General features: G+C 37.8%; 2 protein-coding genes across 2 annotated transcripts; both read right to left on the bottom strand.

Annotated features, from left to right (window-relative positions):
- Nucleotides 1-10,305: 10,305 nt before the first annotated feature.
- LOC105438997 (myosin heavy chain, clone 203-like) lies at nucleotides 10,306-28,028 on the bottom strand (the record flags this gene model as incomplete). Its single annotated transcript, XM_030997300.1, has 6 exons — nucleotides 27,416-28,028; nucleotides 13,170-14,204; nucleotides 12,744-12,807; nucleotides 11,986-12,275; nucleotides 11,224-11,537; nucleotides 10,306-10,356 (listed from the first exon to the last, which is right to left on the bottom strand). Coding segments are annotated over exons 1-6 (2,367 nt in total), but the record flags the coding sequence as incomplete, so codon positions are not given.
- A 19,980-nt stretch (nucleotides 28,029-48,008) lies between these two features.
- LOC105446375 (myosin heavy chain, non-muscle-like) lies at nucleotides 48,009-51,184 on the bottom strand. The gene is made up of 4 exons (XM_030997299.1): nucleotides 49,968-51,184; nucleotides 49,478-49,631; nucleotides 48,697-48,986; nucleotides 48,009-48,367 (listed from the first exon to the last, which is right to left on the bottom strand). Exons 1-4 carry the CDS (start codon nucleotides 51,067-51,069, stop codon nucleotides 48,009-48,011), a joined length of 1,905 nt encoding a protein of 634 aa, XP_030853159.1. The 5' UTR covers nucleotides 51,070-51,184.
- Between the last annotated feature and the right edge of the window lie 3,260 nt (nucleotides 51,185-54,444).

Below are 54,444 nucleotides of genomic sequence, written 5' to 3'. Positions count from 1 at the left end.
CCAGATTAAGCTGGGCGTACGGGTTCGTTGATAACGCCCTTTTCGGCTTCGTGCAGCAAGTGAAGGGAATATTAATAGAGATCAAACATCCTAGAGCCATATAATAAGAAAAAACATAAGAACTGGCAAGATTAAGCTGGGCGTACGAGTTTGTTGATAACCCCATCTTCGGCGGATTGCAGCGTGTGTAGGGAATATTATAGAGATAACAGGCAGGATTAAAGGGATAATTGAGTTTTGTTCATAGACCGCAAATGCCTTCAAAGTGCATGGTTATTGCTCTTATTTTTATTTATATCCTGCATCACAAATTTGTTGGCTTTTGATTGGTTGAGAGCTTGTCACATGACCAGAAATATTTGACCTATTTTTAGAAAGTACTATATGAGAGTAATTTTTTGTTTTACTATTTGGGAGTTGGAAAAAAAATGTGGATTTTTTTTTTTTAATTGAATTAATTTGTTTTCTTCAAATCTTTTAGATAAAAATTGAAATTGTTTTTGTTCTAACAATTTTTTCCCAAAAATGTTTTTTGTTTGTTTTTTGTTTTTTTAAATAAATTTCTGATGCAGGATATAAAACAAATATACCATGCCTTCTATTCGAGGTACTGGTTAAACTATGGGCCTCGGTGACTCCAAAAGTACCATTTGCTATTGGAGTCACCTCTTGCGCATAGTTTTAACCAGGACCTCTCAAGGCAGTGTATATTTGTATACTATGACATTTCTAGTGCCCTTTTAGGACCTAAAATTGCTATGAAGGTAATTTTACACCCCCAAAATGTGTGAAATTTAGCGAATAAGATCATACCAATTCAGCTCCACTTTCCCAAACATACGGTGACCGTGAATTAAATAATTAATTAAAAATGACAATACATGGGCAGGCTGGTTGTGCGTAACATAACAATCACGAAAAAGCCAACATCGACATTGGATGAAATACGACGTAAAAGGCGCTATTTCGTTGTTTCAACGTAAAGTATTAGAAATCGTTATATTAATAGATATTTCAGCCGTCTCTGAACCGATTTTGATCAAACAAAGATGATTTTGTCGTTTAAATTGTAAGTTCTTTCAAATTTGACACTCAGTTTTTCATTATCTCACGGAAAATTACTTTGTGTAGCGCCCTCTGCAACAGAACTCACCTATCCCTTTAAGCTGAGCGTGAGAGTTCGTTGATAACGCCATCTTCGGGGACTTGCAGCAAGTGTCGGGAATATTATAGAGATAACATATCATAAGATCCGGTGTGACCGCGTAGAATGTTACCCGCACCGATCGTCCGCCTATTAGAGATCGATCGAGAGCGGACGATCGGTGCGGATTTTATCCGCGCAGAATGTCCGTGTCGGACATTCCGTGCGCGCCTCAAATGTCCGACGGACAATCTGTGCGGAAGAGGTCTCGCACCAATAGTCCGCCTGCCGCACCGAATGTCCGTACTCTAGTCCACACGTATACATATTTGATACAAGTATAAATATACTTAATGAATGAAACGACTGGATAACCCATATTCAGCTTTGCCAGATGACACTACATGTCTTCCCGGCGCGGATCAAGGGGGGGGGGGGGGGAGAGGGCCTTGACCCCCAACCGCCAACAAAAAATGAAGAGAGAGAGAGAGAGAGAGAGAGAAGGTAAAGCGGAGAGTAAGGGAAAGGAAGAAGAGGAAGAAGAAAAGAAAAGGGGGAACAAAGGAGATCGGGGGCGAAAGGCCTTCGCCCCCCCCCCCCCTCCCCTCAGCAAAAGAGAGAGAGAGAGAAGGAAGGAAAATAAGGGAAAGGGAAAGAAGAGACAAAGGGAAAGGAAGAAGAAGAAGAAAAAGGGAAAAGAAGAAGATCGGGAGGGGGGCCAAAGGGCTTTACCTCCCAGGCTGTTGCCCCCCACCCCCCAGCAAAAAGAAAGAGAGAAGGAAGAGAAGGGAAAGAAAAACGGGAAAAGACGAGATAAAGGGAAGAAAAGAAAAGAAGGGGGATATCAGTTGCAGTTTTCCCGCCAACAAGTTGGGGATCGGGGGGGGGGGGGCAAATGGCCCTTGTCTCTCCCCCCCCCCCCCCCTTCTACCACAAATTTAAAAGAGAGAGAAAAGAAGAGAAGGGGAAGGGTAAGAAAAGAAAGGTACGGAGATCAATTGTGATTTTTCCCACCAACGCGGTGTGGATCGGGGGCGAAAGGCCTTCGCCTGCCCTCCCCTGGCCCCTCAGCAAACAAAGAGAGAGAGAGAGAGAGAGAGAGAGAGAGAGAGAGAGAAGGAAAAGAAGGGAAAGGGAAAGAAGAGAGAAGAGGAAAGGAAGAGGAAAAGAAAAAGGGGTCCGACAGGGCCTTGCCGCCCATGCTGTTACCTCCACCCCCCGCAAAACAAGAGAGAAGGAAGGAAAGGGAAAGAAACAAAAGAAGAAAAGAAAAGAAGGGATATCAGTTGCAATTTTCCTGCAAACAAGATGTGGATCGCGGAGAAAGACCTTTGCCTCTGCCTCCCCCCCCCCCCCCCCCTCCCCGCCAAAAAAAAAAGAGAAAGAATGGAAAGGGAAAGAGGAGAGCCAAAATGGAATACAAAAGAGGAAGAAGAAAAGAAAAGGGTGAAAAGAGGCAGAGATCAGTTGCGATTAATCCCACCAACATCGTGTGGATCGGGGAGAGGGGGAGGGGGCGAAAGGCCAACGATTACCGACAAAACAAGCCACCAATTATCGACAAATTTAAATATCCCAATATCTACAAATGTAACCCTATAAACCCGAGGCCAAAGGCTAAATTGTTATGCGCAAATGGTCATTTTCGTCGACGACATAAATATACAAATTATTTCGTCAACTTAGTAAGCATCATACTTAGCTATATATTTCAATGCAGGCGCGTAGGTAGGATCTTATTTAAGGGAGGGGCGGTATTGAGCAAGCGAATCGCTTAAAGAGCACGCAAAGCGCTCCCTAGGTGGTGTAGGGGTGGGTGAAAAGCCTCCCGCGCGAAGCGCGGTAGCTTAGACTTTTCATTAAATTATTATGAAAAGAAGACGATTTGTTGTACCGTTCTCGACTCTCAATCCTTGTCTGAATTCAGTTTCCCCGTCCCACGCGAAGCGCGGAAGCTTTATAGACGTTTCATTAAATTATTATAGAAAGAAGACGATTTGTTGTATACCGTTCTCTACTCTTAACCCTAATTGTCTGAATTCAGTTTTCCCCCTCTCGCGCGAAGCACGGGAGCTTCGACGTTTCATTAAATTATTGGAAAAAGAAGACGATTCATTGTACCGACTCTAAATCATTGTCTGAATTTTAAAAAATGTTTCTTTGTCCGATAAAAAGTGACAGTTCGAAGGGAAAAAAAATTGCTGGCCGACCGACATAAACAAAAACCCCACCGGCTTCAACCTCACACCCCCCCCCCCCTTTAGCGACGCCCCTGAATGTAGGGTGGCCTGAGCGGGTAGGCACAGGGCGTGGTTCTAAACTTACAGTGACACTTCGATAAAGACACCCTTATTTCATGATTGCGTGTGTTGAACTGCCCTGGGCTTTACAACTTTAAACCTCCAGGGTTTATTTTGCATATATAGGTATTTACATGTTTATTTATATAATAAAAGGAAATCATGAATATTCAAATATCATAGGTAGCAAATAAAGGATGACTAACAGAGGAATGACAACAAACATATAGGAGAGGATGATGTGCACCAATCTATAAATGTGAATTACTAAGTAGCCTGTTCACACTACAGCTCTACAGTAATAAAGCATTTGTAGCCTAAATCAGTTGAAGAAATTAATAAAAGTAGGCCTACTTGAAGAAATCGTTGAATTGTAAGATATTCAGTTTATTTTTATTAAGTAAGACAAAGTACTAGGTGTTAAAATAACACACATTTAACACCTTTGGAAAAAATAATACCCCAGGAACGTGAAAAACAAAACTTTTATTGTAATGCCTATAAACGGACATATTCAAAAACTGAAATGTGGCACCACCCAAAAAATATAATTCTTAGATCCTCCTTTGTCTTTAATTTGCACCTGGAAATAAATTCTTTGTTCCTCGTCTATGTCATCGCGGCGAAAAATTTCAGACTTTTCTTCTTTTGAGGTGCACATGCAGCCTCAGACAAATGTGCCAAAGAAGTTTTGTCTTCTTGTGTTCCTGGAAACAAAGTTTTGGGCAAACTATAGTCCAGTTTCTCTGTACGAGATTTATATATGAGTAATATTAAGCTTTGGTTGAGCTTTCTTTGGGTCATTGTACTTATCAGATAAGTTTTGATCCCTTTCAAGACAGAGAATGTTCTCTCGCAAGTTGCCGTTGTAACCGGGATGGTAAGGTAAATGAGAAGAAGAATGTGTACCTCTGAGAATGATCTCTTATAGATTGGACTGTTGTTGAAAAATCTCACAGATTGTTTTAATGTATTTGATAGGTTTCCTCTCATCGTCATACACGTCTTGGAGGTTTGTTAGCTGCCGAGTTAATGCTACAAAGTCACTATCTCCGGCATACACTTCCCTCAACTCATCAGCACGAACAAAATATTTGGGAGGGGGGAGGGGGGGGGGGCTCAATGATATCTGAGCCCCCCAATATATATATATATTTTTTTTTTGGTGGGGGCGGTGCCCCCCAAGCACCCCCGGTTCCTAAGCCTATGTACAGGTCAATGAAGTCTACGTTTTGAAACTTAAAGGGATTGGGTGACTTTGTCTCATGTTCTGAAACAAAATCCTGGAATGATAGTTAGGGGTAGTTCTGATCGGAAAACGACCCAAATATCGGAGTATGGCTAGCTGCCCCAGGGCCTTGTCCTATATACGGATCAGGGAAAAAAATACTTAAACAATTTCGGGGGCTACTTTTATGACTTTCGGAGGCTCTTTTTGGCATTTCGGGGGGTGATTCACCCCGAGCCCCCGTGTATTTTTCCCCTGATACGGATAAGTGAGCGCCTTGATTGGTCCACTTCTAACTCGTGTTTTTAACCCTTCTTTTTTTCCTTTTTCCTTTCCTTTCTTTTTTTTTCAAAGAGGGGGGGGGGGGGTTCCGTCGCCCCCCGTATGTCCGCACCTGAGTGACACCCACATAAACTAACCTTATTAATTACCGAACAAAAATAAAGAAAGAGCCCCTCGACACCATGGGTCTAAGTTATCAGCCAGTTGCTACCCCCCCACCAAAATAAACTTTAAAAGTGAATTTTTTGTTCTAATTTGATACCAGTGATTTACAGATGCTGCTGAAACGGCCTAATTTTCCACACTTTTTAGTAAATTATACTTTTTATACGTTTGTGGGAGAATGACAAATATCAAAATTTACAGTCAGGCAAGAAATGTGCTTATTTACTATTTAGAGGGTTACTACGGCGGACATGGGGGCTCAAGCCCCCCCCCCCCCCACACACACACACTTTTGAAAAAGTATATTAAAGAGAATGAAATAGAAAGAAATAGAAAAGAAAGTATGCTCATGTGACCGTGATTAAATGCCCATACCCCATCTTGGGACCTAAGGCTGGCCCCTGGATGCTAATCTGATCTTAATTTTAATGCCTAAAACCCCTGCGCTTCCGGGGACTCCGCCCCTTGGACCATACGCCAATTAGTGACCTGCCAGTGTCATGAATAAGGTATTAAAATATGCTCATCTGACCGTAATTAAATGCCCCTACCCCCTGAGCATCCGCCAATTTGTGCTACGCTCTACCTTATTTTAAATACTCTAGCCTCCCCCACTCACTTTCAACCCCATTTTTAATCACTTTTATTTCCCATTTAACTCCTTCATTAAACCTCGAAACGCCCCCAAATACTTGGAGCGGGGCCTCTATTACGAGTATATACTAGTAGTGAGTTGGTTGATGTACGAAGCCACGTACAAAAGTATAATCGATTACAACAGTTGTGGGGCCGATATCACGAGTATGCCTTCATAAAATAAAGGTTCTAAAGAAAATATTCACTTCTACTTTCAAAAGGACTGGCCCATTTGCTTTAAAAAAAATTAGAGTTATTATTATGTAATTTCTAGAAAAAATGTCAACCACATGATTTACTATGAGTCTAAATACATTGATTTGCCGAGTTGCTTCCTTTTATCAAATATACACGTAAAACAATGGGGGACAAAATGTGCGGATAGCAAACCGCACGGATCGTCCCTCGGACGATCCGTGCGAGTCACGGACGATCCGTGCGAGCAGAAAACCCGCATATTATGTCCGACGGACAAACGAAACTGGTAGGACAAACGGCGCGGTCACACCGGCAGGATTCAGCTGAGCGTGAGAGTTCGTTGATAACGCCATCTTCGGCGGTCTGCAGCAAGTGTTGGGAATAACATAGAGATAACATAAAAGAACCGACCTGATTCTCCAAGGTTGGTCGGACGACCAGCAATCGACCAGCGAAGAACAGCTAGACGCACAAAGTTTCCAAGCTAGGCTTTCGACTCGACCACCTTGATTGATGCAGGCGTAAATGGTAAAATTTGACTGAACGCTAAAAAGTACAACCAACAACATCAACATCAACAGGCATATGTTGTTATCTTGAATAATAAGGCAGAGATGCGAAGAAGAAAAAAAGAAGCAAAATCAATGTCTTGTCTACTTAGCCATTACAAAGTCTGTAAAGCATTTGCAAAGTGTTGCATCTCGTTTTGCTTCAATGCATGTCAAACTATAAAACTCTGAAGACAGTAAACACCGAACATGATTATTTAACTTTATATGATCTTCTTTTGAAATCTTTATTTCGTGAAAAAAATTATAGCCGTAGGGAAAGGGTTGGTATTGGGTTTTAGATTATGCCATTCCTATATTAACGATGGCACTTTGTTTATGTTTTAAGTAAATAAAGCAATAAAAGTGAACATGTAATTTATAACTCTGACAACTTCACATTGGAGTTTTAAAGTTGATGGTTATTGTGTTGCCCTTCGGAGAGCATTCACCATTTAACTCTTCATAATGCCTTGATTTGAACAATGGAAGTTGTAACGTGTGCATGCATGCTCCCACCCCTTCCCCCTTCTCTCTCTCTCTCCCCTCTTTAGTTCTCTCTTCCGTACTCTCTCTCTCTTTCCATTCCCCCTCCCTCTTTTTGATACTTGTTACATGTATTATCATTTGATGTTTACCCCCCCCCCCCCTCTCCCTCTTGAAACCGGCATAATCTGCCACTAGCCAATGTTCAAGGCGAGGGTGAAAATATGTCCCGTCTCTCTGATGTTAAGTACATGCCTGTACTCGTTGATGACAATGGGTTAAATCATAACTATATAATAATTATACCCTCCCCGCGCCTTGGTTAACCTTCGAAAACACTTTACACATGAGAGAGATATCAATGCCAGACGTATATTCAAATGATTTATTAAACATGTTTCTTTGCAAACTCTATGATTCTCTTGAAAGCAAATCTATATTAAGCTGATGAACGATCTGGTAGAAAATAGACATTAGTGATATATTGAGGAAGACAAAGAAATGGTATTAGTAGCTTACATATTCAAAATGAAATCAAAAGTCTTGTCACTTTATTTCTTACATAATTTTTAAGAGTATCATTTACACAAATTCCCCCGTCATTGTGCTACACATGATGACAATTGCATATGACTTAAAATATAAAATATCATTTCTAGGTTCAATCAAATTTGCCAAGTGCAATATACAGCAAAACATACATTTCCAATTCGAGGATACACAGAACACAAGAGTTGCTTGATTTGAATAGGATGCCAGCTTAAAGCTCATATAATATTTGCCCACAGATAGGTCTGGATACTGTACATACGATTATTTGTTAGTTACTGTACATTCAATGCGAAGAGCATTTCTGTTTATACACAGTACTAACGATTGATGTAACAAGCGCATAGAAATATATGTTCATCTATGTAGTGTTTTTTTTTGGAACATATCAAGAAGCGGCGGAAGTTCGTTTCATAGTTAATATTTGCATTCCTGGTGTATGACCACATCGATGTACAGCCAAATGAGTTTCTGCTAATAAGCCAACTGGTTATATGTTCTACCGTATTGGCCTACATCAACCATGTCTACATCTAAGTCTTCTCATGTAATCTTTCTATTTTTTTACGTTTAACTTAAATATTTTGAAAATAATATTTTAGGAGCTAAACGATCGATCAATTGAAATATGTACAAGGTCGGAATACCAATAACGGTAACTGTGGCAAACGACTAAACCTTAAATATATGACATATAACAAGTAGTATACATGTAGATAAAATCATAATTATAATCACAAACATTACACAGAACATTAATGTATCATAGGAAAACATGTAGCAAATAATATAATTCAACGCAATATCATAATGTTAGGGTATCTGCGAGCCAAATATTGGTACGTAATGGTGACCAACAGTGACGTAATGCGGGGGGGGGGGGGGGTCGGGGCAGGGAGGGGCGAGTTTCCCCCTCACTTCTCCGCGAAACGCGGAAGCTTTGACGTTTCATTAATTTATTAGAGAAAGAAGAAGGTTCGTTGTACCGTTCTAGAAAAAATAATTCTCGTCTGAATTTAGTTTTTCCCCTCCCGCGCGAAGCGCGAAATTTGTTAGGATTTATTAAATTAGTAGAGAAAGAAGACGATTCGTTGTAGAGTTCTCGACTCTTAATCCTCGTCTGAATTCAGGTTCCCCCCCCCCCCACTCCCGCGCGAAGCGCTGAAGCTTTTAATTGTCCTTAAATCATTAGAGAAAAAAGATGATTTGTTGTACCGTTTTCGAAAATAATCCTCGTCTGAATTTAGGTTCTCCCCCCTCCCGCGCGAAGTGCGGAAGCTTTTACGTTTCATTAAATCATTAGAGAAACAAGGCGATTCGTTGTAGAGTTCTCGACTCTTAATCCTCGTCGGAATTTAGTCCCCCCTCCCCCCTCCATCACGCGCGAAGCGCGGAAGCTTTTACGTTTCATTAAATCATTAAAGATTCGTATTACCGTTCTCGCCTCTGAATCCTTGTCTGAATTCGGATTCCCCCCTCCCGCGCGAAGCGCGGAAGCTTGACGTTTCATAAGATTATGAGAGAAAGAAGGCGATTCGTTGAACCGTTCTCCACTCTTAATCCTCGTCTGAATTCAGTTCCCCCCCCCCTCCCGCGCAAAGCGCGGAAGCTTTTACGTTTCATTAAATCATAGGAGAAAGAAGACGATTCGTTGTACAGTTCTCGACTCTTAATCCTCGCCTGAATTCAGGTTCCCCCCTCCCGCGTGAAGCGCGGAAGCTTTTAATTTTCATTAAATCATTAGAGAAAGAAGACAATTCGTTGTACCGTTCTCGAAAATAATCCTCGTCGGAATTTAGTCCCCCCCCCCTTCCATCTCGCGCGAAGCGCGGAAGCTTTTACGTTTCATTAAATCATTAAAGATTCGTATTACCGTTCTCGCCTCTGAATCCTTGTCTGAATTAAGATTCCCCCCTCCCGCGCGAAGCGCGGAAGCTTGACGTTTCATAAGATTATGAGAGAAAGAAGACGATTCGCTGTACCGTTCTCGATTGTTAATCCTTGTCTTGGGCGGCGGCGAAGCCGGCCCCGGAAGCTCAGAGGTTTTAGGCGTGTAATTAAGGTCAGATGAGCTTTTTTTTAATTTTTTTTTTTATACCTTATTATTTTGTTCCGGGGGGCGGAGCCCCCCCCCCCCAATCAGGGGTTTTAGGCATTAAATTACCGTCAGATGAGCATCTAAGGGCCCGCCGTAGGGCCCTAGGTGGAATCCAGGGGGCAGAGCCCCCGGAAGCTTAGGGGTTTTAGGCATTTAATCACGGTCGGATGAGCATATTTTGATGCCTCATTATTTTTTAACACTGGCAGTTAACTATTCTTTCTTTCTGGCTCTCATTCTATTTATGTTCTCTTTAATATACTTTTTCAAAAAAAGTGGGGGGGGGGGGGGGAACTCGCGGCTCCCGATCCCCGCCGTTCCTCGGGCCCTGACATGTAGGAATCTCAAGAATCATATTTCTTGCCTGGCTGCAAATTTAGGAATTTTCCAACAAACACATACAAACGTATAATTTACTAACAAGTGAGGAAAAATCTCGGAAATTATGTCATTTCAGCATTATTTGTAATCCACCGTTGTGGAATTAGAAATAAACCCCATTTGAATTTGATTTCTCCCAAGCCCCCCCCCCCCCTATCAGTACGCCCGTATCTCCGCTTTTCCTTTTTTCTTTCCCTTTCCTTCCTTCTCTCTTATTTTTTTGATGGGGGGGGGGGGGGGGGGGGTCAACAGCCTGGGAGGCAAAGCCCTTTCGGCCCCCCGATCTCCTTCTTCCCCCTTTTCTTTTCTTCTTCCTCTTCTTTTCTTTCTTCTTCCTCTTCTTTCTTTCCTTTTCTCTCCTCTTTCCCTTTCCCTTCTTTTCCTTTCTTCTCTCTCTTTTTTTTTTTTTGCAGGGGGGGGGGGGCCAAGGCCCGCTCGCCCCCCCCCCCCCCTAGATCCGCGCCTGCTGGTATGCTTCCACCACGGTATGAAATGTTTAGAAGACCTGAACCGTCGCAAGCTAAAATAATGTAAGTAAACTTGACATGATGAAGATTCTCTAATGATTTCTTATAACCTGAGTGTTTTCTTGGAAACAAGTTTTATTATATTTACGAGGAAAAGGAGCAATATTTTCTCTGGGAATGTATCAATAAGAACGAGTTGAGAAATCAGATCTACTTCGTTACTTATGATTTCGCCTACATGGCTTGCATCTAAGGTAGTGGATTCCTCGTTTGTTTTCCCAACATAAGAACTATAGAGGGGCTATCTCAGACATGTCTTCGGGTAGGACTTGTATTTCATGGCTGGGCGATTGCTCAGAAGGTTGAATGCTACTTATGTTGTTCATATCATCACCATGATGAACTTCTTCTGATGACACTATGTATACATTTTGTTTTGAGAGAATGGTTTACATACATTTTATTGCGGGCAAGTTAATAAGAGTCACAAGCTGTCTAGGTCTTCTCTGCATCTAATGATCTTATTCGGATTCTGCCGCCTGGCGCTAGCCAGGTTTTTCCATTTTTAATACAAAAAATACAAAGATATAAACAATAATAATTATTTGCAATATATAAGAAAATGAAGTAAAGGAACTAAACAAAAGGCCAAATGTCCTCGTGGAGGCATAGTTCTTCGAACAGTAGTTAAGACATTTGCTTATACAAACACAAATGAAAAGGACACATACATGACAAAACATGACAGGGACATCGTTTATCTTCAGAATCCACTTCAAATATATCGAAGTCCTCTGTACTGCGCTCCTGTAATTGGTCAATATGTTGACTCCTACTTCCATCTGTCAACTCCTCCTGGGTTTTGGAAGCCATGTCTCCTGAATGCCCATCTCGTGGAGGATGGATACTGCTTGAAGTAGCTTCCTGAAGTACCTGGATGTCAGTGTGTCCTTTGGTCCGGTCCTGTTCTAGAGAGGTCTCATCTCTATTAGAGAGCTGCTGATCATTGACGTCTTCGTTATCATATTCATCATCGATCTGTTCCTCTGCTACACCTGACCGGCAACAAGGAAAACAAAAAGTTTTTTTTTTCTTCTCTCAAAGCATATCGAATCGGAATTATCATGATTATGTAGAACTTATCGCAGTGAATTCGAAATTTATTTTATGTTTATGTTAACCAGTGAGTAGACGAGAACTTGACGTTACTATATAATCAGCATCGTATTGGGTTTTTCGTGTGCACAGCTATAATGAGGAAATTGCTAACTGCAAGAAGTACCTATTAAGCTCCCTCTTTCTTTATTTTCTCTGCATTATGTCACCTTAGTCTCTATATCAGCAGTATACATTTGGGAAATGAACTTGCTTCAGAAAATACTACCAATCTTTTTTTAAGCACATGGGCCGTATTGTACACCAAATATAATAGCATGGTGCTGAAGTGTTGAATGGGGTGCTTATTACAACACTACAATTGTTCTTAATGAAAATATACGTTACCTGTGCTGAGATACAGGTCTGCAAGGTTGACTAACTTGGCGGCTTTTAGCGCCTTCGTTAGCTCAACCCGTTCATCTTCCCTGGACACACCTTCTCTCCATTGTTTCAGCATGTGACGAGTTCCATCACTGGTAACACGGTTGAACTTCACATTGGTCATGAGCGCTCTCTGTATATCACCATGTAGGATTCCCAGCTGACCAGCAAGGCTGTCGATCTTGGCTTCATCGTAAAGATCGTCAGCTATCTGCTGTAATATGCCTGCAAACTCATCCTCTGGGGGCTCCTCTCTAGAATGGTACACGGTAAACAAAAAAAAGACAAACTTGGGGTGGTCAGAGAACGTTGGTATGACGTATACACTTAAAAAGTCAAGTAAAATCTTTACTTAGGTGAAGATAGGAAGGGAAAAATACGTTCTTCCAGTGATGAGACCATACTCAACATGCTCAAATTATTGATATCAATTCATGAAAGGATTTTACTTTAAAATCTAATCACCATAGACAAGAATGCAGCTAAGATAATCATTTTTTGTTAATGAGTTGTAATCTTGTATTCACTTCTGCTTCTACATAATCACAGATGGTCATGATTTTTTATTCATAGAACATAAGTGCTGTCGTACTTTTAAAACTGTTATTGACAGTCTAGCATCACTCATTTTACACACAAAAGTACATTCCATAGTAGTTTTGTCACTGCAAGATCAATAATGCGTTCATTGTCATTTAAAGAGTAAATATATTTCATCTCACCCTGCTTGTAATGTTTCACTTCTTCCCAGTCCTCCGCTTGAATTATCCTCAAATGATGATGTGCCTGTCATGACGGAATTAAGTAAGTTTGAATGAAGAAAAAAAAAGAGAAATATTTTTACTGATCTTTATCGTTCAATGTATCTCTATGTGTTATTTTAACTTGTAAAGTATAAATAATGCACAAGCAAGTAAGCTCTAGCGTCTTTGGATAATATAATCGAATGGTGTTATTTTTGGCATAATGACAACTAAAACAAACAAGACATATATCAATTTAGATTGAAGACCATGTTAGACTTGATAAGCTTCACATTATAAATATTTTAACAAGTAACCAAAGATGGAATAGGAGTTATGTAGCATATTGTAGATATCAAAATAGGAGTTGGAAAGGGAAAATGAGATTGAAAAGTTAAGTCTTACCACCCTGAGCTTGTTTCCCAGAGGTCACCCAAGGAATGAAACTCCATTGATGTGTCTCTGCTTTCTTCTTCTGCTCTGCTGATCGTATCTCACTTTCTAGTTGAATTTTGGTTCTCAGCTTCCAGGTCTCACGCTCAAGTTGCTCCAAAAGCTGTTCCTTATAGTCATGCTCCTTCTTTAGCTCTTCAACTTGCTGTCTTAGAGTCGTCTCATTTCGTTCTTTCTCCCTTACGGTTTCAATCAAAGTGTCTACGCGTTGTTGCTGAGAGAAGAGTTTCTTCGTCATATCTGCTGCCATTGAGCGCTTCTCTTTCTCAGATCTTGCTCTGTCTTGCTTTCTTCCTTTCTCTAACTCTTTAACTTGTTGTGTCAGCGTCGTCTCATTTCGCTCTTTGTTCCCTACGGTTTCTGTCAAAGTGTTTACATGCTGTTGCTTAGAATCGAGTTTCTTCCTCATTTCTTCTGCCAATGAGCGCTTTGCTTCCTCAGATCTTCCTCTGTCTTTTTCAGCTTTTACTCTGTCTTCCTCTCTTCCTCTCTTTAGCTCCTCAACTTGTTGTGTTAGAGTCGTCTCATTACGCTCTTTCTCCCCTACGATTTCTGTCAAAGTGTCTACATGCTGTTGCTTAGACTCGAGTTTCTTCGTCATTTCTGCTGCCAAGGAGCGCTTCTCTTTCTCAGATCTTTTTCTGTCTTCCTCTCTCCCTTTCTTTAATTCCTGATTTTGCTCTTGGACCTCTGTGAACATCTTCTGATTTGCTTCTTTCGCCTCTTTCACCTCTTTCTTGGTTTTCTCATAGAACAACGAACATCGTGGATTCGTGCACATCTTCTTCAGATCATTAGCTGCTAACGTTCTGTCGCCTTTATAAAGGCATCCACGTAGAAGGTCAAGCAACTGCAACTGTTCCTCATATGAGCGATTGGAACCAGAGCCAGGTACTTCGTACATATCAGTGATCCCGAGCCGCTTCAATTCATTTCTCGCTTCGAGGGTGTCTCCGAAAGGAAGTATAGCACATAGAGGGGCGCGGCCTATTCAATCGAAACATATTCAATGAGTTTACTCAAAATTACGTCTAAAGTCACGATATGTTGATGACATCTACAAATGTACATACCACACATATGTCCATTATGTTTTTTTTTCCCGGGAGGAGGGGGGGGGGGGTGGTTGACACAAAGTAATTGAGAAAATCTGAAATGCTTCTTCATCTATGTGTGTTTTTATCGGTATACTCACTGGCATATAATTTCCTGCCATATATTGTAAAAAGAATGGGCGAAATCGGGTGAGAAAAGTAGGGAGCGGAGAGAGAGAGAGAGAATGATGATAAAGGATGGAGACTGAAGATGAGCCGGTATAAAGAGTAAATGAAGTGAGTAATAAGATAGTAATACATTCACAACTATGATAATGCAAATAAAATATAATATTAATGATAGGAAATTTAGTCGGGAAAATCATGATAGAATAGACTGATGAATTTGTTTATGATATTGTTTAACCACAACAACTTTTAAAGATCGGTAGTTCGAAGGAATTAATTAATAAATAAATGATATAAATCAAGACCACGTCGGGTTGGATTGATATAGCCTCATACCGGTATTTGACGTAAGCCTTGCCATGCTCAACTTTAATCACCCCCCCCCCCCCCATGCCTCGCCTTATGCCGAAAAGATGGGTAGCATCACGTCGCGTCGCGTTGACTTGCATGATCGCGACCATTCGTCCGACACCCCCCCCCCCCCCACCCTCTCGGTTCTGCCGAAAGGGTGCGTTGGGAGTGTCGCGTCGCGTCGGGTAGACTGGAACGCGACCATTCGTAAACAGCCCCCCCCCCCCGTTTTGCCCAAAGGATGCGTTGATTAGTCTTTCACACCAGTCGTTTATAAAAGAATTAAAGGAATAGAAACAGATTAAAAATTAAACAATTAAATAAAACTAGTTTTTACGTAGTCTTGCAGATCAGGCGTTTATAAGAATTAAATCAATAAATAACACAATCAAATAATTTACTTTTTTATTAACAAATGTCAAATAAAGGTGTTTGCCTAGTCTTGCACATGAGGCGTGTATTTATTTAAAAAAATATATTCATATCCATTTCTTTTATGGAATTGAGAACCTCCCCCCCCCCGCCCGCTACTCCATTAATAATTAATTTTAATTATTAGTTATTTCATTTGTAAAGACGCTCATGCAAGAATTGTCTACATCAACAACAAAAATCTATAGGCCTACATAGAAAGAAATGGATATTATTTAAATTTGACATTTTAAAATATTTATTGAATTTTGTCATTGATTTAATTCTTATAAACGCCTAATCTGCAAGACTTCGTAAAAACTACGCTTTAGTTAATTTTGAATCTGTTTCTATTTTGAATATTTCAATTGAAACGACTAACATTTCTAGCCCTTAATTTCTATTAAAACGACTGATGTGAAAGACTAGTCAACGCACCATTTCCAAACTTCAAAACTTGATTTTATTGAATTTCAATCTGTTTCTTTTTTGATTATTTATGTTTAAACGACTTAAATTTCTATTTTATTAAATTCTATTATAAACGACTGAAGTGGAAGACTAGTCAGCGCAACCTTTCCGCAAAACCGGGAAGGGGGAGGGGGGTGGGTGGCTTTGGACGAATGGTCGCGTTCCAGTCAACGCAACGCGAGGCGACACTCCCAACGCACTCTTTCGGTACAACTGGGGGGGGGGGGGGTGGTGGAGGGCTTTGGACGAACGGTCGCGTTCAAGTCAACGCGACGCTACCCACCTTTCGAGATAAACCTAATCGTTTTATTTTTTTGATGTTCAAATTGTTGACTGTGATTTGTCAGATCATGGCCTTATGTCTCACACGTAGATCCATGGTCAGATGATTAAAGTCAACTATGTCAACGCCGGGGGGGGGGGGGGGGGGGGTAGATGTTTTTTGGGGGAATGGTACATAGTAAACACCATGCCCGTTTCAAATGAATTACCAGGATGGTCTCAAAAAACAAAATCTGGTAAAATCCCCGTGATTATTCGATTGGTTACCAACCGAGGATATGAGATGATATGTTCATGCATATTAAATCTAATAGAAAAAAAGGAATCTTTTTCCAGCATTTCAATGGATGGTATAATAATCAAATTAATGGAGAAGTAGTTTTATCACATCGGCCTATCATACATATAAACACAGGCCTACACAAGCAGAGGTAAGTATTAACATGCAATTTACGAAGAAAGGAAAAAGTATATAATTTACAAATGAACGAAAAAGGGGCTTGTAAGAGTCCACCATATCAACGTGATCAGAATTAATGGTGTGTAATTAATATGGATAATATAGAAAACTTAGATAAATACTTGATTTCAAGGTCAAATCATGTACTGGAGAAATATTTAACTCTACTCTCGATTTATTTGTCGTTATTTCTTGACTTTGACATAAGCCCCTTGATCCCTCTTCTTTTTCTTCTTCTTTCCCATCTGTACATATACCATATATTCCTACTAAACCTCTGCACTCAGAGAGCATTAGCTCATTGATGTCTCGATTTGGTGTCAGCTTGGGTTTGTCCATATTAGATCGCCCTCCCATGGATGGGTTGTTCGTGCTCATATGACATATATTTTAACACACACGGTGGCCCGAATTCACAAAGGAGGTTTGTCGACAAACCTATGTTTTCGTGCGTAGTATGACGCGTTTCGACGCGTTTTTACAAACAAGGTTTGTAAAAAAAACGCGTCAAAACGCGTCATATGACGTACATAAACCTAGGTTTGTCAACAAACCTCCTTTGTGAATTCGGGGCGGTGAGATTGTTAGCTCACCCGGTGTGATGTTGATGTGCGCATATTCGGGTATACTTGTTGTGGTCATCAATGCTGTGGTCGATGCATCGTTGGGTAGTTGTTTTCTGAGAGTATTTTGTGAATGGTGAGTTATATGGTCTCCTCGTCTTTCTTTATTCTACATTGTACTGTTATAATTATACTCTATTAGATTTTGTCACATGTGTTTTCTGGAAGGCAAATAAACTTGATACCTGATACTAGATACTTGATTTTTGTATGTCCCAACTTTCTTAAATTTTACTTCATTGTGTATATGTGGATAGGCCATGTTTTTGTTGTATATCCTTATTTTTTTTTTCTCTCTGTTTATGTACAGGGATTCATGGTTGAACACGATTGTGAATGAGCTACCTTGTTTTGTAAATATGTGAATAATGATTAAAGGTAATACAAAGTTTTGGTAAGGGGTCATGAATTTGGTTCAAATGAACAAATTGGAAGCGTATGCGATCCCACAATATTCAGCGGTTGAAATCGAGTATAAAGTTATGAAATTATGAATAATAAACTCTTTATGTTGTATAGCTCCCTCTCAAAATCAAGATATTAATTAAGCTATAAAACAATGTCTATTGACTAAAATCGACCAATTAGCTACTCCCGTTTGGAAATTATATATCACAACTACATATTCTGAGATTTTCATGGTCGTAGCTACCATTGTGCGGCCGTAGGCGCTATTTGAAATTTATCCAAATGAGCACCGGTAAATTTTTATATTCAATTTTCCTTGAAATCAGAAGTGTTTTGGGGGCTAGTGCTTATAAAACATCCAAAGGGGAATCCAAATATATCAAAATTGTAAAAATTTACTATCCACCCAAGTTTCAAAATTTCTCAAAACTTTCTATTACCTTTGACATAAAGAAATTGCTTGTAGAAATTTGATTCTGATATAAATTAAGTAATAGTTGTTCCTCGTTTCTTTCATGTTCCATTCATAACTGATGAAACATTATTGTGAAGCAGGTGTCATTATTGTTAGATACCTACACATTTAATAACAGTGCATATAACACAAAACACCAGATACGTAAACAAAGTTAAACAACCTACATAATGATTCATGCGTTATAGAATTCTGGCTAGTAACATTATTTATTTAACTAATCATTCTTTTAACTAATACGGTGGTGTATATCATCGCCTTGTGGTGTATAATGTGTGTATCAACAGTGCAATTTGTTATAAATTCAAAATTGTATAAAAACATACCTTCATAATATGTGTTCACTTCATTATCCTACCTACCATTTTGGACAAACTCACCTGTAATCCTATTTATTTTCTCGATCCTTTCCAGGTAAATTTCAATATGAAGCGGGCTGAAAATAAAAATAAGAAAATCCACCGATTCAGAATCGTTATTATTCACGTGGTGATGATTGAAGGGTTAATGATAATAACATAATTCTGCAACCCACCCCAACCAAAGGCCACCTCAAAGAAGATAACGCGTATGTATTTGTTATACCCTACACTTATAATAATTGTTCATTGTGTTCTAACACGTTAACCCTATACGCAAACCTAAGCATATCACAATGAAATTGTTCTCGCTCCGTGGGTACGCTCTATCGAAAATTAAAAGATGCATTGTTTCTCAGCACCGTAAACATTCTGTGTAGAATAGGTATCGGATGAGGGGGCAGGTGCTTTCATTTACCAATGGACGGGAAAATACTTATTGCGCCTAAATTACAATAAACAATAATTTTTTTTCAGTAACGCTTTCAGTTATAAAAGGTCGGAAATGCAGTTTCACCCGTCTTTTAGTGCTCTTATTAAATGGATGCTACGATCCTTTGCATTATACACGCACAACAACAACAACAACAACATTAACAATAGGCATGTGTTGCATACCTGTCTTCCAGAGGCGTTGAATGCGAGGGCCATTGTGTTGCCCTCCATTAACATGATTAAGGGGACGGCTTCCCCCATGAAGTATAATGAATATCTCTTATCATGGTGAAAATACAACGCTTTAACATTAATTATTAAGAATATGTTGGACAGGTGTTGGATGTTCACTTCCGTCTTTGTAATTCATTCATCGAAGGTCATGTAACTAAATAAAAAGCGTCTCAATTAAACCTGGACAGAAATCTAACAACTCACGTAGTTTTGAGGCTATATATCAGCATTTTATTTACGGGGACCAAGATCTTGGAAATTAAAAAGTTTTTACGAGGTCATGTGACATTCGACCACCTCGAGTCATTGTCAGAGTAAAATGAGAAATGTGTTCTTATTTTATTTGTTTTTCTATTTTCAAGGTCATCTAGACATTAGAGGGCGTTGGTGATAGAAAATATTTTGCTTGTCTGAATATATGCAAATTAGGGTGTGGTGCCGAGAATGCTTAAAGGTGTGTACGTGTGGATTTAAATCAGGGCAGTTGACTAGAAGACGGAGGTTGTAGCTGGACGTGTGAGAGGTCTTGAACATGTACCCTTATGTGTGTTGTGGAAGTTGCTAGCAGAGCCTTGATTTTGTATTCGGCGCAAGCAGTCTTTTTCCTCAGGCGACACCGGTACTAGAGGTATCCTCCATGTAGCCCAGAACCTCGATTTTCCTGCCATTGGCAAAAACCGTCAACATAACTGTAAGTAGTTTTCTATACGTGTGTGTGTGTATTGGGTTTTTACAGACGTGTATCAATCAGATATGATTATTTACGTCTGGGACCGACCTTTAAACGTCACCATCCGAAAGACGTGACTCAGTTTCGAACCTGCGTCCTCGGCTGAATCAGTTTGTAACTTCCACTTTTTAGCTGGATTACAGGCGCACGCCACAACGCCTATGTGTGATAATGAGTTTAAGATAATTTACATATTTACAGTGTGCAAGAAGCACCACGTTAGAGCAAATTAGCTCGTATGTGTATCAAAAGTAATTATTCACGAACACGTGACGAAAGAGCCGTTCATGAACTATCGTTCTCCTGAGCGTCGTTCGATAGGGATAATTATATACGTTTATTGATATAAATGCTTTAACGCTTCATGCATAAATTTTGAAATTATATGTAAAAGAACATTTTATTTTGTGTTAATGAATGAACGCAGTACAACCTAGTAGTAATGATGAGAAACAATTTATTATTGAAATTGTTGTGCTAGAAATGACTTAATTTCTCTAACGAATTTTTATTGACATAACGAAATTCTTATAATGATTGATTAAGTTTGTGGGTCATCATCCTTCCGACACAAGTCTCCAGGGATCTATTCCTCGTAGAAACCATGTCGGTTTTGGATCTTCTGATATAGCAATTAAATCTTACTCTTTGCCCGGGTCAGTTAGATTGGTGACCCTAGTTAATAATGAAAAGAAAGTGTAGTGGAAGGAAACCATGTAGGTTTTGTTATAACCGGATAAAGAAAGTCTGGTGAAGTAACCTTTATTATTTCATCGTTTGCTTTATTCGAAATGATTATTAGAAATAAGTGTTGAAACCGTAGAAATGAAATATCATGTATTTTGAAGGATATATTGATAATTTCATTTATAGCCGTGTAACGAGGGACAAGAACGTTCTTCACTACAAAACTAGAGCGTCGTCGAAGTCGCATCCAAGAATAGTATCCGGGATCTTGAAGCACGTGACCGATTGCCGTAACGAGCGATTACGGGACATCAACCTTCACAAGTCTCCAAGCATCGAATCGTCGTAGGAACCATGTCGGTATTTGATCTTCTGATATAGCAAATACCAAGCGAAAGGCTTCCGCCTTATTCGGACAATTGTCTTAATTTCGGACACTTAAAAAACTGGGAAGTTAACTTTAGACGGAATTACACTTGTGGGTATTGGAGTAATTAAATGACCGTACGTAAATGTAATATTTGTGTAACAGCAGATTTCTATGAATTTAGATGTTGATGTAGTTGTCAATAAACAGTCTGTAGAACTCATTTATGAGAGTCTTTGTGGCTATTTTGTATATCCGGGGAAAATCTTGACAGAAACGGGTGCTTGCTAAGGCTAATGAAAATTAATTGACTAATAATTAATTTCTTTGTAAAATCATGTTTTAAAAGACGAAGCTGATAACAAGTTGGTTATATAGATGACATAGACGACATAGTGAGCAAAGAGAATGAGCGGTATAATATGATTTTAATTGTGACCGTGAACAACAAAAAAACAATTTCTTATGCATTTAACCCATAGAAATATCCCACGGCACCACCTGCTAATGTCATAGGCGTACCAGTATTGTCATGAGGGGGGTGAGACCATCTCGTGTATATATTTCGCGAGAGAGAGTGACTGATTAAAAATAATGGAACTTCCAATTTCTTGCTATTTCGTTATTATAAAAAACGGACACCTTGCTGCTCGAATAATGATGAGTTGATGATTCCCCGAATAAAGGAACGTCCAAATACCCTGCAATCGAACAGTAGACTTTTGAGTTTTAAATGTTAATAAGCAATACTCTGTCTTCTTCTTCCTCAAATAGGTGCGAAGATAACGAACCCTTGCGGTAAATGTAGGCGGGAAATTTGGTAAGATACAAGACTGTTGAAATTCCTTTTAAATTGTTAACCTTATTTGTGTACGCTCCAGCGCTAAATTTGACAAGAGCCTAATGAAACACATTTCAATCAGAGCAAAGCTATTATAATTGATGTTGACCCCTTCGTATGGTCTATGCTATGTTGGGGCGCAGAACTACACGATCCCGAATCAGCATAATTATACGATAGATTAAAAAGAACATGATTTTGAAAATGATCGTGCTTTAAAACTTCAACAAGTCCTTTTCCAGTGCACCGTTTGTTTTGTATTTTGGGGTCTATTCTTGTTCTACAGTTCTTTTTTTTATTTTTTATATTTATGTTTTTATTAAACAAATCATCAAAAATCACAATATTTACAAAAGATTTACATGATAAGGATATAAAATCTTAAAACACCAACAACAACAACATCAAAAAAAAAAAAAAAAAAGGCAGAATATTAAGTAACAATTTAATATTGTTCTTGAACGAGCTCCGAGAAGGAAAAAAAAGGTGGACTGAAGAATTGACGGTGACACCAACCCTATTAAATAAGCAACCAATTATATTGTAATATCAATTATCGTAACCTCACTGACTTGCAAAGACTTGAATATAATTTTTTTAAATCATTCCGCTACCCGACTCGGCTAGATCCAGCAAATCCTTCTATCTGGAAATAATGCTATGGCCGAGAAATAAAATGCACGAGGTCAGGAGGTCACGTCAACACCAACAAAATTGCGAGTAAATCTCAGAGGTCGCCCTTGAAGTACATGAAATGGCACCTACAATGTGATGGCAATATTGCAGCGTACACATATGTACATAATACATTGTACTGCATAATAACAATGGGCGAATATTACATGTGGCATTCTATACAAAAAAGAAAGCAATAAGGCACACATGATCAATACTTAAATGGATTTTAGGGTTGCAAGGGAAAAATTAAATTTTAAAACGCCATTTCTTGAAGTGGGCAGTTAGTTTGTTTTTCTTCTTTGCTAAATAATATTCAATTTCTTTCTGTTTTTTAACAAAATATTTAAATGCTAAAGTATTGGGGAGACTATTACTAAACTTGCAGATATGAATATGATATTTCATTAACAAAAATAAGTATGTAACAAACTTGTCATTACAGATTCCAAAAAGTTTTTCAAAATTGGTAACATTCAAGGCAAAATTATTCTGGGAAATAATTGCAAGGAGGTCCTGCCAAACTGGGGTAACCTTTTCACATTCACAAAATAAGTGGACCATTGTTTCCTCCTTTTTATCACATAGAGAGCAATTAGTTGAATCCTTCCGTTTAATCTTAAAAAGAAAATCATTCAATGCAATAGCTTTGTGGAAAATCTTGAAATAAAATGACCTCAGTTTACTATCAATAGTGCAAAAAAAAATTAGTATTGTGGACCTTTTCCCAATCAATGGCTACTGGTACAGGTAAGTATTCACTCCAAAAAGCATATCTTTTGTTCGGGATATGGGAACCGAGTAATAAGTTGTATGTGTTTCTGGGGACTTTATTCATGTTCACTAGTTTACGGACAATTGTTTCATGGACTCCCACTATATCAGGATCAAAATTCTTCATCTACTCCTCTAGTATATTCTTAAACAAGAAAGTAAATTTCCTCCTGTCTGTAGCAAGGATACCAAAATTTAATATAAGTTCCTCAAAAAGTTTATGGCCAGGGAGAGGTGGATTAAATAAATCAAATACACTAAATATATTTTTATTGTACCAAGATGGATAGAAAAAAATGGGATTTAGATTTCGAACGAATTAATCTGTTATACCACAGAACTTGACATGCACCTAGTTCTGAAAATTTATTACCATAAAATTCAATAGTAGCTTCTTCTCTAAATAAGTACCAACTTCGTAATGATTCAGCAAGTTGTATGCTACCAAGAGAATTTAGAACACTCTCAGGAGCATGAGATTTCCACAAAAATTGAACATCTTGATTAAAATTTTCCAGAAAGGATAGCTCAATATCTTTCCATGGAGCATCAAAGTTATCATCCAATAACAGTTTAACCCACCTCATTTTTTGAGCAGTTGCAAAGGAAAAGGGGTCAACAATTTTAAGACCTGCATATATATAGTCGTTACACATTACCTTTCTCTGAACTCTGTCATTACCTCCATTCCAAATAAACTTAAAGAACAATTTATTCAAAGTTTTGAAGAAAGAACTAGGTAATTTAATAGAAAGGACTGAAACTAGGTATATAAGTTGGGGCAACACAAGGGTCTTAATAATACAAACTCTGCCAATTAATGAAAGGTTTCTTGTTCGCCGGCAATTTAAGGTTTGTTCCAATTTTCTAAATCTATCTTTGTAGTTTAGATCATAAATTAGGGCAACATTTACTGAGAAAGTGACACCCAGACATTTGAATTGAGATGTCTTCCATGAAACACCATGGTTCATAAAAGGGAAGTCTTCGTTTCCTTTCTTTGAGCCAATCCAAATGGCTTCAGTTTTGCTGAGATTTATTTTACAACCAGAAAATTTACCAAATTTATGTAAGGTATCAAAAAGTTGAAAAAAAGAGTTATTTGAACCATCCAAAAAACACACAGAATCATCAGCAAACAAGGAAATCTTGACCTCTTGATTTTTGACTGGAATACCTTTAATTTAATTGTTTTGTCGTATGGAAAGGGCCATTATCTCTATTACGAGTAAAAATAAATATGGAGAGATTGGACATCCCTGAAAAAATCCTCTTTCCATATCAATGCGTTCTGTAAGGAAACCATTGTTCAAAACATAAGAATGGCGACCAGCATATAAAGTCTTAATGGAGTCTATTTATTCTTTGCTAAAATTAAACTTTTCTAGGGTTAGAAATAGAAAATTGTGGGAGACACTGTCAAAGGCTTTCTCAATGTCAAGTAACAAAATAGATCCTGGAATATCATTCATTTCAATATATTCAATTATGTCCAAAATTAAACGAATGTTGTGGCCAATGTTCCTACCTTTCATAAAACCAGATTGATCAATATGAATAAGATCACATAAGCAACGCTTAAGACGGTTAGCAAAGCACTTAGCCACAATTTTATAATCTGATGTCAACAATGTAATAGGGCGATAATTTTTTATGAGGAGAGGGTCTCTATCCTTCTTTGGGAGAAGAGTGATTATACCATTCCCTTGTGAGGGAGACAAAATTCCATTTTGTAAAGAAAAATTCAGGGATTTCATCAGCATATCACTTATGTCAGGCCAAAATATCATATAAAACTCAACGGGTATACCATCAAACCCAGCGGTTTTATTCCTATTCATGGATTTAATGACATTATACATTTCTTGATTTGTAAGAGGGGTGTCTAAAGATTTTTTTTGATCTTCCGATAATTGAGGAATATTAATTTTATCGAAGAGAGATTCGTTAATGTCATTACCATCAATTACTCCTTGAGCATCATCTTGAAAAGAGTATAAATTACCATAAAAGCTTTCAATTTCTCTTAAGATTCCAGCTGGGTCAGTAATTAGGTCGCCTTTAGAGTCTTTTAGCCTAGAAATATTTTTCTTATGCCAGTTCCTGTTTTCTAAATTACAAAAATATTTAGTACTTTTCTCTCCTTCCTCTACCCATCTAACCCTGGATCGAGTAATTAACCCTTTTGTCTCAAAATCATAAATATTGTTCAACTTTTCTTCTAATTCTTCTAATTTTGTCAAGAGGGAATTATAATCATGAGACAGGACAGTATTTGACAGTTGGAGTCTTATCTTATCAATGTCAAGTAATAGCCTATTTTTTTTCACTGTTTCTTTCTCTTTTCTTCCTGGAGGAATATTCCATGGTAACCCCTGTAATAACACACTTTAGGGAGTCCCATAATATGTTGGGGTTGCAATCTGAGTTTTTATGGTTTTCTTTAAAATCAGTTATTGTGTCTTTAATTAATTGAACAAAATCAGAATTATGGTGAAGGTAGTGACAATTCATTTTCCAAAAACCACTCCCCCTTTTAGGTTGATTATCATTAAATAAAATTTGAACAATAGAATGATCTGATTGTATTCCAGGTAATATCTTAGAACTTACACAATTATCTATAAAATTACTAGAGACTAAAATAAAATCAAGCCTGGATAAAGCCCTTGGTGTTTTTTGGTGGCGAGTATACTGTCGTAAGTTAGGATGAAAGTGTCTCCACACATCAACAAGTCCAATTTCATCCATTAAATTAGATAGCATTTCACACGAACTTTTGTTTGAATGTTGTGATCTTGAACCCTGATAATCAAGTGGGCTGATTACTAAGTTGAAATCTCCACCTATAAAAAGGATGGGACTGCTTAGTTGATCTATTTCAGCAAAAACCTTAAACAAGAAGTCAGGATCATCCTTATTTGGTGCATATATGTTTTAACCAAAGTCATTTGTAAATCATTTAAGATTGCCTTTAATATAATAAATCTTCCTGCAGCGTCACTAAATTTGGAAAGTACCTGAACAGAGACAGTTTTTCTAATCAAGATGGCAACTCCTCTACTGGCAGAATTAAAACTTGAAAAAAAAAGCAAGTTCACCCCACTGAGTTTTCCACAACATTTCATCTTTTTTTATCAAAGTGTGTTTCTTGCAAATAAATAATATCAGTACCTAAACTTTTCAAATAATGAAAAATCTTTTTTCTTTTATAAAATTCTTGCAACCCACGACAATTAAAAGTATTCAATTTTATGGTCATGGTGGAGGATTATCACAATCAACTGCTACTAGCCAAATTATTTGAATACTATATTGAACTCCATCATAAAAAACAATATAACAAGATAGTTGTATTGAGTACACTAATACTAAAAAAAAGAACATTCTGCCACATAATAAAAAAGAAAAAAGGAAAAAGAAATCACAAAAAGAAAAAAAAAGTAATTACAGAGGTACATTGTATTAAGTCTTGAAAAGAAGGCGACAAACGTGCAAGATGAAGAACAAGGTTTCAAATAAAAAACAACCTTGTTGTAACACGTAAACAGAGAAAGAAAAAAGCAAAGGCTTATAAAATACCCCAAAATCAAGCTGGTGAATCTTAAAATGTATCATTAGAATTGTCACACAATATGGATAAAGATTACAAGTACGAACCGAAATGTCCAGGCCCCCAAGGGCCCCATTGCCTAATCGCCCATGGATCGTCTAGTTTGAAATCATGCTCTAACCCAAATACTGAATTATACATGTAGATGATGGACATAAGAATAAAAACTAAATCATAGTACCATACACATTACACAATAGAGTACCTGTTATCAGGGAGAAGTTTGTTATCAAGACAGTATACACTGTACACCTATTTAAGCTACTGGTTGTGTGTGGCATGTAAATGTAAATTTCTTTTCCACCTGAGCATGACTGTAAATAAACTTCCAGATTATGTGACCTTGCATAATTTTGTTATAGTCCAAAAATAAATCCTATGGTACCAATTATTGAGCTAAAACTACCAACAAAATAACATATTAAAAATAAGAATGGTTATTGTCAAAAAGAGCATGACATATTGACCAGTGAATCATGACCATTTGTTTGAAATCCTGCTCTATTCTAAAGAAAAAACAGACAAAAAGCATTTGCTAAAGCGTGATATTAACGGACATAAACGATCAACTTCAAGTTCAAGAAAGCAGGGCTATGGCTAATCAACGATGATTAACTTTCCAATGTTATTCCTGAAAGCTAGCCTTGAGGGATAAATGAAAAAAGGTTTCTTGCCTTCCTCCTTCAAACGCTTTAACTCCTCCATTCTTTCTCGCCTCAACTGTAGGATACGCCTGGAAAAATCTTATTACATAGACACTTTCCCTCCTCTGAACATACTCTCCTTCTTCAATTTGGCAATGCAGGCTCTACGTACCTCCTCCTTGGCGACAAATGAGGAAAACGCAATGTGAATGATCCTAGGTTTGACCCTCTCCGACTCTGATCCTTGCCTCGACCCCTTGGTGGTTGGGGTGCGGTGGCACCTCTCGATGTTGTAGCTGGTAGACTGTATTCCAACAAAATTAGAGATGAAATCTCGAACTACCTCCAGGTAATTTTCCTTTGCTTTCTCGGTGACACCATGAAAAATCAGGTTATTTCTCCTGCCCCTATTTTCTAAGTCACCTAGCTTGAGAAGGAGATCATCATTTTCCTTCTTAAGTTTCTTAATTTCAGCTACAACTGTATCTACCTGAATACAGCATGCCTCAAGTTTCTCCTCATTTTCCTTCGTTTTCAGAGACAACTCCTCCAATTTGTTTATGACAAGAGAGTCAATACGTTCCTCCATTCTGTGGAACTGCTCCAGGTAGTTGACGAACCAAGCGGGAGGGGAATTACAGCCGAGCCCGGCGGCCTGGGATTCCAGTTCCTCAGGTGTCTGTAGAACCAATATCTTCGGGTGGGATGATACTTTTTCCGGAGTGTTCAGGGCTCTTTTAGACGCCATGATTATACCCGGAATTATTTAGATATCAACGTGGACAATTCAGAGTCCTTTAAATATCACTTATACTTATCACCAGCTGAAAATTGAGTAAATTTGACAGCCCTTTCACGAAGACATGTTACCAGATCGGTGCAGGGCGCCCTCCTCTCGTTCTACAGTTCTTCTTCTTCTCTTTCTTACCATTGTAATTCTCTGCCTCCTCCGTATATAGGCCTATACGGCATTATCGATACATGATTAAACAAAAGTGAGATCATTTCCTTTCGTTCTTTTTTCTTTCCTTTTGAATGCCACTTGTTGTGAGACTTTAAATAACTTTTTCGTCCGAATTTTTTTTTATCTTCGACATTATTCCCGAAAATTACTTGTTTTTCCGGATCGGTTCTCGGGATCGCGCCGTCACTCGGCCTAATGAGTATAGTCGGCGAATAAAACAATTAATAAAAAGGGTCCAGAACTAGACTAAGCGTAAATTGGCATGGGGTCTAAGAGGCGGAGCCCCTGGAAGCTCAAGGATTTTAGGCACTTATTCAAGGTCAGATGAGCATATTTTAAAATCTTATTCGTGACACTGGCAGGTCACTATATTCTGCGATAAAGGTGTTTAATTTTCTGTACCAATTAGGCTTCTACGATCGATTTTACGGAACTGATTTTATGAATTTGGAAGCCGACATGCTTGACGATGCCCTCCGCGTATGTACTTCTCGCATTTGCTATTTTTTCACCCTTTTTTTTTACTGAATTAGGTTTGGTAAATCGCGCTTTTATTTGCAAGGTGCTATGAAAAAAAAAACAATTCAGAGAAGCAACCCACCCGATAAAAATTATAGCAATAAACTTGTTCTTGAAATTATTATTTGATATCGTTTCTTGTATGAAGAAATAAGAGGACCTAGTAACTGAGTTTTCTGTTAAATTTTATCATAAAAATCCCTGTGTCAGTCCTAATTGATTAATTGATTAATTTGCAATAACTTTTTTCTTTTTATTAATATGCGCGTTAGTGGAATTTTGATCAAAGTGCTAAAACATATGTCATCTATTTTTGTAAATGATTTTGTTCTTCAGATTTGCGATGAAGAATTATATGATTTGGTTTCAGTCAAAAAAATATATACGGTCCATGTGAATATGGAGAGCGAAACAAAATAATACTCACTCAACTAACAGCACCATACATCCAACTTTCCCAGCAAGGTCTCGTACATCTTTTTCGGATGAATCTGGTAAGATGACAAGATAGAACGTGTTTATACGTTGTGCGTGATGAACAGTGTTAATACTATGAACATGACATTTAGCCTACATGAAGAAGTAGAGAGAGAACAAGGTAGAAAAACTTGTGCAATATGCCAGAATAACACAAATGAATGAATTCTTTGTGCAATAACATTTAAGGAAACCACACAAAATAATATTATGTGATAACAAAAGCAGTGAACAAAATGCGTTTTATGAAGAGAATCTTACATGGGTTTGGAAGACGTGGAATCATACTAAGAAGAGGAAGAAACAATTATGATAAATATACGAACCTATGTACGCCAAGTATACATGTATAATGTTATGTGATAATTTTGTAATAATTGCAATGGTCAGTAATAGTACCATTCCAAAGCCAGTAATAGAAACACCCATAAACGACATCAACAAAATGAGGATGTTTGAAAAGCCCAATACATCACTCTCTTTAATTATATGTGTTCATCTACATATCAACACTGTTTGAGCTTCATGATATTGAAAAATTATTTTGGAAATGCTTGGTAGGGCTCCTTATTTGTATCTCCATATGCTTTTGAGAGAGAAAAGGCTTAGTTATATAAATAGTTGTAGTTCCTTCTTAATAATCCCAATATGGTGATATGACGATTGACAATGTTCGGAAACCTGTTCCACAATTGACATCCACACGTGTAAGCCCATGCATAATACCCTCCTAGCAGTCTCCAAACTAATTACATCAGGCAGGTCAGGTAGATAGTCACAGTCAGGCGCGTACGCAGGATATTTTCAAGGGGGGGGGGGGGGGGGGGGGTTAACATTTTTAAATCGGGCCGAAAATTTCGCAACGACTCAGTCCGCCGTTGAATGGGGGGGGGGGGGGGGGGTGGGGGTGGAGTTTGGGGGAGGGGGGGGGGGGAGAGGACACTTTTGTTTTTTAGTCTCGAAATTTGAAAAATTGACATTTTGCTCCGTTGGGGGGGGGGGGGGGGGGGGGAGGGGGTAAGAGGACATTTTTTTTTTTTGGTCTCGAAATTTGAAAATTTGACATTTTGCTCCGTTAAGGGGGAGGGGGGGGGGGGGTAAGAGGACCTTTTATTTTTTTTGTCTCGAAATTTGAAAATTTGACATTTTGCTCCGTTGGGGGGGGGGGGGGGGGGGTAAGGTCAACTTTTTTTAGGTCAGCCATTGGTATAATTTTTTTTTTTTTTTTTAATGTTAAATTGATCAACGGCTTACTCATATTCGTTTGTTTTTATTATATTCCTTAAAAAAAAGATATACTGCGCTCTATATATGTGTTTGATATCTGCCATGTTATAAGAATTATAAGAGTTTTATTTTGTTACTGTTAAACTAATTACTTTATAAGAGAACGCAAGTGTTCACATAATTCTCCCTTTCAGATGATAAATGTTGGATGATGGCAATAGTTCATGTGTTACTCAGGCGTATGTCATGGTTTATACCTTCAATATACACTGTCACTCATTAAGGTGGAATATTTTTGTTTTACCCCAATTCATGGAATTATTTTTAAAATAATTTAAAAATAATAGATCTATATAAAAGTATATTTTCTCATTTCCCTTGAGCCATAATGCATGGCCATCTAGAGGATTTGTTTATGTTTCGGACCGGGGTAAAATGCAATAAATTATTGAAAATTTATTGCATTTTCTGTTTGTTTTTTTATTTATGGAAACTGCCACCTACTCTAGCCCTCGCTGCGTACAGTCATGGTTCACTGACAAAGCAATGGCCTCGTAACTGTGAGGGAGTTTTACCTAACAGCCATATTTTACAATTTTTAACAAATTTACAAACACGCAAGTTGCGTCCAATTTACCCTAATTTAGGCAATTGAGCATAAGCGCATGTTTAGCGAATGGTGGAAGAACCAAGTAGGAAATGAAATAAACCATTTGTTTTATCCGGCATATCTAGAGTGTTATGAATTTGTACACAATGCGTTGGCTTAGTAATACAATAGACATAATTGGTCATAAGAAACATAATTGTACAAAAAAAACTAAATCCAACTTTATGATTATATGATAAGGGAAAAAACATACTAAAGTCACATATTTTTGTTCGTGTGTGTGTGTGTGTTTTATTGGAAAATCAAAAGAAATCACAATATTGACAAATAATTTACATAATAATTCCACTAAATACAATAAAACAATAACACTAATATAAAGTAAATGTTTTCATATTAGAGGTGTAGTTTCATTTGAATTTGTTTCAACAAACACACAATTAAATCAAAAATTCATCTTCTTTCAATATACAAACCACCACTAATGTTTCTTCTCGTGATGACAGATATAGAATCGGTCAGATATTCCTCCTGATCCTCAGTAGATGTTTGTCGTTTATCAGCATGCTTGCTCGGCTTTACGTCTACATGAAGAGCGCGTCTCAGAGCAGGGACTATGTCGGTCGAATACGCATACGTATCAATCATACCAACGACAAGCTTATCAGGAAACACCAATCGTTCATTATCACAAGATACAGCCTTGCCTGGTGTGTACGACAAGATTTCATGTCGTAATGTAGCGATCCTCGTCTTAATATCCGCGTTTGAGGAAGCCATTTTGAATAACTACGTGCCTGCGTATGAATAAGTACAACCTAATGCAGTTAATGCAATCAGTATATTCTCGTACGGCAAATGTTTATTGTTCAAAATATGGCTTTCATGGACTTTGTACTTTCAGTGTTTTCGAAATCATTGCTAATTTAATATTTTGTATGAGTTAACGATTCGCTCTGGTGGCCTTTCAAACTGATGAATCCTTAGGTGTTTTGTTCATATTTCAGTTACATGTATTTGCATTGATTTGACTCGTGATCACTGAGCTGCCCTTTCCCAAGACCCCCCCCCCCCCCCCCCCCTCTCCACATCCATTGTGTAATATGTTAAAGCATCCGTGTGAAAACCACTCAAACATAATACTTTCAAGGTGATAGGCTAAATAATGTAAATTAATATTTATTAATTAATATTCAATTCAATTAAAATGGTTGATTAATAACATTTCGTCGGGGCTAAAGGCCGAATTGTGGTTTTCCATTGTTATATGTTAAAAAATACAAAAATATATACAATCATAACACATAGGTACATAAACAATAATATATACAAAAAAGACAAATGCAACTGCGTCTCCTATATTCCTCTGCCCTAAATTCAGTTTAGGAAATGGATGGATATTCGTGACATATCAAGATGAAATCGAATAGGTTATTTCATTTATTTGTATTTATTTATTTCTAATCTTTTTTAGGGTAGCCCTTTCACCAATAAGTAGTGGTCTTCCACGGGGCTCTGAAAAAGCATGAACATATTTACATCAAAAAGCATACCATTTTAACAGAACAGTTAAAATAAAAATCCATAGTACATTTAGAGAGATATGACGGAGCAATAGTAGACGTGCCACAAACGAATACTTGCTTGTAAAATAAATATATCAATAACCTAGTTCAACTGTAATGCCAATAGGAAAATATTGATTAAGTCGCAATTATGTGAATAAATCATGTTAATATTACAGAACATGCACGTAGTGTATGTTCGGCTGAGCCATTGACGAATTACAACTTTTTTTAAACAATCTCTGAATTGACAGAGGAAGCCGTTCTCATCGAATTATCTAGCTTATTCCATTCGAATATAGAAGAAACAACTGGGCTACACTTATACCAATCAGATGTTGGATGATATCAATAATTCATGTGATACCAATCAGCGTGAAATGTAGGCACACGTAAACATCCACTGCCTTGTATGATGCTGATGTACATCATTATGATTAATTAAGCCTACCTGAAGGTAAGAAGGTGCTAAGATAAGAAGGTGCTAAGAACAAATTTATATATCATCATAACGCGATTTAACTGAAACCGTTTTTCTAGTGTCATCCATTTAAGACTTGTGAACAAATCAGCCAACGGTGTGTCATATGTCTTGTTCAATATTATTCTTGTGGCCCTCTTTCATTTTTTTTGCAGTTTAGTTGTATGCCGCGGAATGAAATCTGTTCGACCATACAGCAGAGCAGTATTCTAATCGTGGCAACACTATACTGTTATTAAAAGTACCTTAAGGATCGTTTAGGCAAACAAACTCTTTGCTAATGTTTTCTGGGTAAGTTCACTTACGTTTTTGATTTGTTTAGACCATTTCAATTCTTCATCTATCAAAAGTCCTAAGCATTTTGGTGAATTGAACTCTTTTGATCAAACGCAATTTTCCTGAGATTAGCACGAGAGCCTATTATCATGACACAAGTTTTCTTTAGTGTTAAGAACGAGACGATTTCCCTTAATCCATACCATGACTTTGTTTAATGAACAGTTAATTTTCTTCCACAACAGTTGCATCATTAGCACTGACGGTAAGTGTCGTATCGTCAGCATACATAATATCTATGATACCATCAGAAGTACATTCAGGTAGACTGAACATTGTGGCACATCTAATTTGATGGTTGATGGATACGACTTGGCTCCTTTGAATTGAGTCACTTGTTGTCGATTACCTAAATATGATTTGAACTAATAAATAGTCCTATTACTACAACCTATACAAGCTATATAAAAGTAGCTCATGGTAAACACTATCAAAAGCCTTCCGAAGATCTACGAAGGCAACTCCAGAATGTCTCTGTTACCAACATTCAACGACCATTGATTTACAATTATTCCAAGGGCAGTAGCTGTTAAAAGTTTAGGTCTCAAACCAGACTGATTAGGGTGTAATAATTGATTCTCGTCCAAGAATTCACTGAATTGTTGATGGACGGCCCTTTTTAAAAATAATTTTACTCACAATGGGTAAAATTGAAATGGGATGGTAATTATTCAAAGAAGAAATATCTCCAGATCTGAATATTGGTACTACCCGAGCCTTGTTCCATTCACGTGGAACAACTCCAGACCTGTAGACAGGGATTTGTTAATGATATCACAAAGAGACTCTGCGATAACATTCTTCGTCGTCTTTAAAAGTGTAAAGCTGATGGGATCTTCACCAGTTGCTTTATCTATACTCAGATTATCAATCTGTTTCAAAACAAAATCCTTAGTATTCAAATTTAAATTAAATTGCGAATGAGTTGGACCAAAATCATTGCCCTCGTCTACTCTCAGTTGAGACGTATTCCTCCGCAGGTCATTTGTAGTCTTAGTAGCATTAGAAATGAAAAAGTCATTAAAGGCTTCAGCAATATTTGCATTGTCTGACACATTTGCTCCACCAACGTTTATGGTATTGGGAGAAATAGATAACGACTTAGGCATAAGGCCTCTCAATCATCTCCACATTTGCTTACTGTTGTTATGATTTTGTGAAATCTGGTCTGCGTTATATTCTCTTTTTCTTGTTTCTCATGAGATGAATAACTGCATTCTTTAGATATTGCATATTGAATATTTATTCTTATTTCCAGCCGGTCTTATTCCCATTTCGTCTACAATAATATTCATAAAGTCTAATAATAATTTAATCATAAATAATGAAATTTGTCAAATTATTATTAGACTTTATGGATAGTAGACGAAATGGGCATTACACAAACTGGAAATTAGACTAACTGGTTAGTAAGATAAAGGAACAATAGACCAAATGGGTAGTAGACTTTCTGACGATAAGTCAAAATGGATTTAAACTTAAATGGACATTAGACCAAATGATAAGTAGACAAAATGATAACTATACCATAAAGTTCGTTTTTTACTATTTAAAAAAAAATATGAAAATCGTATGGTGACGTCGGATTTTCCCGAAAATTATGTCATTTTTATTTTATGTCCACATCAACACAACGACAATATCATTCGTATTTACCCATACCAAGTTTTGTAATTTCAAAGTATGTAAACAAATGACTTGTCCAAACTAACTTTTCATGATAATGTGACATATTAAGGCTTACATTATAAAAAGGGCCCCAATTTAACAAGTATTAACCTTTCATTCTTGAGTTACAAAAAACAACCCAGAAATATCAGATTACCAGGGAAATGAATAATTTAGTTGTTCACTATATGCGACATGGACCGTAATATGACTAAATGTCGAGTACATGAAGTGTGTGGGCGTATGAGTTCGGTGATGGAGGAAATATTAATATAAATAAATTATAAGAATTGATTTGATTTGATTTGATTTATTTATTTCTGTTTGATTTTCTTTTTCTTTTGCATTTTTACAAATATATAACAAACAAATATTGCAAATTTACACATGACAAATAGTACAGTCAAAATAGGAAAAAACCAAGAACTAATTGCAACAGAAATGATTCCACTTGCATATAATCTGGAGTAGCCATGAAAACAACATACTCAAAGTTGACAAAAATTGAAGTGGTGGATCAGTGCCTAATTTGCATAAATTCAAAATGGCCGCCATGTCAGACCCTGGTAGACACACAAAACCTATTTCAGCCTATATCTCTAGATCTGTGACACATATAAAGCTAAACAAAGTGTCTTTACCAATGTTTGGGGGATCAAGGAACATGATTATAGCATTATCAGCAGCTAACAACTACTCCTTGACTCTTAATTTGCATAAATTTGCATAAAATTAACCCTTTTAAAGTAAAAATGGCTGCCATGTTGCATGTTTATAACTATTTCTCATCTGATACTTACAGAAAGTTGATTTTAGTGCCCTTATCCATGTTTAGGGGGTCAAGGAACATAATTATGGCATTATCGGCAGCTTAGAACTACTCCTTGACTCCAAGTATGCATAAATTTGCATATAATTAACCCCTTTTAAATTCTGAATAGCTGCCATTTGTTCATGTTTAAAACTATATCTCTAGATCTTATACACATAGAAAGCTAAACGAAGAGTCTTTACCAATGTTTTGGGGTCAAGGAACATGATAATAGCATTATAAGCAGCTTACAAATACTCCTTGACTCCTAATTTGCATAAATTTGCATAAAATTAACCCTTTTTAAAGTCAAAATGGCTGCCATGTTGCATGTTTATAACTATTTCTCATCTGATACTTACAGAAAGTTGATTTTAGTGCCCTTATCCATGTTTAGGGAGTCAAGGAACATAATTATGGCATTATCGGCAGCTTAGAACTACTCCTTGACTCCAAGTATGCATAAATTTGCATATAATTAACCCCTTTTAAATTCTGAATGGCTGCCATTTGTTCATGTTTAAAACTATTTCTCATCTGATACTTATAGATAGTTGATTTTAGTGCCCTTATCCATGTTTAAGGGGTCAGGGAACATGATTATATCATTATCAGCAGCTTAGAACTACTCCTTGACTCCTAGTTTGCATAAATTTGCATATAATTAACCCATTTTAAATTCTAAATTGCTACCATTTTTTCATGTTTAAAACTATATCTCTAGATCTGATACACATAGAAAGCTAAACGAAGTGTCTTTACCGATGTTTAGGGGGTCAAGGAACATGATTATAGCATTATCAGCAGCTTAGAACTACTCATTGACTCTTAGTTTGCATACATTTGCATATAATTAACCCTTTTTTATATAAAAGTCAAATTGGCTGCCATAATATAATGCATGTTTAAAACTATTTCTCATCTGATACTTATAGAACGTTAATTTTAGTGCCCTTATTCATGTTTAGGGGGTCAAGGAAAATAGCTTGGTAGAACTTAGGAATGTTTTTGTCTAACATTTTATAACCATAGTTACAGTTAAGCAGGAACAAACTACTGTTCTTTTAAAGATACAATTGAAGAATTTGAAACCATCCTTGTTTATCGGCTTCTTTTATTCTTTGAATCCAACACAATTTTTGTGCTCTGGCAGATGACTGGTCCATTCCAAATAAATAATCCAGTGGTTGCAAAAACAATTTTGATTTTGTCGAGTAACAGCAACAGGGCCAGACGGAATCTCTGCCAGAATGTTGAAGGAAACTGCCGATCAGATCTCCCCTGCGATCACCCTGCTTTTCCAAGCCTCCCTTCATCAAGGATGCGTTCCATCGATGTGGAAGAAGGCACTTGTAGTTCCCATCCACAAGAAGGGCTGCAAGTCATCCCCGGGTAACTACAGGCCGATTTCACTGACTGCGATCTTATGCAAGCTGTGTGAGTATGTTGTTCACTGTGCAGTTATCCACCACCTCATCCATCATGACATTCTATCTGACAATCAGCATGGCTTTCGGAAGCGCCGTTCTTGTGAGACACAACTGACCCTCACCATCCATGACCTTGCTAGAGGACTGGAAGACACGGGTCAGTATGATGTAATCGTACTAGACTTTGCTAAGGCCTTTGACAAGGTCTCTCACAAACGATTCCTTCTCAAAGCCAAACATTGTGGTATACACGGCCTTACTCTTCAGTGGATCGAGAACTTCCTGACTGGCCGTACCCAACAAGTCATACTGGAGGGCCAACTCAGCTCGGAAGCCAAGGTCACATCTGGCATACCCCAGGGTAGCGTCCTAGGTCCATTGTTATTTTTGATCTACATCAATGACCTACAAGATTGCATTAGGCATTCAACCACACGCTTTTATGCTGACGACTGTCTGCTCTACAAACCAATCAGATCGATCCAGGACTGTGACAAACTGCAAGAAGATCTAGACAGGCTCCAGGACTGGGAGAAGACGTGGAAGATGGAATTCCATCCCTCCAAGTGCCAGGTCTTGCGAGTGACCAACAAGAAGAAGCCACTCCTAGGCCAATACACCATCCATGGTCATCAGCTGGAGCAGGTCAACTCAACCAAGTACCTCGGGGTCCACATTGATCAGAAGCTGAACTTCAATGCCCATGTACATGGGCGTCAATCCAAATTAGACCGTGGAGTGGGGGGACACAAGTTCAGACAGGGCGGCGCCAGGTTATTTTGTTAGGGAGGCGAATGGGCTGCGCCACACAGGGGGGGGGGGGGGATGTCTGAAGGGATGTGCCCCCTCAGAAGTTGAAGATTTTGTTTCAAATTTATGCTTAAATGGCTCGCTTTGGTGCATACTTTTTGCCAAATTAAAAAGAAAACAAGTCTTAAGTTCAATTAACGAGGAACAAGAACGCAGGGGGTGTCTGTTGGGGGGATGTGCCCCCCTCAGAAGTTAAAGATTTTTTTTTAAATTGATGGATAGATGGCTTGATTTGGGGCATAATTTTTGCCAAATTAAAGAGAAAACAGTCTTAAGATCAAATAACAGGAACAAGAATGCAAGGGGGTAGATGGATGAATTTGTCGTTTCCATTGAACAATCAGCCATAAGGTTTGGAAGATACAAGGGAGATTTTTTTTTCAGTTGGTGAAAAGATTTTTTGTCTTCATCGTAACCAATGTTTGTACTTCCGGTAATGTGAATGTAATATTAATGACGCTTCTTTTAATAAAATCTGATCGCCTGATTTTGCTTGATTTTTCTCAACACAGAGAGAAAGAGAGAAAGAGAGAACAAAAAAAAAAATATTTAAACCCCAAATCATGGGGGGACATTTCACCACCTGAAAATTCGTGGGGGGGGGGACGTGTCCCCCCCCCCCCCCGTCCCCCCAGGATTGACGCCCATGCCCATGTAGATGCCACAGTCAAGAAGGCTAACTCTGTCTGTGCCTTCCTGCGCCGTAACTTTCGACACTGCAACCACAAGATCAAGGAGGCTACGTATGTCACATACACTAGGCCCATAGTGGAGTATGCTGCAACAGCATGGGATCCACACACCCAAAGAAACATCAACAAGGTCGAAATGGTTCAATGCAGGAGTGCGTGGTATGTCTGTGGCGACTTCGATCGTACCAGCAGTGTTACATCTATGATGAAGAAAGTAAAATGGCCCTCGCTAGTTAGTAGATGTCTGCAAAGCCATCTTGCAATGCTGTATCGCATCCGCTTTGGTCTTGTTGACATTGAATGGCAACAATACCTTAAGGCAGCAACATCTGTAACAAGAGGTCACGGATTCCGCTTCGGAGCGACACTGTGCACTAGCCAAGCCTACATCATCTCCTTCTTCCCCAGAACTACCAAGGACTGGAACAACCTTCCAGTAGATCCAGCCTGCTCACTCTCCCTTGAGGCATTTAAGCACCCCTAACTGCCCCCACAGGATTAAAAGTTTTTACTTGCACCCTGTACATATATGCACAAGGATCCTGGCCAGCAGGCTCACACAGGCTCCTCACATACACACACAGTGCGCAATCTTCAAGGCCTTGAAGCAGCACTTTTCTTGGAAGAAATATAAATGTAAATGGTAGATACTTTTGCAAAATGGTTGAGACATTAAGAAGCACAACTTCTAATTCTTATTTTTATCCACAGGTTGCCAGATAATCAACCATAAACATTTGCACCTTACATCCAATGATTGATAAATGCATCATATTCTAATATGGATGCTCATTTGTTTTCATGATTTTCTTTCTACTTTGCAAATTAGTGTCATCAAGTTGTATTTGGTATAAATGCATAGGTCCTTATTTTAATCAGAAAGCATTCCTAGCAAACTGTTAAGAACCATTCTAATTTTCTGAACACTAGGTGAGCCTTGTCATTTTGCTTAAAGTAGATATTCATTGATTTTAAAAAATAACTTTATTTTCATCCACGTACAATGATGAAAGAAACACAGACGGTTTTAACGTCGTGTCTCTTATCGTCAAAGCTGTAAGGGAGACAGAAATTAAAGTAGATATTCATTAATTCTAAAAACTTACTCTATTTTCATTATTGCAAAGTTGAAACTTTGATTCAACAATGATATCAAAATTCAATGCTTGGAAACATTCGAAGTACTGATTATTATAAATTTCAAAACGCTTAAATACAGCCCCGGAATAGCACCTGAAGAGTTCTCTGAACGCTGCTAAGATGTGTGAGATCACAGTATGGACATGATTTGCACAAGCAGACGATGTCCCATGACATCTCACACATGTTCAGTGCCTGTGTTTTCATCTTCTCTTGAGTTCTTTCTCTTACTTCACTACCTTCAGGCTAAATGTATAATCTATTGCCTCACTCTAAACCCCGCGCATGTTTTTATTTTGATGACAAATGCAGCGATACAAAACTAAAGGAATGTGTCGCTTGTAAACAAAATAAGACGCCATTGTATATTCAGCTGCACACACCGGGGTATTTTTCGGCGTTTCAAGAGGGAACAAATGCCGTCCTTAATATCATTCCGGGGGTTTTTCAATTTGAAAGTCTGGTTTCTTTGAGTGTTAATTAACCCATATCCTGTGTATTTACAAGCAAAAGATTTTAGTTATCAGAATCGGGTCATATCCCCTTTTGAATGGTTTGACTTGCCATTACATTTTTATACACTAAACTCATTATAATTGCTTTAAATCCATCACGCTATATGACTGAAGCTTATTTTTATATTTTTACATGGACGAATAAACGAATTGAATTGAAGTAAATGGTACAGTCAAGTTTGTTAACCAAAGAAAATGGTTAAAACACCAAACTTTAATGAGAAGTCCACCCTGATTAGAAGTTGGTTTTAACAGAAGCAGAAAAATTAAAGAAACAGATCAGTGAAGGTTTGAGCAAAATACAAGAAGAAATATTAAAGAAAATTATGATTTTTTAAAGTTGTAATCAAGCACACATAAATTGGCAACACCGTGACGTATATTGTGAGCTACTCTAAAGAAAGTATTAAATCATACATGCACCTTAATTATATAATCATTGCTCATATGTTCATTGACCCCTAAACATGAATAAGGGCACTTAAATCAACTTTCTATAAGTATCAGATGAGAAATAGTTTTAAACATGCAACGTATGCAGCCAATTTGACTTTAAAAAAGGGTTAATTATATGCAAATTTATGCAAATTAGGAGTCAAGGAGTAGTTCTAAGCTGCTGATAATGATATAATTATGTTCCTTGACCCCAAAAACATCAGTAAAGACACTTCGTTTAGCTTTCTATGTGTCTCAGATCTAGAGATATAGTTTTAAACATGAAAAACAGCCATTTAGAATTCAAAAGGGGTTAATTATATGCAAATTTATGCAAATAAGGAGTCAAGGAGTAATTCTAAGCTGCTGATAATGCTATAATTATGTTCCTTGACCCCCTAAACTTGTAAAAGGGCACTAAAATCAACTTTCTTTAAGTATCAGATGAGAAATACTTTTAAACATGCAACATGGCAGCCATTTTGACTTTAAAAAGGGTTAATTATATGCAAATTTATGCAAATTAGGAGTCAAGGAGTAATTGTAAGCTGATTATAATGCTATTATCATGTTCCTTGACCCCCTAAACATTGGTAAAGACTCTTCGTTTAGCTTTCTATGTGTATAAGATCTAGAGATATAGTTTTAAACATGAACAAATGGCAGCCATTCAGAATTTAAAAGGGGTTAATTATATGCAAATTTATGCATATTAGGAGTCAAGGAATAGTTCTAAGCTGCCGATAAAGCCATAATTATTTTTCCTTGACCCCCTAAACATGGATAAGGGCACTTAAATCAACTTTCTGTAAGTATCAGATGAGAAATAGTTTTAAACATGAAACATGGCAGCCATTTTGACTTTAAAAAGGGTTAATTTTATGCAAATTTATGCAAATTAAGAGTCAAGGAGTAGTTGTTAGCTGCTGATAATGCTATAATCATGTTTATTGACCCCCAAACATGTGTAAAGACACTTCGTTTAGCGTTCTATGTGTTTAAGATCTAGAGATATAGGCTAAAATAGGTTTTGTGTGTCTACCAGGGTCTGACATGGCGGCCATTTTGAATTTATGCAAATTAGGCACTGATCCACCACTTCAATTTTTGTCAACTTTGAGTATGTTGTTTTCATGGCTATTCCAGATTATATGCAAGTGGAATCGTTTCTGTTGCAATTAGTTCTAGGTTGACCCCTTTTTTTTCATATCTTGACCTGACTAAAAACAATATATGTAGAATAAAGTAAGGCTGGGTGTAACTAATCGAGAACATCAAACAGGAGGGTTGACAAAATAAGCAAAGCTTGATAGTATGACTACCCTCAAAAGATACATAATAATACAAATATGGAGGAACAAAATATTGGTAAAAGGGGGAAAAGACAGAAAAAAGAAGAGAAAAGGAAGAGGGGATGCACATCAATATTCACAGACTTATGTGGTAGTTTGATTTCAAATTGATTTTAAATAAGAAAAGAAATGCAAATTTGAATACTGAGTGGCCAACTTGGGATACAATAGAATGAGAAGACTCGCGAGGTTCGGACAGTAAGAATGTGAAAGTAAGATCAGCCAGCTGGTCGACCAGATTAAAGCTGTGTGTACGAGTTTGTTGATAACGCCATCTTCGGCGGCTTGCAGCGTGTGTAGGGAATATTATAGAGACAATTATATATACCAACCGGCAAGATTAAGCTGGGCGTACGAGTTCGTTGACGCCATCTTCAGCGTCTTGCAGCAAGTGTAAGGACTTTTATAGAAATAAAATATTATTAGAACCGGAAAGATTAAGCTAGGCGTACAAAATCGTCGATAACGCCATCTTCGGCGTCTTGCAGCAAGTGTAGAGAGTATTAAAGAGATAAAATATAAGAACCGGCCAGATTCTCCAATCGACCAGCGAAGAACAGCTAGACGCACAGAGTTTCCAAGCTAGGTACTCTTGCGACTCGACTACCTTAATTGATACAACTATTGAAGAACAAGACCATGCAGGCAGGGGCGGCGATCCCGAGGGGACGGGGGGGGGGACGCGTCCCCCCCCCCCCTGAAAAATTGAAAAAGTGAGAAAAAAAGTGTAAAGCAAATACTGACTAAAGACTGTAACAAACTTTTAGGCTCTGGAGGGCCCTAGAGTGCAGCGTTTAGACAAATAAAAATGCAAAAATCTTCTCGCTCCGGAGATACGCTCCCCCGCATAATATCCTTCGAAGTGTACAGTAAATATTCTAGAAAAGTAAAGTGTGAAAAGGTATATTGCTTATTTTTATACTATTCTTTTGCTAATTAAAGTATGTAATTTGTTAATACAACAAAACTTCAAAAACCTGTGAGGGGATAGTCACTTCCGTAACCTCTATCCCTCTCGTTCTCTTTGCTCCCTCGCCTTGGCGTAATGATGAGGGGGGGGGGGGCTTGGGGGCAGTTGCCCTCTAATAAAATTCAAACTTTATTTCTAACTCGATACCAGTGATTTACAAATGTTGCTGAAATGGCACGGTTTTTCCCTGAGCTTCTGGGGGCTCTGCCCCCTGGACCCCACCAAGGGCCCTATGGCTGGCGCCCCTGTTTGCTCATCTGACCGTGATTGAATGCGTAAAACCCTGAGCTTCCGGGGGATCTGCCCCCTGGACCCCACCAGGGGCTCTAATACGAGCCCCTGGATGCTCATTTGACCGTTATTAAATGCTTAAAACCCCTGAGCTTCATGGGCCTACGCCCCTGGACCACACGCCAATTTACGCTCCACTTGCTATGCTCGCTTTGCTCTACCTAATAAAATGCTTTAGCCTCCCCCTCTATGAAAAACGTTCCGCGAGGCCTGCATGTACAATGTTAGAGTAGGGATGCGGATTTTTTTCTCCCCCCAACGTTTTTATTCAATATACGCCACTGCTCCCCCGTCCCTCGCATTTCGCCCCCCCCCCCCCCCTCCGGTCATGAAAAGAAATCGCCACCTCTGCATGCAGGCGTAAAATGGTAAAATTTGACTAAACGCCAAAAAGTACAACCAACAACATAGGCTGTTATCTTTAATAATTAGGCAAAGAAGCGAGAAAAAAAGAAGAAAACTAATGTCTTGTCTACTACGCCAATACAAATTCTGTAAAGCATTTGCAAAATTTGTGCGACAAGGGAGTATGTGCATCTCGTATTGCTTCAATGCAATTCAAACTTCTGAACTGTGATGAGAGTAAACACCGATATAAGGTTAAGCCTACATGATTATTGAACTTGATGATCTTCTTTTGAAATCTTTATTTCGTTAAAATAATTATAGCGTTAGGGATAGGGTTGGTATTGGGAAATTAAATCGTGCATTTCCTATGTTGAAGAGTAATTTAGGATGGCACTTTGTTCATGTTTTAAGTAAATAAAACAATAGAAGTGAACATGTAATTTATATTTCTGTCAACCTCACATTAGAGTTTTGAAGTTGATTGTTATGTTTTTGCCCTTTCGGAGATCATTTACCATTTAACTCTTCGTACTGCCTTAATCTGAACGATGCAGGTTGTAACGTGTGCATGCTCCCACCCCTCCCCCTTCTCTTTCTCCTTCTTATTCCCCTCTTTAGTTCTCTCTTCCGTACTCTCTCTCCCCCTCTTTAGATCTCTCTACATCTCTCTCTCTCTCTCTCTCTCTCTCTTTCTGTCTTTCTCTCTATTTCTATCTCCATTCTCCCTCCTTCTTTTTTAATACTTTTCTCTTCAATACACACAAACATCTCTCGCAAATTCTCCTCTCTGTTACATGTAGTGTCATTTATGGGTAAATCCCCTCCCCCTTCAAACCCGCATAATCTGCCACTAACCAATTTTCAAGTCGAGGGTGAAAGCTATGTCCCATCCCTACGGTGTTAAATACATGCCTGTACCCGTTGATGACAATGGGTTACATTATAACGGTATAATAATTATACCCTCCCCGCACCTTGATTAACTTTCGAAAACACTTTACGCAGAGAGAGATATCAACGCCAGACGTTTATTCCAATAATTTATTAAAGATTTTGTTGCAAACTATTTGATTCTCTTGCAAGTAAAATTATATTGAGCTGATGAACGATCTGGTAGAGAAACACACATTAGTAATTTGTTGAGAAAGACAAAGAAATGGTATAAGTAGCTTACATATTCGCAAGAAGAAAAAAAGTCTTGTCACTTCATTTCTTACATAATTTTCAGAGTATCATATACATACATTTTCCCCGCCATTGTGATATATATGATGACAAGTGTATATGACTTAACATATAAAATATCATTTCTAGGTTCAACTAAATTTGTCAAGTGCTATACAGAAAAAACATAAATTTGCAATTTTGAGGATACACAAAACACAAGAGTCGCTTGATTTAGGCTGCCAGCTAAGCCCACATAATATTTTGCCCGCAGATACGCCTGCATACTGTACATGCGATTATTGTTAGTTACATTCAATGCGAAGAGCATTTCTGTTCATACACATTACTAACGATTGATGTAACAAGCGCATAGTGTTCATCTATTTTTTTAAACATATCAAGAACTTACGGAAGTTCTTTTCATTGTGAATATTTGCAGTGTATGACTACATCTATGTACAGCCAAATGAGTTTCTGCTGGTAATAAGCCAACTGGTAATATGTTTTCACCATATTGGCTTACATTTACACCATGTCTAAGTAAGTCTTCTTATGTAATCTGTGTATTTTTCCGTTTAAACTAAACATTTAAAAAATATTATTTTAGGAACAGTAAGGTCGGAATAGCAATAGCAGTAAGGTCGGAATATCAAAGACGGTACTATGGAAAACGACATAAAATTTATCGTATGACTGCGGAAAAGATGAAATGGATGAAATCAGAATTATAATCCCAACAATTACAAAGAACATTATTATATATCTTAGGAAAACATGTAGCAAATAATATACAGCAATACAATGTCATAATGGTAGGTACCTGGTATGCTTTCACCACGGTATAATAGGTTTTAGAAGAGATGCTCTTAAAATAAATTCATGATATAATTTTTTTAAACAATCTCTTTTTTTTCTTTTGTTGTAATTTTCTTTTAATTTTACATGCATTCAAAACATTAACAAAACAGTTACAGATAACAAAAAAAAAAAAAAAAAAAAAAAAAAAAAAAAAAAAAAAAAAAAAAAAAAATCGTTTTTTAGATCTGGTTAAGCAACAATCTAAACAAAAATCGAGAGGTGATTGTGTTTCACATAGACAGTGTTGTATACCTTAGTTTTACGGCATCACCAACATGAGGAGGAAATTGACTCAATCAGTCTTGATGAAAGTCACATGCTCAACCCACACGGACGCACACATACACACACACGCACACGCGCAAGAAAGTTTGGTCCGATTTATTTAGCTATATCTTGTCATATTTCCAATTCGAAGAATTTAAATATGCATTTTTGTTCTTTGTTATATGCAATTTTAGGTGCAACGCATATTAATTTTTAGTGAGTGTAGGTCATCTATTTCCTTTGTTGATCGATTCGTCTAATATTTCATATCCTTACGGTGTACATCGATTGGCCTATATTTCGTCCCACAAAAGACTGCCCATGGGGTCTAGTCGTCAAATGTCCACGTAGTTTAAATGCCATCGACTACATGATTTAGAATGACGCTATAGGTTGTTACATTAGACAAAAATTACTTTATACTTAATCGCGGACAATACATTTTGTATAATGGCCACGATAAAATGTAGAACAAATCGATAATATTTCTAACAGACACCTAGAAAACGACAAGTATACCAGGCGCATCAAAGACCAAGACTATATGAGACCGAATACAAGAATAGAAACAGGTTATATATACATAGACAAGGTTGGACAAACTGGAAATGGCCCGAATGATAACCAACCAGCCTTAATATACATATACGTTCAGTACGTCTAGATATACACGTACGTGGAAAAATGTTTAAAAACAGAGACAAACAAAACCGTAAAGAAACTGTGATAGATATGCTTATGTACAGAGTGTTGTGTATTATACAATCAATGTTTATACTCTTTATTTAAGTTATTCATTATTTCATATTCATTATTCATTCATTGACTTCGTTATTCTTTCATGTATTCGTCTCTTTACTGATCTATTGCAAAATGGCGGTAGATACATAAATAACAACGAGCGTTGCAGCTTTTTTAATGGAAATGATTCGATTCTTCTGATTCATATACAGATTTCCTTTAAAATATACAATGAAATTTAAAAGATTAATATTATAAGATTGATCAAACCTAATATTTTTTGACAGATTAAGATACAAGAATAAATTAAAATTGCTCCGGTTTTAATATCAGACTCTTGTATAACTACTATACTAGAATTGATTTAATTGCTATATCCAGTTATCTTGCCAAAAACAAAAATCATATCTACATTAAAAAAACATCACGCTCTGCATGCTATACTTGTAATATTTCAACAATTCACATTGTTGAAATTATATATGCGGTGTTTGGATGCAATATGGTTTACTTAATGGTCATAAAGGTTATGTATATTACTCTTTTCAACCATCCAGGCATTAGATAATATATATAAAAAAGTCAGCTAGATTATTTTTTTCGCCTACGACGTTGGACGTCCGCAGACGCTTCATCAGGCCGACCGTGCCGACGTTCCTCGACCACGTCACCGTGTTCATGGGTCAACAATCATTTGACACTAAAGACCAGTCGCCCTGATGAAGGGTCCCGGAGTGGATCGTAAACGCCGCTAGCTAAAATAATGTAAGTAAACCTGACATAATGAAGATTATCTGGTGATTCCTTATAAACTGAATGCTTTCTGGGAAGCATCCATTACTATCTTTACCAGGAAAATTAGCAATATTTTCTCTGGGGATGTATCAGTAAGAACGAGTTGAGAAATCAGATCTTCTTCGTTACTTATGATTCCGCCTACATGGCTTGTATCCAAGGTGGTGGATTCCTCGTTGGGTTTCCCACCATAAGATACCAGAGGGGTACTCTCAGACATGTCTTCAGGTAGGACTTGTATTTCATGGCTTGGCGATTGTTAAGGTTGTATGCTACTAACGTTGTTCATATCTTCTCCAGGATGAACTTCTTCTGAGGACACTTCTTCAGAAGTCACTTCAGATTCATCCAAGTCCTCTGTACTGCGCTCCGGCGATTGGTCAATATGTTGACTCCTACTACCATCTGTCACGTTCTCCTGTGCTTTGGCAGCCATGTTTCCTGTATGACTATCTCGAGGAGTGTGGTTACTGATTGCTGTAGCTCCCTGAAGTACCTGGATGTCAGTGTGTCTTTTGGTCCGGTCCTGTTCTAGAGAGGTGTCATCTGTATTAGAGAGTTGCTGATCATTGTCGTCTTCGTTGGCACATTCCGAATCGATCTGTCCTTCTGCTACACCTGACCGGCAGCAAGAAAGAAAAGAAATAATTGTTTTTTTTTTCTTCATCTCAATTGACATCAAATCGGAATTATCATAATTGTGTAGAACTTATCGCATTGAATTTCAAATTTCTTGTATTTTTATAGTAGTAGAAGAGAACTTGGTGTTACTAGTCAGCATCTGTTTGGATTTTTGTGTGTGCACAGCTATTTTTTCTGCATTACGTCACCTTGGTTTCTAAACACATGGGCCGTATTGTACACCAACTATAACAGTATGTTGCTGAAGTGTTGAATGGGGTCCTTATTACGAAACTGCAATCGTTATTAATGAAAATAAACTTTACCTTCGCTGAGATACAGGTCTGCAAGGTTGACCAACTTGGCAGCGTGCAGTGCCTTCGTAAGCTCAATTCGTTCATCTTCCCTGGACACACCTCTTCTCCATTGTTTCAGTATATGGCGAGTTCCATCACTGGTAACTCGGTTGAACTTCACATTGGTCATGAGCGCTCTCTGTATATCACCATGTAGGATTCCCAGCTGACCAGCAAGGCTGTCGATCTTGGCTTCATCGTAAAGATCGTCAGCTATCTGCTGTAATATGCCTGCAAACTCATCATCTGGGGGCTCCTCTCTAGAATGGTACACGGTAATAAAAAGACAAACATGGGGCGGTCATAGAACGTGGGTATGACGTATACACTTAAAAAGTAATTTAAATTTTTACTTAGGTGGAAGATAATGGATAAAAAAACGTTCTTCCGGTGATGAGACCATGTTCAACATTCCCATATTATTGATATAAATTCATTAAAAGATTTCATATTTTGACTCTAATCACCATAGATTGGAATGCAGTTAAGATCCTCTTTTTTTTTAAATGAATTTTTAATTTTGTATTCACTTCTTTTTCTATATAATTACAGGTGGTCATGAAATTTCCTAACATGATTTTGAAATCATAGAACATAAGTGCTGTCGTACTTTTAGAACTGTTACTGACAGCATCACTCATTTTACACACAAAAGTACATTCCATAGTAGTTTTGTCAGTATAAGATGAATAATGCGTTCATTGTCATGTAAAGAGTATATATATATATATATATATATATATCATCTCACCCTGATTGTAATGTATCACTCCTTCCTAGTCCTCCGGTTGAATTATCCTCAAATGATGATTTGTCTTTGATGACGGAAAGGAATGAAGTCAGTTTGAATGAAGAAAACAAAATAAAAGAAATGTTTTGAATGATCTGTATCGTTGACTGTATCTCTATGAGTTTGTTTAACTTCTAAAGTGTAAATAATGCACAAGGATTACATATCTCTAGTTTCCTTGAATAATGTAATCGAATGGCGTTAATTTTGGCATAATGACAGCAAAAACAAACAAGAAACGATTAAGGACCATTATTGACTGTGATTAGTTCGATATTCAAAGTAGCAAAAAACGGAATATGGAGCTATAAAAACCATGTTAGACTTAATAAAAAGCTTCACATTATGAATATTTGAAAAAGTGGCCAAAAATGAAATGGGAGTTAAATAGTAAAATGTATTTTTTTTAAAGGTTGAATAGACATTATAAGAGTGGAAAATAATGTCTTACCACCTTGAGCTTGTTTTCCAGAAATCATCCAATGAATTAAACTCCAGTCATGTGTCTCTGCTTTCTTCTTCTGCTCTGCTGCTCGCATCTCACTTTCTAGTTGAATTTTGGTTCTCAGCTTCCAGATCTCACGCTCAAGTTGCTCCAAAAGCTGTTCCTTTGAGTCATGCTCCTTCTTCCAGCTTAATTCTATTGATCGTATGTCCTTCTCAGCTCTTGCTCTGTCTTCCTCTTTTCCTTTCCTTAGCTCTTCAACTTGTTTTGTTAGAGTCGTCTCATTTCGCTCTTTCTCCCCTACGGTTTCTGTCAAAGTGTCTACATGCTGTTGCTTAGACTCGAGTTTCTTCGTCATATCTGCTGCTAATGAGCGCTTGTCTTTTTCAGCTCTTGCTCTGTCTTCCTCTCTCCCTTTCTTTAGCTCTTCAACTTGCTGTCTTAGAGTCGTCTCATTTCGCTCTTTCTCCCTTACGGTTTCTGTCAAAGTGTCCACATGCTGTTGCTTAGACGCGAGTTTCTTCGTCATTTCTGCTGACAGTGACTGCTTCTCTTTCTCAGCTCTTTCCTTTTCGTCATCCTTTTCGGTCTGTAGTCGCTCAACCTCACGTCTTGCCGTCTTTTCTGTCTCCTGTAAGTTTTCCACGATTGTTTCGATGTGCAGCTCTTTTGATTTTAGTTTCTTCTCCAGCTCTAGCTCTCTTTGCTTGTACATCTCCATAGCGTGCTTTGCAATTTTCTCATTTTCACTCAAAGACATTTCAAATTGCTGTAGCTTTTCTTTTTCGCGTACCATCTCGCTTTTAAGTATCGAGTTGACTTTGACGAGGCCCTCGTGACTCGCTAATGTTTCTTCACATTTCCGTTCAAGTTCCTTAGTTTCGTGTTTTCGCTCATTGACCTCTGTGAACATCTTCTGATTTGCTTCTTTCGCCTCTTTCTTGGTTTTGTCATATAGCAACCTACATTGTGGATTCGTGCACATCTTCTTCAGATCATTAGCTGCAAACGCTCTGTCGCCTTCTTGGAGGCATCCAAGTAGAAGGTCAAGCCACTGCAATTGACCCTCATCTGAGTGAATGCGACCAGGTACAGGTACCTCGTACATATCAGTGATCCCGAGCTGCTTCAATTCATATCTCGCGTTGAGGATGTCTCCGCCAGGAAATATAGCACATAGAGGGACGTGGCCTATTCAATCGAAACATATTCCATGAGTTTACTCGAAATTACGTCCAAAGTCATGATATTTGTATGCCATCTACATATCACACATACTTCACACGTAATAGGCCTCTTTTTGTGTTCGGGGGTGGGGGGGGGGGGGTTGACACAAAGGAATGGAGACAATCTGAAATGCTTTCTCGTCTATGTGTCTTTTTATCAATACTCTCAGTGCCATATAATTCCATGCCATATTTAAGTTGTAAAAAAGAATGGGCAAAATCGAGTGAGAAAAGTAGGGAGGGAGAGAGAGAGAGAGAGAAGGGTGATAAAGGAAGGAGACTGAATATGAGCCGGTGTAAGGAGTGAGTAATGACATAGTACTCATACATTTACAACTATGATAAATGCAAATGAAATCTAACATTCATGGTACGAAATTTAGTCAGGACAATCATGATAGAATAGACGAAATAGATGAAATAGTTCCTGATATTGTTTAACTACAACAACTTCGACGGAAAAAAAGATGAAACATAATTCCATGCCATATCTAAGTTGTAAAAAAGAATGGGCAAAATCGAGTTAGAAAAGTAGGGAGGGAGAGAGAGAGAGAGAGAGAGAGAAGGGTGATAAAGGAAGGAGACTGAATATGAGCCGGTGTAAGGAGTGAGTAATGACATAGTACTCATACATTTACAACTAAGATAAATGCAAATGAAATCTAACATTCATGGTACGAAATTTAGTCAGGACAATCATGATAGAATAGACGAAATAGATGAAATAGTTCCTGATATTGTTTAACTACAACAACTTCGACGGAAAAAAAGATGAAACATGATTGAGAACTCTAAAGATCTGTAGTTAGTGACAATTAATAAATAAATTAATGAATGAAATCAAGACCATGTTGGGTTCGATTGATATAATATCGGTATTTGGTGCAAGCATTGCCACAATTATATTTAACTTTAATCATCCCCATGCCTCGGCTAAAAATTAGAAAGCTGTATCCAGTTCAAGGAAAATGGACATTAAGCCCCAAATTACATGTTATTAGTATACAAGCAGATAACTGTAAGGTATATTTATCTTTTATGCTTAATTTATGTTTCTTTCAAATATAATGTCATAATCGTTTCATGTATTTTGTATGTTCAAATTGTTGACTGTGGATTGTCAGATCGTGGCCTTATGTCTCACACGTAGATCCATGGTCCGATGATTAAAGTCAACCATGTCAACACGGGGGTGGGTATATGTTTTGGGGGAATAGTACATAGTACACACCGTGCCCGTTTCAAATGAATTAACAGGATGGTCTCAAAACACAGTGATTATTCGATTGGTTACCAACCGAGGACATGATATGATATTTGCATGCATATTAAATCTAATAGGAAAAAAAAATCTTGTTCAAGCATTTCAATGGATGGTATGATAATCAAATTAATGGCGAAATAGTGTTATCACATCGGCCTATCATACATATTAACACAGGCCTACACAAGCAGAGGTAAGTATTAACATGCAATTTACGAAGAAAAGAAAAAGTATATAATTTACAAAATGAACGAAAAAGGGGCCTGTAAGAGTCCACGATATCAACGTGATCACAATTAAGAGTGTGTAATTAATATCGATAATATAGAAAACTTAGATGAATACTTGATTTCAAGGTCAAATCATGTACTGTAGCATAATTATTTAACTCTACTCTCGATCTATTTTTCGTTATTTCTTGACTTTGACATAATTCCTTTGATACCTCTTCTTTTTCTTCTTCTTTCCCATCTGTACATACTGCACTCAGTGAGCATTAACTCATTGATGTCTCGATTTGGTATCTTGGGTTTGCCCATATTAGATCGCCCTTCCCAGGCGCGGATCCACGGGGGGGGGGGGGGGGCGACGGGCCCGCCCCCCCTGTTTTTTTTTTTTTTTTTTTTTTAAAAAAAAAAAAAAAAAGGTTTTCGGGGTCAAATACAAAAAATAAATGATGCATACTCCCCCCCCCCCCCCACTGAGCGAGATATTGGTAGGCTCGATTTTCACATTTTCGGGGTCATATACCCCCCAAAAATGATGCTCACTACCCCCCCCCCCCCCCCCCCCCCCTCACTGAGCGAGATATTGGTCGGCACGATTTTCACATTTTCGAGGTCAAATACGAGGAAAAAAATTATGATCACTACCCCCCCCCCCCCCACTGAACGAGATATTGGTCGGCGCGATTTTCACATTTTAGGCCCCCTCTATCGGCAAATCCTGGATCCGCCCCTGGCCCTCCCAAGGATGGGTTGTTCGTGCTCATATGACATATATTTTAACACACACGGTGGCCCGAATTCACAAAGGAGGTTTGTCGACAAACCTAGGTTTTCGTGCGTCATATGACTCGTTTCGGCGCGTTTTTAGAAACCAGGGGGGGGGGGGGGTTTCACAAAGATCCTAAGTTGAACTTATCTCTAAGTTGGACATTATGGAAAGCCGTTAGCATCTATGAAAATATTTTGTAAAGGTTATTTTAAAAGGCATGAAATGTTAATTAAAATCGTTCATATTTTCTATTATCAAGGAGATTTCATGTTCTTGATGTGGAATTTATAAAAAGTCTAAATTACTTGAATTTTTGCTTTTGATTATATTTCATTTCGAGGCTACAAATGGCTTTCCATAATATTTAAGTTCAACTTAGAGTTAACTTAGGTTAACCCCCTGGCTTGTAAAAAACGCGTCCAAACGCGTTATATGACGTACATAAACCTAGGTTTGTCGACAAACCTCCTTTGTGAATTCGGGCCGGTGAGTTTGTTAGCTCACCCGGTGTGATGGGGATGTGCGCATAGTCCGGTATACTTGTTGTGGGCATCCATGCTGTGGTCGATGCATCGTTGGGTAGTTGTTTTCTGAGAGTATTTATTCCATATTTGTTGTTGTATTCATGAATCAGTTATCGTAGTCACACCATATGAGGGGGCCTCAACTTAAAAAGCTGTGCTTCAACCAAGGTCTCCTCGTCTTTCTTTATTCTACATTGTACTGTAATATGATTATACTCTATTATATTTTGTCACATGTGTTTTCTGGAAGACAAATAAACTTGAAACTTGATACTAGATACTTGATTTATTGTATATATATCCCAACTTTCTTAAATTTGACTTCATTGTGTATATTTGGATAGGCCATGTTTTTGTTGTATATCCTTAATTTCTTTCTTTCTCTCTGTTTATGTACAGGGCTTCATGGTTGAACACGATTGTGAATGAGCTACCCTGTTTTTTAAATATGTGAATAATGATTAACAAAAAGA

Source organism: Strongylocentrotus purpuratus, unplaced genomic scaffold (assembly GCF_000002235.5).
Source record: "Strongylocentrotus purpuratus isolate Spur 01 unplaced genomic scaffold, Spur_5.0 spur5_scaffold_4, whole genome shotgun sequence".
Lineage (NCBI taxonomy): Eukaryota > Metazoa > Echinodermata > Echinoidea > Camarodonta > Strongylocentrotidae > Strongylocentrotus > Strongylocentrotus purpuratus.
Note: the sequence above shows the minus strand (reverse complement) of the source record. Positions and strands in the feature narration are given on the sequence as shown.

Bases quoted from the DNA above. Each gene is read 5' to 3' on its own strand.
- LOC105446375 (XM_030997299.1), bottom strand. From the start codon at position 51,069: ATGTACGAGGTACCTGTACCTGGTCGCATTCACTCAGATGAGGGTCAA. The intron at 49,632-49,967 runs GTAAGACATTAT...ACAAACTCATAG, and splicing joins TGGAAAACAAGCTCAAGGTG to AGATACAGTCAACGATACAG. The intron at 48,987-49,477 runs GTGAGATGATAT...GTACCATTCTAG, and splicing joins AGTGATACATTACAATCAGG to AGAGGAGCCCCCAGATGATG.